At 34.7% G+C, this 72,089-nt stretch overlaps 3 protein-coding genes across 7 annotated transcripts; 1 reads left to right on the top strand and 2 right to left on the bottom strand.

Moving 5' to 3' along the window:
• Positions 1-29,639: 29,639 nt before the first annotated feature.
• Positions 29,640-34,673, top strand: LOC124939817 (uncharacterized protein C24H6.02c). The gene is made up of 2 exons (XM_047480267.1): positions 29,640-29,809; positions 34,025-34,673. Exons 1-2 carry the CDS (start codon positions 29,737-29,739, stop codon positions 34,483-34,485), a joined length of 534 nt encoding a protein of 177 aa, XP_047336223.1. The 5' UTR covers positions 29,640-29,736; the 3' UTR covers positions 34,486-34,673.
• Positions 34,674-35,097: 424 nt separating this feature from the next.
• LOC124938804 lies at positions 35,098-38,450 on the bottom strand. Of its 4 annotated transcripts, none has more exons than XM_047479318.1 (5): positions 38,236-38,450; positions 38,100-38,150; positions 36,772-37,761; positions 35,521-36,344; positions 35,098-35,317 (listed from the first exon to the last, which is right to left on the bottom strand). In XM_047479318.1, the coding sequence occupies exons 3-4, from the start codon at positions 37,741-37,743 to the stop codon at positions 35,532-35,534; spliced, it is 1,785 nt and encodes a 594-aa protein (XP_047335274.1). In that variant the 5' UTR covers positions 37,744-37,761; positions 38,100-38,150; positions 38,236-38,450; the 3' UTR covers positions 35,098-35,317; positions 35,521-35,531. The 4 variants fall into 4 exon arrangements, with proteins under 4 accessions (XP_047335274.1, XP_047335275.1, XP_047335273.1 ...); XM_047479319.1 differs by lacking the exon at positions 35,098-35,317 and having other exon boundaries at positions 35,351-36,344; positions 38,236-38,309; positions 38,388-38,404; XM_047479317.1 differs by lacking the exons at positions 35,098-35,317; positions 38,100-38,150 and having other exon boundaries at positions 35,351-36,344; positions 38,236-38,449.
• An 11,154-nt stretch (positions 38,451-49,604) lies between these two features.
• On the bottom strand, positions 49,605-52,762 carry LOC124939827 (serine/arginine-rich splicing factor RS31). Of its 2 annotated transcripts, XM_047480277.1 has the most exons (7): positions 52,585-52,762; positions 52,280-52,398; positions 51,208-51,810; positions 50,980-51,092; positions 50,276-50,517; positions 49,897-50,202; positions 49,605-49,800 (listed from the first exon to the last, which is right to left on the bottom strand). In XM_047480277.1, the coding sequence occupies exons 3-6, from the start codon at positions 51,392-51,394 to the stop codon at positions 49,902-49,904; spliced, it is 843 nt and encodes a 280-aa protein (XP_047336233.1). In that variant the 5' UTR covers positions 51,395-51,810; positions 52,280-52,398; positions 52,585-52,762; the 3' UTR covers positions 49,605-49,800; positions 49,897-49,901. The 2 variants fall into 2 exon arrangements, with proteins under 2 accessions (XP_047336233.1, XP_047336234.1); XM_047480278.1 differs by lacking the exon at positions 51,208-51,810.
• Positions 52,763-72,089: the final 19,327 nt, after the last annotated feature.

Here is a 72,089-nt window from a genome sequence, read left to right as displayed (position 1 = left end):
CGCTATTAGACGATGATGTCTAACTCCCTTAGACTAGGCAGTCTAATGGAGCACGTCTAATGCCTCGCTTCAGCAGTCGTTTGAAGTTAGCATACGTTTACCCAAGATTAACTAGATGTTTGCTACTCTACTGCACCCACTCCTGTGCAGTCTGACAAGTCAACTAATTACATCAAATGAACGATCACCATATACGCAAATGTTCTTCCAACGCTTTGTCCAGTACAAGACAATATCAGAGAGGATATTCGACGCACTACCAGTTCGGTACGGCCACTATCCAATTAATTAAAGTCTACTATACTCTTGTCCTTTGGGAGGCCTTCCAATGGACGCTTGCCACGTGTCCATGTAGAAGATTCGATCGTTGGTGTCCTTCTACTACAAATAGATGCTCAAGGACAACGCCGAATCACCGATTATTTTTTCTCTCCTTACTGTCTTACCGAATCACTCTTGCCTAACTAATTTCTTACATCATTCAAGTTCAAGAGAGAAAGAATCAAAACACTATCTAGCTGAGAGAATATTATTCTTAATATTATAAGTTAAACAGAGGTTGTTCTGTTCAACAGAGTGTGAGCTAGATTAGTAAACTGTATTTGATTCAAAGAGTTTAGTGAAATCCTTCCAGTTGTGGAACAAGGGGTGACGTAGGAGAGTTTTCTCCAAACATCCATAAACAACTCTCTATGTTCTTTACTGTCTGCCTTTCATCTTTTATTGGTTTAAAGTTTTAAATCCGACGAACACTTCCGTCCTTGAAACCGTTTCAAGAGTTCGAAGGATTTGTGAAGAATAGAAACAGATTTTAACTTCTAACAGAGTTAAAATCGAATCGTTAATCGTTAGTTGTTATCAATAGCCAAGAAGTTATCAGACTCATTTAATGAAATGAAATTAAAATATGAATCTAATAACTCTTCTTCATCTCAAGTTTCTAAATCAAAATCTTCTAAAAACAAAGTAATTGAGCTCTCATCTGAGAATGAGACGCTCAAAGAAAAAGTTCAAACTGTGGTTTCTGAAAACCAACGTTTGACATATGTGGTCAGTTCCTGGACGAAGTCTAGAGACGCTATCAGACAACAAATTTATATGCTGAGGCCTGTCGGATGCAAATCCGGTTTAGGATTTAATAGCAATGACTCAGACAAATCCTGTAAGAAGTTAAACTTAGCAACAGACAAGTTTAAGCCTATAAACTTTTTTAGAGGGATTTTAACTAATAAGGGAACTAATCCAAGCTGTGAGGATCTAACATTAAAGGATGAGCTTATTCATATTTCGCCGACTGAAAGCTGGCTGAAACCTAGGAAGAAAGCAGCCAGCAAGTCTGGCAAATTAAAACCTGACAAGAAGTCAAGGAGTTTTAAACAATAATCATCCTCTAAGGTTAAGGGATCAACGACTAGCAGAAATACGTCTGCTAAGCCTAAATCATACATACTTATTACTACATAAAAAGGAAAGTCCATCAAAATAACTCAAATATGGATTCATAAGGGACTGATTGATCGAAGACCCAAGTGAATGTGGGTACCAAAAGTTTTTAAATATGTTTTGTGTAGGTTGACTGCCTGGAGGATTCAGTTTGGTATCTGGACAGTGGATGTCCCAGACACATGACTGGAGAAAGACTGCTTCTAACTGATATAACTGAATGCTCAGGTCCTAAGATTACTTTTGGGGATAACCATAAGGGTAAGACCATGGGTAAAAGTAAGATTATCCATGATGATCTCACCATCAACAATGTACTACTTGTTGAAAACTTGTGTTATAACCTGATAAGCATTAGTCAATTATGTGATAATGGATTTTTTGTTGATTTTCAAACTCATGCATGTTTAGTTAAAGATCAACAGGGTAACGTTTTGTTAACCGGAAGCAGGGTAGGAAATTCTTACAAAATGAACTGGAAAACTGAAATATCTAATCTCATATGCATGATTACCAAAACTTATTAAAACTAACTATGGCATAAGAGATTGAATCATCTCAATTTTAAAACCATTAACAACATTTGTTCGCATAACTTGATTTTTGGCTTATCCAACTTGAAGTTTTTAAAACACAAGGTTTGTCCTGCTTGACAGTTAGGCAAACAGAGTAAATCATCGTTCAAAAGTAAAGGGAAATATCAGTTCAACCGGTGCTTGGAACTTCTACACATGGATCTGTTTGGTCTAATTCCTGTAAAGAGCTTGGGAGGAATGAGATTTACCCTAGTCATTATTGATGATTTTTTACGATTTACATGGGTTGTATTTTTGCAATTTAAGGATCAGACGGCTGAGAATTTGATTAAGATCCTTAGAAGAATTCAAAATCATAAATCTTTAAGCATTATTCGGATTAGAAGTGATCGGGGAACCGAATTCACCAATAGACACCTAACTTCATGTCTCGAGGAATTTGTTATTAGACACGAGTTGTCTAGTTCCAGAACTCCACAACAAAATGGTATTGCTGAGAGAAGAGTCAGGACACTGAAGGAAGCAGCGAGATCGATGCTTGCCGACTTAGGTGTTCCTCAGAATTTTTGGGTAGAAGCCATAAACACAACATGTTATACACAAAATCGGTCAATAATTAATAAACGCTTTGACAAAACCACTATGAATTGTTTTATGGAAGAATTCCTACAGTTTCTTACTTTCGAGTATTTGGGTATAAGTGTTTTATTCATAACAATGAAAAAGAATATTTGACTACTTTTGATGCTAAATTAGATGATGTAATAATGCTAGGTTACTCCTTAGTTAGTAAAGCTTTCAGAGTGTACAATAATCGTACACAAATTGTTTAGGAATCCTTCCATGTTGTTTGTGATAAATATGTTGAAAACAATTCTATTGATCCATCGACCTTGCTAACAGATTAGAAGTTGCAAGTCTTGAATTTGATAGTGAGGATGAAACTCCTATTCAAAGGGATTATCCGTCTGATCAAGTGGCTAATCCGGTTGAGAATAAACCAGACGTCCAAACTCTAGTTCAACAGGTTATTGACAATTCAGACTTCGCGGAGCCAACTAATCCGATGTCTAATCCTTTTGGATCAAACTTCAGATGGAACAAAAATCATCCACCAGAATTGATAATTGGTAATCCTAACTCTCCTCGTAGGACAAGACGTCAATTGTTGGATGAAATGGCTAACTCTGCCTTTATTTCTCAAATTGAGCCTAAGAAAATTGGCAAAGTCATGCTTGATCCAGATTGGATCAATGCCATGCAAGAGGAGTTATACCAATTTGTGAGAAATAAAGTGTGGCATCTAACTCTAAGGCTGACTGATCAATCGGCCATTGGAACTAGATGGGTTTTTCGAAACAAGCTTAGTGAAGATGACTTAGTTATAAGAAACAAAGCTCGGTTGGTTGCTCAAGGGTATAGACAAGAGGAAAGAATTGACTTTGAAGAGTCATTTGCTCATGTGGCCAGACTTGAGGAAATCATAATCTTCCTAGCTTATGCATCTTTTAAGAATTTCAAAGTTTTTCAAATGGATGTGAAAAGTGAATTTCTAAATGGTAAATTAAATGAAGATGTTTATGTTGAATAACCTCCTAATTTTCTAGATCATACATTACCAAATCATGTTTTTAAACTTGATAAGGCTTTATATGGTTTAAAACAAGCTCCAAGAGTTTAGTATGATACTTTGACTAAGTTTATGTTTGATCATGATTTTATTATTGGCTCAGTTGACAAAACGTTGTTCAGATTTGTTAAAGATTTGTTAAAAATTCTCATATTATGCTTGTTCAAGTATATGTTGATGATATTTTATTTGGGTCAACTAACCCCAAATTATGTGAGAAATTTTCCAAGCTGATGCAGGACAGATTCGAGATGAGTGTGATGGGAGAATTAACCTTCTTCGTCGGTCTTCAAGTTCATCAACTTGAAATAGGGACCCTCATCAACCAAGCCAAATACATCAAGGAATTGTTAAAAAAGTTTGGAATGGAGAGCTACTCGGCTGCAACCACTCCAATGAGTTCTTCCAGCAAGTTAGACAAAGATGAAGATGGACAAAGCGTCGATATCACTGCTTATAAAGGACTCGTCGGCTCTTTGCTCTATCTTACTGCCAGTCGGCACGACATTCAGTTTGTTTTCGGTGTCTGTGGAAGATTCCAGACTAATCCTAAACAATCTCACTTTATTGTTGCTAAGCGTATTTTGAAATATTTAAAGGGGATTCAAAATGTGGAACTGTGGTATCAGAAAGATTCCAGTTTCAATCTAAAAAATTTCTTAGATGTAGATTATGCAGGTTGCAAGATTGATCGAAAAAGCACCGGTGGAACTTGCCAGTTTCTTGGTGATCGTTTGATCTTTTGGTTCAGCAAGAAGAAGACGTCGGTTGCTACGTCTATAGATGAAGCCGAATATCTTGCAGTAGGAAGTTGTTGCTCTTAGCTCTTGTGAATTCAACAATAACTGAGGGATTATGGAATTGAAGTAAAATAATCTCCAATTTTTTGTGACAACACAAGTGCTATTTCTAACACCTACAATCCAGTTCTACATTCTCGGACAAAGCATATTGGAATCAGACATCATTGCATCCGAGAGCATGTCAGCTATAAGCATATTCGCCTTGAATATGTTCCAACAGATCAACAAGTGGTACATGTATTCACGAAGTCACTACCCGAGACTAAGTTTTCTTACTTTAGAAATATTTTAGGGCTTGTTGATCTTGACTGATTTATTTGAATTGATCATGCATAAATTGAGGGGAACATGTTGTTTAAATGTAACTGGACAGACTTGTGTAGACAAAGGTCTCGATTTGTCTAATGGATCAGTAGTCTAATGAATGTACCTACTTAGACGTATACTTGCTTAAGTAGTCTATGTTTCCAGGTTGGAATGTCTTGGTTTAAAATCTACGCGGTTAAACATTTATAAGACTAGCGTAGTTAGATGCTAAACGTCTAACCAGACACACGTCTAGCACGTGGTGTTTATGCGTAATTAGACGCCTGAAGCCTAATAGACTCCTAGTTGTCTGGAAGACATGCGTGATTAGACGTCGACGTTTAATAGACACCTATCCAACTTAGAGACAAAGAATGTAGACAGTAAGTTGAAACGTCTAACTACGTGTGTACTTGGACTACTCATCTTCAGGCTAGTGGGACAGCTGCCCACTATTACATTGAATGTCTATGTACTATTCCCGCCAAAAATCGAACAGTCATTTCTTCAATAACTTGAAGACAGGTGTCTCTCAATGTTAAAAAAAGGCTAAAATCTCTGATGTTCCTTTACTGCACGTATTTCATTAATGAAAAAATTTCATGATTATATTTAAATGTTGCTTATCTTAAATAATGCATCTCTTGGGAACATGTTTTTATGTTTTTGACGGTTCATATAATCATTCCTCTTAATGATCATACGTCAGTCTTCTTCTATAAAATAACGGTAATATTCAAGGGTTTGAATATATCTCTTAGCATTCTCTCTAAGAAATCCTCTTGTACCTCTTAATATTCTAAATCCCTAGGTTCTCTTTCAACTTATCGAAATGGGTTCTCTCGCAGAAAAATATCTCCAAATAGATTTTGCATTTGTCTCCTACCTAGTGATTCCAGAAATGGTCACTATGTTTAAATATCTAAAAACCTTTAGGCTAAAGAAGTTTATGCGTGTTCATTGCATCTTTCATGAACAGGTGGTTCGTGAATTCTTTGAAACTGCATGATTCTACCAAAACAAGTATATCCGTGCGACCATTCTTGGTAAACGCGTTTGTTTCAGCGAGGAAACATTCTCTCTTTTCATCAAACTTCCATCTAAGGGGATATCTGAGTTCTCTTCCTCCTCCGATGAAATTTTGTTTGAAATGAGACTCGTCTTCTCAGATCAATCTTTCGAAGGGCATCTCTTCCCCGTTCAAACTCACGGGAAGAGTTAATGTCTAAAAGTTGAGTTCGCCCTACTCAACGACATCATCTCCAAGTCTCTTCTAGCCAAGGACTCCTCCTACATCTAGTGCAACAAAGTCTTTGAAATGATGGTGGCTATCACAAGGTGTGTGTCCATCAATTGGTCGAAATTTCTTTTCAATAATTTGGCGAAGATGATCTCTTCTCCAAAGAAACACTATGGGTATGATGCTCCTCTCAGCATGTTTCTTTGTTGTCTTCTCTCTGAAGTTGGACACGGCATTCACTTCAATCCGTCTAGAGTCTTGAACAACCAAAAGGTTTTTGACTATATTTTTCGGGTAGGTAGGCTAAGGTTGAAGAGAAGAAATCAAACAGCCTATTTGGATGAAAGAGCTTATTAGGAATCCAACTATCCCGATGATGTTAAAAAGGGAGAAAGCAAAAGAAGTGGCATTGGGCCTAGGGGGAAATAAGGATAGAAACGGATAAAAAAAGATCCAATCTTTTTGTTCCTGGGAAATTTTCGCTTATGTTGTTTATTACCCCAGATATTTTGAATGAATATATGATCTTTTGTTCATTACTGCTTTGTTGTTTATCGATTGTGCCCATTCATTTTAATCTTTTATTTAAGTTTTAACATCATCAAAAAGGGGGAAATTGTTGGGTCAAATTATTTTGATTAAAATAATTAAGAGAATAAGTATATTCTATGCCAACTTTATTTTGATGATATGTGATTAAAACTTAATTATGATTTGTTAGGATCGGGATCGCCGATAGTGGACCGGGGTCCGGCTAACGGTTAATCACTTACAACACACACCAATTGACACTGATCCGGTTAAAGATTAGAACCGTTCTTAACACTATACAAGTTGTCACAGACTCTTGAACCGAGTTCAATGGCGGAAATGTCTGTTTCAACCTGAAACAACTGCACAAGATTCGGTTAATGAAAGAGGGTTTGGAAAAATCGGTTGAAGTGAAGTGAATTCGGTTTGGTTGAGGTGGAGAAATATCAGTTCGGTTAGTGTAATAACAGAAAGTAAGTAAAGGACACAGAACACAGATTTTTTATGGATGTTTGGAGCAAAACCCTCCTACATCACCCGTTCTTCTCAAAATGGTGAGAAGGATATTCACTAATGGAATATTACAACAATACGATCGAGGCTTATTTGTTGCTCGATATTCACTTTACAATACTCACACAGTATTGTAATTCACTTTTTCACAGAGTATTTAACGTTTACTACTGTTTCACTTTTGATCAAGAAGACTGTATGAACTCAGATGCTTTTCAAGCTTGATCAGGTGAATACTGAATTGATAGCTCGCACGTGTTTTTCTTCAATGCCCTTGGCTTCCTTTTATATAGGAAATATGACAATGGTCATATTTCTCTCTCATTTGTTGATTGGTCAGCCGAGCCGGCTAGAGTGGGTAGTTTTGCTTTTTGTACATGTGGCAGCCATGCATGAGGGTAGCCGCCTGCACCGTGAAGGTTGCTTGTAAACTTGGGTGAGATCTGCTATCATTAGATTTGTTGCATGCCTTATAACAGATCCTTCTTTGCATATTCCCGAGATATTTTTGTTACGTCATCTTCAAATTATTCGTTATTTAGAATAATCTTCCCGTTGGCCTTATGATCTTCGATGTTTTGAGCCAACCAGATTTTATCAGTTAGTGCTTCTTGTCGGGCATGAGTTTGAGCCGATCCGGCTTATCTTCAACATATGCTTTGGCCGATTTAGTGGATTCAGTCGATTCGGTTGAAGTTGTTAATTCATAACTGAGTTTTAATCACGATTAAGTTTTAATCATGTTAGGAAAATTAAGATAGTTAATTAGACGTGGTCTAAGCAGGCTAATTAGACGTTGAGGTCTAACAGATACGTAGTTAGACGTTGGCGTCTAACTCCTTTAGACAAGTCTGAAGTGGTACATAGTTAAACATTGCAGTCTAACAGATACGTAGTTAGACGTTGAGGTTTAACAGATACGTAGTTAGACATTGAGGTCTAACAGATACGTAGTTAGACATTGACGTCTAACTCCTTCAGACAAGTCTGAAGTGGTACGTAGTTAGATGTTGAAGTCTAACAGATACGTAGTTAGATGTTGAGGTCTAACAGATACATAGTTAGACGTTGGCATCTAACTCTTTCAGACAAGTCTGAAGTGATACGTAGTTAGACGTTGCAGTCTAACAGATACGTAGTTAGACGTTGAGGTCTAACAGATACGTAGTTAGACATTAAGGTCTAACAGATACGTAGTTAGACGTTGTAGTCTAACAGATACGTAGTTAGACGTTGAGGTCTAACTTCATTAGAAGTGGTAGTCTAATGGGTAACGTAGTTAGACGTTGGTGTCTAACTCCTTCAGACAAGTCTAAAGGGATGCGTAGTTAGACGTTGCAGTCTAACTCCATTAGATTTGTCGGTCTAATAGAACATGCTATTAGACGTTGACGTTTAACTCCCTTAGACTAGGCAGTTTAATGGAGCACATCTAATGACTCGCTTCAGCATACATTTGAAGTTAGTATACGTCTACGCACGATCAACTAGTTGTCTGTTATTCTGCTCCACTCACTCCTGTGCAGTCTAACAAGCCAGCTAATTTCATCAAATGAATAATCGCCACGTACGCAAATGTCCTTCCAACGGTTTTTCCAATACAAGACAATATCAGAAAGGATATTCGACGCACTACTAGTTCGGTAAGGCCACTATCCAATTTCTTAGAGTCTATTGTACTCTTGTCCTTTGGGCGTCCTTCCAATGGACGCTTGCCACCATTCCATGAAGAAGATTTGAATGTTGGTGTCCTTCTATAACAAATAGATGCTCAAGGATAACAGCCAAATCACTGGTTATTTTTGCTCTCCTCACTATTTTACCGAATCACTCTTGCCTTACTGATTTCTTACATCATTCAAGGTTAAGAGAGAAAGAATCAAAACACTATCTAGCTGAGAGAATATTGTTCTTAATATTGTAAGTTGAACGGAGGTTCTGTTCAAAAGAGTGTGAGCTAGATCAGTAACTGTATTTGATTCAAAGAGTTTAGTGAAATGCTTTTGGTTGTGGAAGAAGGGGTGACGTAGGAGAGTTTGCTCTGAACATCCATAAACAACTCTCTGTGTTCTTTACTGTTTGTCTTTCATCTTGTTAGATAAATTAGATAGTTAATTAATAAATAATTAAATATCTAAAAAACTTAATCAAACTCAACCGTTTGTGCAGGAAAAATAGGGAGTGGTCATATTTTCAACTTGGTCGGTCAAACCGATATCATAGAAGCGGCACAAACCGAATCCATTTAATTGATCTATCTTTTCAGCATCAGTAGAAGACCGGTTCGGTTCAACTTCAGGATCGGTGAACTTTTCCTTAAAGATCGGTTTCCTCTCCTCGGTGGTAGGATCGGTCAACCGATACCGAAGCAACAAACCAGTATGATGTCCGGTTGGTCCAATTCCTGGAAAATCCTAAGCCACCGTACAATCCTAATGGGCAAATTAATCAAGATCAAATCAAAGATATGGAACTGCTGGAAGTTTCCATTTTGATGCAATAGGTTCACTTTGGGAATAGGTAGAAGGAGATTTTCAAATATACAGACTGTGCTATTTCCTCTTTGATACAAGTCTGTTGATAGAATGCAGACTGTGGAAGACTGCCAAGTAATCAGATATACTTATTTTGATATAAGTACAAATGCAGCCTCTAAGGAGTAGGTTCTTGTCAAAATCGCTCAGTTGTTAAACTCAATAGAAGACAAACTAGCCAGCTGTATTGTTTCTTGGGAAGCATCAACCGCATTTAATGTCATGCAACTCCTTTTTGACCAACCAATCAGATTCAAGGATTACCATACATGTATCCGTTGAAAGAGAAATATGACCGTTGTCATATTTCCACTATATAAGGAGAAGTTGAAGAACATAAGCAACAGTTACGCAACATCTTTCAACGAGTTACAAAATTAGTCAAAAAGCTATCAAGCTTACTGTTCTTACATTTTAAATATGTCCAAGAGTATCAAAGTGTATTATAATTTTATTCATTCTGTGTGGGAGTTGTAAGTCAATAACGAGCAGTAAATAAGCCTCGGTTATTTGACATATTGTAAAGTTTGATTGAATATTCTTAGTTAATATCCTTCTCAAGCTCTGAGAAGAAGGGGTGACGTAGGAGTTTTATCTTCGAACATCCATAAATCTTGTGTTGTGTTATTTCTTCATTCCATTCATCCAATCTGTGTGTGTTGCTTCAAGTTGAAACAAACTACTTCCGCACTTGAACTCGGTTCAAGAGTTTGTGATAACTTGTGTAGTGTTGAGACCGATATTAATCTCTAACCAGGTTAATATCAACTGTTGTGTGTGTGTAAGCGTTCTCCTTTAGCTGGACTCCGGTCTTCTATCGGCGATCCCAATCCTATCACATCTTTCATTAGTTCTAAACTTCAAATCCGACGAACACTTCCGCCCTTAAAACTGTTTCAAGAGTTCGAAGGATTTGTGAAAAATAGAAACAGATTTTAACTTCTAATAGAGTTAAAATTGAATCGTTAATCGTTAGTTGTTATCAATAGCCAGACCCCTGTCTTTATTGGTACTACCGATCCTATCACATTTGATAACAATATAATACATCATTTAGTGCAACTCACATACTTAGTGGATTTATTCATTTTTATCGTAATTTCCAACGATAAAAATAGCGTATAAAGACACGTAATGAAATAACCACTTTCATTATTTTCATGATATACACAATTGTCACATTTATTGACTTTTCAGTTAAAATCAAAATTTCATACTTAGTGGATTTTTCAGTGTTGAGACCTCGTCTAAGGGAGTTAGACGTCCTTGTCTAACAACGCTTCCCTTTAGACGGCGTCGAAAGGAGTTAGACGTTCTCGTCTAACTACGCTTCCCTTTAGATAGTGTCTAAAGGAGTTAGACGTCATCGTCTAACTACGCATCCCTTTAGACAGTGCTAAAGGAGTTAGATGTCCTCGTCTAACTATGCTTCCCTTTAAACAACATTTAAAGGAGTTAGACGACCTCATCTAACTACGCATCCCTTTAGATAGCGTCTATAGGAATTAGACGACTTCGTCTAACTATGCTTCCCTTTAGACAACGTCTAAAGGAGTTAGACAACCCCGTCTAACTACGTTTCACTTTAGACCAAGTCTAAAGGAGTTAGACTACCACGTCTAACGTCTAAGATAGTCTGCTTTAGACCACATCTAAAGTAGCATAGTCATATATATGCACTTGCATAAACAAATAAACAACTTAGCTTTACCACAACTAAGTTTTAATCACAGATCATCAAAATAAAATCGGCATAGAATAATCTTAATCTTTAGTTTATTTTAGTCAAAATAATTTGACCCAACAAATCATATGATTTTTTTCCATTGTTATGAATAAAACACTTACAACCGAATATCCTAAAGTATGATATTTTAGGAACTTTGCCATACCAAATTTTATAAGGTATTTTATTAAATCGTTTATTAATCATCGACCTGTTTTGAGTATAGCATGTTGTATTTATAGCTTCTGCCAAAAGTATTTTAGACACACCAGAATCAGTTGGCATTGATCTAACTACTTCTTTCAGTGTTCTTTTTCTCCTTTTAGCAACATCGTTTCGCTGTAGAGTTCTGACACTAGACAACTCGTGTTTAATACCAAATTTCTCAAGGAAATAGTACATATTCTTGATTGTGAATTATGTTCCTCTATCACTTCTAATTTTTATAATGCTTAAGGATTTTTCATTTTATAGTCTTCTAAGAATTTTAATTAAATTAACAATAGTTTGATCCTTAGATGCTAAAAATACTACCCAAGTAAACCTTGAATAGTCATCAATTATGACCAGTGTATATCTCATTCTCCCTAAACTAGTTACTAGAATTGGACCAAACAGGTCCATGTGTAGTAATTCCATACATCTATCAGATTGAATATTCCTTTTGTTTTTAAATGTTGATCTGATTTGTTTTCCCATTTAAAAAGCTGGGCAGACCTTGTTTTTATTAAATTTCAGTTTAAGAATTCCAGTTACAAGATCTTTTGTATAAATATTATTAATTGTTTTAAAGTTTAGGTGATTAAGTCTTTTATGTCATAACCAGTTTTGGTCATTTTTGGCAATCATAAATACAAGATCATAAGATTTATTCTTCCAATACATTTTATAGGAATTCCCTACTCTACTTCCTATCAATAGGGTGTTCCCCTACTGATTTCTAACAATACATGCATGCTTTTGAAATTCTACTATGTGCTCATTATCGCACATTTGACTTATGCTAAATAATATGTAACATAAATTTTCTATCAATAACACATTACTAATAGTAAAATTACCGTGGACAATCTTACCCTTACCCACGGTTTTACCTTTCGAGTTATCACCAAAAGTGATTTTTGGTCTAGTACATTTTGATATGTCCGTCGGCAGCTGACTGTTGCCTATCATATGCCTGAAGCAACCGTTGTCCAGATACCATACTGAATCTTCCAAGTTGCTGTCCTGTTTTACCTACACATATAAATATTGACAACTTTGATACCCATATTTATTTGGTCCATGGTTAATTAGTCCCTTGGGGATCCATACTTGAGTTATTTTTATGGATCTCCAATTTTGTGTTTTTAATAATGTGTATGTTTTAGACTTGGCAGATTTCTTTATGCCTGCTGATGATCCGTTAATTTTAGAAAAATGATAAAAAAAAAATTATGGCTTTCTGTCAGGTTTGTGCTTACCAGACTAGTTGGCTGCCCTATTTTTTGGTTTAAGCCAGCTTGACTTTTGGTCAGTTGGCTTAGCATATTTAATTTCATCTTTAAGAGTCAAATTATTACATTTTTGATTAGTTCAAATGTTAGTTGAATTTCTCTTGATGAAACTTATGAAATTAAGTTTGTCTTTTATCAGGTTCAACTTGTTGTAGAACTCACTTGGATTGCCCCCAACAAATCCCAGACCGAATTTGAATCCGGCAGGCCTTTACTACTCATTCAATTGCTTGGGAGCATTTCCAGACTTAGTCTATGAACCAACCACATAGTTTATTCTTTGATTTTCAATAGATGAACTCTGAACTGTTTATTTGAGCTTCTCATTCTCAGCTGATAGCTCATTCATTTTGTTTTTCAAAACTTCTAGTTCATTATTTTGAGTTGAAAAACTTGTATTGTTAGATTTGTTTTTCAAATTTATTTCGTTAAAAAGATCTGATAGTTTCTTGTACTCAATGACCATGTCATTGAGTGTAGTAATTAAATCATTTTTGTGAATTCATCGGAGGTGAAATCGAATACCTCATTATCATCTACCATGAGGCATTTGACAATTTTTTCCTCACTTTCACTTGAAGAGCTCTCATCGGAATCACTTTCAGCCCAAATCTCTTTGGTAGAGGAACATGATTTGATCTTGTTGAACATGTTCTTGTCCAAAGTTTTGTAAAGGATGTCTTTTGTCACGTTGTCGAGGTTGGCCTTCCTCTTGTCTTCACTAGTCCATTCGTATCTGGGTTTCTTTGTCATATGAGGAGAACCCTCCGTTGTATTTATGGTTGTGTTAGGATCTAGGTCGCCGCTGGTGGACCGGGGGTTGGATCGGTTAGCGGTTCTCACTCGTAGGGTGGTGGTTAATCCGGTTAGAGATTAACACCGGGGTTTCAATACTACACAACCTGTCACAAACCCTTGAACTAGGTTCAAGCGCGGAAGAGGTTTGCTTTCAGGTTGAAGCGGTATACTTGTATGATAGGCGCGGTCGGTTTCGGATGATGAAGATTTGGAGATGGTGGGTCGGTTTCGGTAATCTGGATATTCGGTATGGTTAAGTTAGTCGGTTTGGAGCGGTGTAGTTAAATTAGTTGGTCAGATGATGAAGCCGGCAGAAAGTAAATAACAACAGATTTTATGGATGTTCGGAGATAAAACTCCTACGTCACCCCTTCCTCTCGAAACCGCGAGAAGGATATTCACTAAGGAATACAAATACAATTCGATCGAGACTTATTTCCTGCTCGATAACACTCTTACAATTCACACCGAAACTGTAACACACACTTAGAGTTTAGCACTTAGGCTTTCTTAGAATAACACAGTTTTATCACTTGTAATAAATGCTCTCAACGCTTCACTTGTCTGGCTTGATGTCCCGCATTTACTCTTCTGCAACTACCTCCTTTTATAGGTGAAATATGCCAACGGTCATATTTCAATGCCTTGAATCTGATTGGCTGATCAGAAGTGCAGTGATTCAGTGTCTCAGACCTGCGGTCGTCTCAGACCTGCCGGTCTGTTCTTCCGGTTTGTAAGACAGACCTGTTGGGTTTGTCTTTTACTCAATGTAGGCACTGTCTGTTTGGACAGTTGTCTGTACTTTGAAGATTTCCTTTCTGGCTTATCCCGAAGTAGAAGGATCCGGTAGTACTGTTTTTCTGCAGCCTACAGTCTTTCCTCAGACTTGCATGGATATGGAAGTATTCAGTCTGTTCCTTTGGTATCATTCTCAACAGATACTCGAAATGTCTTCTTGTACTGGTTGGCCGCTTGACTTGGCCGAATGTCTTTTGGTAGTGAAGTAACCGGACTTCTTCCGGTTATTCTTGTCTTGTGGATAATCGGCTGTTTGATGGATCCGGTTTAGAGCTTTGGCCGATTCTTCCTTTGTGCGGTCACGTTCCGAATACTCTTGATCGGTTTGGTAGCTTGACCTGTTCGGTTTCTTTAGTTGGTTCTCTTGTTCATCCGGTCCGGTTCCTTGTTCCTGCATGGAAGGTTTGTTTAAGTTAGGTTTGTTTGAACCGGTCTGAATTTATCTAACAATTTCTCCCTTTTTGATTATTTTATTTAAAATTATCAAAATCATGTAAGTTTGCAACCGTAGGCCGGTTGTTTTGTTTGGCCGGTTTTTGAAAAAGACTTAGAAAATTTTCGAAAAATTTTGAGAGAGAAGTTTTGGAAGAGTCTTTATCTTTTATCTAACAATTTCTCCCTTTTTGATTATTTTATTTAAAATTATCAAAACTAAGTAGAAATGCAAAATAAGGCCGGATTCAAAAATAACTTTATATATATTTATAGGAGACCGGAAAAGACAAAGCATAAATACTAAGGCAAATAAGAAAAGGAAGGATAGTCCCTATTCGGAATCTGTGAAGTCATAGGCACTCTTCTTTTTCGTTGGTTGCGGTTGCCTGGTCTGTTGGGAGGATCGTTGTCTTTTAGACCGGGACCGCAGTTGTTCCTCGACTTCGTCCTCGACTAGGTCGGCTTGCTGCGAAGTACCCGTAGTAACCGGTTCAGAGATTTCATTGAGCATCTCGACTATCCGAACTTTCTTAGGGGCCACCCTCTTTCTCTTTTTCGGTTCTGAAGCGGAGGCGGCCGCCTTCTTCTTTTTCTCGTTTTCCGTTGCATAGCCCTTCAGCCTTCGTGCCTCCCTTTCCAACCGTGCGGCATCCTCCGCAGCCTGACTTGCCACTTTCTCGGCATACCCTGGGTATAAGGTCTCGGCTCTTCTTATTCTTTCGGCTTCCAAATCTGCTTCTGTCAGTTGAGACGATCGCGGCGCCCCTTTATTTTTGCTAGCTTCGGCGTCCAGCGCATCCTGGACCCTTTTAGCCACTAGAGCATCAGCCTCTATAGCCGCGGCATCTGCGTTCTCCTTAGCCTTTAGAATTTCGGCCATCTGTTCGGTAAGTGCCTTTACTTCGGTCACGAGATCTTCGTTTTTCTTTTCCAGTACCGAGACCCGGTCAATTGTCGCGTCGACCCATTCGAAATCCTTCTTTAAGTTTGAGGTCACATCCTCTAGAGTTGCGGTTCGCTGAACACATTTTTCGCGCTCACCGGCCTCTTCCCACAGACCGGTGCTGAGTTCTGCTAGGCGTGCTTGATGTTGATCCAGAAGCTGTTTTGTCACATCGGTGAACTTCAGGGCCGAATCAAATATGTTATTGCATCTATCCTTGAACGGTTGAAACTTGGACACGTCGTGTTCTTGAACGCGGTCATCGATCCGCTCTGATAAGGATGCGTCAAGCTGCTGAAGTCGGTCCTCAACCCGCTCCGAAACTGATGCTTCAAACTTTTGAAGTCGGTCATCAATCCATTCTTTAGGAGGGACTGAATCGGTGACTTCCGGTGGTGGAGGGGGCATTGATTGCTCGGTGGGGTCAGGATCGGCTCTCTCACCGAGATTTAACGGTGCATCCTCTTCATTTGGAGGTTCTAATTGTGCCGCATCCTCTAAGTTCGGTACCTCAACTCCCAATGTCGGTATCGGTTCCTCAGCTTCCAATATCGGTTCCTCAACTTCCCTTGAAGGTGTTTGACAGTTAACTGGAAATTCTTCGATTACCGGAGCAGTATAGACCGGTACTTGCTTTTGGTTGCATATTGCTTCCAGCCGCTCTATTTCTTGACGTATTTCCATTTTGCCTTTTTCAAGCTTTGTTAAAACTCGCGGCGCTACGGTACACACCGATCCCCCCTCGTCATACTCTTCCTTAATTTTCCTGATGCGCCTTCTTAATTTCCGAAGATGGCTTCTCGGTATCAGGAGACAAGTTCGGCATTGTACCTCCTGAATTGTGTTGGATTTTGTGAGGCGTAAGATCATGTCCTCTACCTCCTCCAATCTGTCGATGCAATCCTGTTGCGGGAAGCTCGGTAGGATATCTTTATATTTTGTACTGAACCGGTGCTCATGCCACTCCAAATATAGATCTATAACGTCCTCGTCTCGCTTGTTTATGCCCTGAAAGATTTTCTGGGCTAATCTTTCGGCCTCGACCTCGTCGGCCTCTTCCTTGTTGTGGCCTTCATTATTGGCTCCTTCATCAACCCCGTCTTCACCCTCGGTGGTCTCAGGATTAGTGCTTTGTTCGGCATCATTCGGACTTCGAGCCGAATGATCGTCGTCGTTGACCGTTCTATCATCGGTCCTCTCCGTTTCGGTTTCCTCAAGGGCCCACTCCTCATCTTCTGTTTGTTGTGGTGGGTCCACGAAGGTTATCTTTTCTTTCCTCTTACCTCCGGTCTTTGTTTTTGCCGGGGCATCTTTCTTTGCGGACTTCTTCTTTCGGCCACCTGTGGAACTGGAGGCCGGCTGCGTTCTTGGAAGGAATTGCCTTGATCTAATGAGGCAACGGTTTGCTACCGCAACACCGGGACCGACGTTGAGGTTTAAGTGGAGGAAGATCTTACCGAGGGGCACGGCATATCCCCATGACCGGGTTGAATCCGGTTTCACCATGTCCATGAGGTTGCCGAACACTGATCTTGCCCAGTTAACCTCTTTTCCTTCCAACAGACCGATTATCATCTTGATTTTGTCTTTGGTGAGGTTGCTGAAGTTTCCCCCTCTTGCCAGTATCGCCCTGGCGAAAACGTCACATGCCGGGATATATTCCGGCTTCAGCATATTTTTACTTCCGGATGTTGTGATCGGCTTAGTGGTTGCCGATAAAATGTGGCAAGCCGACTCAAAAACGTCCTGGTCTATTTCTTCCGTTGCATCCTGGCCAGTTGTTGGGAGACGCAAGCTTTCGGCCACCAATGCTTCGGTGATCTCGATTTGGGAACCGCAAACCGTCGCGATGATCTTGTCGTAGGCGATGGTTGCGGTGTTGAAGAACTCTTCGACCGCCTCTTTGTAAATGACGTGAGGGCCGCCTAGGAAATATCCCAGACCGGTTTTAATCAGCCGGTCAATGACCGCTTTCGCTTCGGTCGTCCCATTTAGCCGGATTTCCTCGAAATCCACTTGAGAGTATAGTTTGAACAATGCCGAATCACGACCCATGTTGAAAGAGTTTGAGAATGAGAGAGAGCCGCTTCAAAGAGTTTAGAAAACTTAGAGAGATAAAGTGAATTCGCGTGAGAATGAAAGAAAATGACCGAAGTCCCTTTTATAGGCGCGGTTTGGAAGCCCAACCGTCCCATCATGAATGGGCGGGAATTTTCCCTCCAAGGTGAAAAATCGCCAAACTATGGGCGGGAGACCGAAAACTGTGGGCAGCAATTTTGGGCGGGAGATTTCCCTCCAAAATATTTTGCCTATGTCATGGATGACACATTCTTTTCTCTGAGACCGAGTGATTGAGCGGTTTCTAATCAGACATTTTGATTGATCAGAGTGTTAGCAGTTTTGAAACAGATTTTATGATACCGGATAAGAACGAGATGTGAACCGGTTACTTAGATAACTGTTCAAAGAATAAATAGATACGGCCATTGAAACTACAATGATATTTTATTCAAGAGACAATACAGAGAGAGAACCGAAAGGTTGATACGAAAAATAGGCACTTAAGAAGTAAACACCATTCTGGAGAACTTCTCTTCCACCGCATTTGCATCAAGAATGTTTGAGGGGGATGCCGGTGTACCCGGTCCAAACTCTGGCCGGTACTTGAGAATCAACTTGCTGATGTGAGGTGCATAACCGAGACTTTTCTTGGTCAGCACCATATTCTTCAAGTTTTGAAAGAGGACCGCTGACCAATTGATGGTCGTTTTGTGGAAGATGTGGGTCATGATGTTGTAGGTTTTCTTTGAATACCGCTGATTTGGGGATTGACACAGAATGGACCGAGTGACAATCTCAAGAAGGAGCTGAGCACTACGACCGAGGCGGGTTTTTAACCCATAGGTTTCCACCGGATCAAGGGTTGCAGAGCAGAGTAATCCATAGTAGAATGCATCAATTCCCTCCATAGTCGAGAAATCAGAGAACCCTTCTTTGGGCAGATTGAGAAGGATGGCAAATTCGGCTTCATCAAGCCAGAAGGTGTGGTCCCTTACCGTAGAGACAATGTAGTCGCCCCTTATGTAGGCACTTCTGAAGAATGCCTTGACATCCTCAATCAGTACAGGACCGGATTCTTCGAGGAAGGTTTGAAGGCCGGTATCAATAAGACATTCAAACATGTTTTTCTTTGGATGGTTACCGTCCCATTCTGCCATACATGAGTTGAAATCGATGCTTAGAAAGTTACCCAAAGTTCGGCTCGGCATGATTATGGTATTGAGAGAGAGATTCAAGAAGAATACAAGTGATTTTGTACTTTTGGGTGTGATAGAATGAGAGAAGGATGACTCCTTATATAGGGTCGGTTTTGGAGGGAAAAATCTGAGCGTTGATGGTCAGTTTTGTTTTATTAAGAAAAGGAATCTTTACCTTTTCAAGGCGCATGGGGAAGGAGCAAATTGCAAAGCCCAAGGTAAGTATTAGTTGAGAAGTAACCGGTTCGATTGGATATTAAATGTTTGGGTGGTTAGGAGTTATCTCATTAATTGGGATTATCACATTAAATGCACTCAACATATAACTGATATTGATTAGATAGAAACCGAAAATGATAGAGACAAAACCGAAAATGGCATACAGAAACGATGAGGAACATATGAAATCAAGAAACATTAATAAAGCCGAAATAGTCATGGAGGAAGCCGATATGATCAAAGTAGAGTTGGTTAAGAATGCATCCGGTACATGCTGCAAAACGACCGGATGCAGGAAGGAGTGACTTAGCGGCCGCGGGGATTGAAATCTTGAGGAGGGTTGAAGTTCCTCCTCCTCCATTCTCTTTCAGACCGATCGTAGAATGAGTCGATTACTTCTCTGGTGAACACCCGACCATGGTTCAAACCTTCGCCGGGACAGGTTGGGACCCCAAGCTCCTCAAAGAGTCGGCTTACCTGTGGAACGAAAGCCACTGACCGGGTACCGATTATCCAAATAAGGACGTCAAACAGTACCCTAGACCAGTTGACCGGCGTTCTGGTGATGATGGTCGCCATCATGTTGAAAGTTGCCGCGCAATATGTGTTGGTGACATCTTTTCCAAAGATGCCCCTTCCTATTATATCGTTGAGGAGCTGGTACTCAGCCCTCAAGAGAGATTTGGAGCCATGATCATCAACAGGCTCGTCCGACCGGGCAAGGGAGAGAGAGACCTCAGCCTTAATATCGGCCGGAGGGTTTAGGTCTGTTAGCCCTTGTTTGGGCAGATCGAAGCACCGAGCGAAGTCCTGCTCGGTGAAGTCAAAGAGAATACCCCCAACCTTTGATTGGATGTGGGTATCAAAGTGGGGTGTCCCCCGGTATACCCTAGCGTTATAGTAAAATTCCAACACTGATTCAGGGTAGATTGTTTGCCTGGCATCCAGAAAATGCTGGAGACCGGTATCTTCCAGTTGTTTGATCATCCGATACACATCATAATGATCGGTATCGGAGCAAGATTCAAAGTCGACTTGGAGAATGTTTGTGAAGAGTGACATTTTTGCCTTAGTGATAGAGAGAGTGTTTTGTTTTTGTGAGTGTTTTGGTGAGTGAGTGCTTCCTTTAAATACTGGTTTTGGGGCTAACCTATTATCCGGGCATTAAATGAGATGATATGTATTAACCGCAGGATAAGAATCTTTGCATAAAATAGGCAGTTTTGCAGGTCTAGGTGTCGGTCATAGGCCTGGACTGTGAAAGATATCAAAAGATCTTCACGTCTTTTTAGGCGCGACCAGGTTTATTCTGAAAAGGCAATGATGCAGAACAGAGACCTTTAACCTCTGATAACTATTCCTCTTCTGTTTGAAATTCAAATAATCTGGGGTAGCCTTCTTCCGAACCGGTCAGGTATCAGTTGTTCATCCCGATGCGGTTACATGGTGCATGCACCAAGTAGCCGGTCGGTTTACTCTATCTGATAGACTGGGCGGTTCTTCCACAAACACCCCGAAGATTCAAAGTTCAACATCTTAGGAAGAATCACCGGTTTGTCTGTCTGAACTGATTTCCCTTTAAGTATCCTTTGTAAGGATTTGGCTAATATCGGTTAAGCCGAGAGTAAGTCTGAATTGAGAAAACTTAGCTTCCTGCAGCGGCTTCGTGAAGATATCGGCTACTTGTTGATCGGTCGATACGTATTCCAGCCAGATATGCTTCAGCGTGACATGCTCTCGGATGAAATGATGCCTTATGTCGATGTGCTTGGTTCTGGAGTGGAGAACCGGATTGTAGGTGATCGCTATGGCACTTGTGTTGTCACAGAAAATCGGGGACTCTTCGGCTATGATACCGAAGTCCTTCAGTTGCTGTTGGATCCAGAGGAGTTGAGAACAGCAACTTCCGGCCGCCAGGTATTCAGCCTCCGCGGTTGATGTAGCCACCGATGTCTGCTTCTTGTTGTGCCATGACACCAGTCGGTCACCTAGGAACTGACATGTTCCACTGGTGCTTTTCCTGTCGATCTTGCACCCTGCATAGTCTGCGTCTGAGTAGCTTGTTAGATTAAAGGATGAGTCTTTTGGGTACCACAGACCGACATCAGGGGTGCCTTTCAGATACTTCAGTATCCTCTTTGCGGCTGTGTAATGGGATTGCTTTGGATTTTCTTGGAATCTCCCACACACACCAACTGCAAACAGGATGTCCGGTCTACTCGCTGTCAGGTACAGTAGGGAACCGATCATGCCTCGGTACGCAATCTGATCTACCGATTGACCTTCATCGTCCCTGTCCAGTTTAATTGATGAGCTCATTGGAGTAGCCGCCGAGGAGCAGGTGTCCATACCGAATTTCTTTAGCAGCTCCTTGGTATACTTAGGTTGACTGATGAATGTTCCCTCCTTGAGTTGTTTAACCTGAAGACCTAGGAAGAAACTTAATTCTCCCATCATACTCATTTCAAATTTGTCAGTCATCATTTTTGAGAACTTGTCACAAAGCTTTGGATCGGTGGAACCGAAAATAATATCATCTACATAAATTTGAACAAGTAGGATATGTTCCTTCTTTTCAAACTTAAACAAAGTTTTATCCACTGAACCGATGGTAAAATCATGCTCTAATAGAAATGCGGTTAGCGTATCATACCAGGCTCTAGGTGCTTGCTTTAGACCGTATAAAGATTTGTTCAGCCGGTATACATGGTTTTGAAATGCAGCGTTTTTGAAACCGGGTGGTTGTTCAACGTACACTTCTTCACGTAGATCACCGTTCAGAAATGCACTTTTAACATCCATTTGAAAAACCTTAAAGTTTTTGAAAGCCGCAAAAGCTAGAAAAATTCTAATGGCTTCAATTCTGGCTACAGGAGCAAATGACTCTTCAAAGTCAATGCCTTCTTCCTGTTTGTAACATTGAGCCACTAATCTGGCTTTGTTCCTCGTGACCAAACCGTCCTCATTGAGTTTGTTTCTGAATACCCATCTTGTTCATATGACCGATTGATCTTTCGGTCTGGGAACTAAGTACCAGACTTTACTACTCTCGAACTGGTTTAGCTCTTCTTGCATTCCCAGGATCCAATCCGGATCTGACAATGCTTCATCTATTCTTTTCGGTTCAATCTGGGATATGAAAGCAGAGTTAAAATATCCTTCCAGAAGTTGACTCCTAGTTCGAACAGGTTCTGAAGGGTCACCTATAATTTGCTCAGGAGGATGTTTACTATTTCTTCTGAGATTCAGTTCAGGAGTGTCTACCAGGTTACCGTTTGTTTGATCAAGGCTAGACTTGTCGGTAGGCTGAACGAGATTGTCAGACCGACCGACTCCCTCGGATTGGACCGAAGTGTCAGCTTCCTGTTGTGAAACAGCTTGATCCGGCTGGGTATCAATGTTACCCATTAGGTCATGGACAAACCGCCTGAAGACCGGAGTCTCATCTTCACTATCAGAGTGGATATCATTATTTTCCAATCTGTTGTGTAGATCAAAGCATGAAGCAGTGTTACTTTCAACCGATTCATCGAAAACAACATGAATTGTTTCCTCCATGGTTGCAGTTCTGTTATTATATACTCTATATGTTTTACTTACTGCCGAGTATCCAAGCATGATGCCGGTATCGGTCTTTGCATCAAAAGCGGTGAGTTGGGTTTTACCATTTATATGAATATAACATTTACAACCGAAAATCCTGAGATACTTGAGTTTAGGAACTCTGTTAAAATAAACCTCATACGGTGTTTTGTTGTGAAATCTGTTTATTAAAGACCGGTTTTGTGTATGGCATGCAGTGTTGATAGCCTCAGCCCAAAATTTCTGAGCAATGCCGGAATCGGCTATCATAGACCGTGCGGCTTCCTTGAGAGTCCGGTTTCTTCTCTCGGCCAGGCCATTTTGTTGAGGAGTCCTAGAACTAGACAACTCGTGTCGAATGCCGGATTCATCAAGATATGCAGTTAAAGTACTATTAGTAAATTTGGTACCTCGATCACTTCGAATGCTATTAATACGAGTTGATCTTTCATTTTGCAAACGCTTAAGAAGTGTGATCAGGTTTGATACAGTTTCACGTTTAGATGGTAGAAATATTACCCATGTATATCTAGAATAATCATCAATAACTACCATGGTATAGAGCATACCTCCTAGGCTAATGACCTGAATCGGTCCAAATAGATCCATGTGAAGAAGATCCATGTGAAGAAGATCTAGGCATCGGCTAGATTGAATATTTCCTTTACTCTTAAAAGATGACCTAGTTTGTTTACCCATTTGGCATGCTGAACAGACCTTATCCTGGTTAAATACTATATCAGGAATACCCTCAACTAGCTTTTTACCGCGAATGTAGTTTAAGGTTTTCATGTTTAGATGATTTAATCTCTTGTGCCATAGCCAGGTTTGATCAGTCTTAGCTATCATGCATATAGGATGTTCTACTCTTGTTTTCCAGTCTACCTTATAAATGTTACCTATCCTATTTCCGGTTAGTAATACAATACCTTGAGAGTCCTTAACTAAACATGCATGTTTAAGGAATTCTACCGTGTATCCAGCATCACACATCTGACTAATACTAAGTAGATTAAAACGTAGGTTTTCAACTAGAAGTACATTATCAATAGTTAGATTTCCATGGACAATCTTACCCTTGCCCACAGTTTTACCCTTTGAGTTGTCACCGAAGGTAATTAGAGCACCGGTTACTGATCTGATGTCGATTAGCAAGTTGCTATTTCCGGTCATGTGCCTGGAGCAACCGCTGTCCAAGAACCATTCGGAGTTTCCTAGCCGTTTCTTTGGATCCTGCAAAATGTACATATTTACAACTGTTTGGTACCCACATTTACTTGGGTCCACATGCGATTAGTCCCTTAGGTATCCAAACTTTGACGAACCGGACAGTTTTCTTTGCTAGGGTTTTAACTGTCCTTTTGGCACTCGGTCTCGTGTATTTCGGTTTTCCTTCAAATGTCCTAAATGGTGGTGGTCTTTGGTTTGGTGATCTATGGTTTGACCTACGCGGTTCAGGGAAGTCTTTCTTATATTTGAGGATTTCGGCTTTTCTTTTCTCAAGGTCAAGCCATGAATCGGTTGGGCCAACATAATCGTATTTTAGCTTCTCTTCCCTATAATATGCGGTTTCCTCTTCTTCGGCTGTCCAGGTGCTCTTAAGGAATTTTATAAAGGGGAGGTTTCCTTTTGTAAGCCTTGCTTTCTCTATGGGTTTTCGGTCTTTAGAGCTATTCCCTGTGTATCCTAGACCACGCTTACAACGAGGATGCCTATAGTGTTTATTCATATTCTTTACTATATCGCTAGATCTCTTATATGCGGCCATCGTATATTGAAATCGGGCATTTTCTTCCTCGGTTAGTTCTCTAGTCGGTTCACTAGGTTGTTCGATCTTAGGATCTAACTCGGTTTCTAAGGTGTGGGTATCATCAGGTTGTATGACTTCCGGTTCGGTTATGATGGGTACCTCTGGTTCTATTGGAATAGGTACTATGGGATCGGTTTTGATGTTGAGGTGCTTAGGTAACATGGTCAACAGGTTCTTATATTCTTCTACCATGTCATTCAATGCTTCATATAGCTCGTCTTTAGTAAATTCATCATAGGGAGAATCAAATACCTGTTCCTCATTTGCCATGAGGCACATGAGCTCATCATCGCTGTCACTGCGAGCCCACAGACTTCCACCATCGTCGGCTATTAGTGCTTTCGGTACCTCACTTCCTTCACCGGTTTGTTGATAATTGTTTCTGTCATTTTGATAGTCCGGTTTCTGGGTATCCCTTCTTGGTTTCCTGCATTCCCACTTAAAGTGTCCCAAACAGTTACAGTTGTAGCATCTTACATTGGATTTGTCACCATAGTAGTTGTTTGTCGGTTGGCTCCTTTTCATGAACCTCCCAAACTTCTGTGCGAGCATGGCCATGGCGTCCTCAGTAAACTGTTCGGCTGTTCTGATATGTGCGGGTGCAGGAACCGGTATCGGTGCAGGTGTGGGTACAGGAGCAGGTACAACCGGTTCTGTAGATGTGATTAGTGCTCTGGTTGATGTTGAGGCCGAGACTTCCTCTTCGGTTCTAGATTTCATTTCGAATTCGTATGCCTTTAGATCTTCGAATACATCGTATAGTTTCATCTTACGTAGGCTCTTTGATTCCCTCATTACCATTGTCTTTATATCCCAGGCACTTGGAAGAGATCTCAAAGCTTTCATAACTACCTCTTTGCTCTCATACTTCTTGCCCAGAGTTGCTAGTTCATCTAACACACCAGTGAACCGGTCACTGTATTCCTTCATAGTTTCTCCTGGTTTCATTTTGATACTTTCAAACTTCTGTGTGGCCATCATTATTTTGTTCTCCCTTGTTCTTTCATTTCCTTCAAAGATCTGGATGACCGTGTTCCATGTCTCATTCGCGGTCTTGCAATCTCTGATCTTGCAATAAGTGTTTCTGTCTACGCTGTTGGAGATCCGGTTTCTTGCATGGTTGTCCAGATTGTTCCTTCTCCTATCTTCAGCCGTCCATTCTTTTCTATCTTTATCAATGAATATTGGTCCCTCGGTTAGAATGGATTCCATTTCATCATCCAAGGTGACTAGGTGCAGGTGCATGCGTGCCTTCTAGTTGGCAAAGTCATCACCTTCTAGCATTGGAGGCCTATCCTGATACATGTTTGCTTGAGTATTGAAACTAACTGCTCTGATACCAATTGTTAGGATCTAGGTCGCCGCTGGTGGACCGGGGGTTGGACTGGTTAGCGGTTCTCACTCGTAGGGTGGTGGTTAATCCGGTTAGAGATTAACACCGGGGTTTCAATACTACACAACCTGTCACAAACCCTTGAACTAGGTTCAAGCGCGGAAGAGGTTTGCTTTCAGGTTGAAGCGGTATACTTGTATGATAGGCGCGGTCGGTTTCGGATGATGAAGATTTGGAGATGGTGGGTCGGTTTCGGTAATCTGGATATTCGGTATGGTTAAGTTAGTCGGTTTGGAGCGGTGTAGTTAAATTAGTTGGTCAGATGATGAAGCCGGCAGAAAGTAAATAACAACAGATTTTATGGATGTTCGGAGATAAAACTCCTACGTCACCCCTTCCTCTCAAAACCGCGAGAAGGATATTCACTAAGGAATACAAATACAATTCGATCGAGACTTATTTCCTGCTCGATAACACTCTTACAATTCACACCGAAATTGTAACACACACTTAGAGTTTAGCACTTAGGCTTTCTTAGAATAACACAGTTTTATCACTTGTAATAAATGCTCTCAACGCTTCACTTGTCTGGCTTGATGTCCCGCATTTACTCTTCTGCAACTGCCTCCTTTTATAGGTGAAATATGCCAACGGTCATATTTCAATGCCTTGAATCTGATTGGCTGATCAGAAGTGCAGTGATTCAGTGTCTCAGACCTGCGGTCGTCTCAGACCTGCCGGTCTGTTCTTCCGGTTTGTAAGACAGACCTGCTGGGTTTGTCTTTTACTCAATGTAGGCACTGTCTGTTTGGACAGTTGTCTGTACTTTGAAGATTTCCTTTCTGGCTTATCCCGAAGTAGAAGGATCCGGTAGTACTGTTTTTCTGCAGCCTACAGTCTTTCCTCAGACTTGCATGGATATGGAAGTATTCAGTCTGTTCCTTTGGTATCATTCTCAACAGATACCCGAAATGTCTTCTTGTACTGGTCGGCCGCTTGACTTGGCCGAATGTCTTTTGGTAGTGAAGTAACCGGACTTCTTCCGGTTATTCTTGTCTTGTGGATAATCGGCTGTTTGATGGATCCGGTTTAGAGCTTTGGCCGATTCTTCCTTTGTGCGGTCACGTTCCGAATACTCTTGATCGGTTTGGTAGCTTGACCTGTTCGGTTTCTTTAGTTGGTTCTCTTGTTCATCCGGTCCGGTTCCTTGTTCCTGCATGGAAGGTTTGTTTAAGTTAGGTTTGTGTGACCGTTGTGTATGTTAATGTCTCTCAACGTATATCGTCTCGAGTATGCGTAACGTAGTGACTTGCAAAGAACCCCTTCACTGTTGTTCTCTGATGGCTTTTTATACTTGAGGCATGGCAACAGTCAAATCCATTTTATCGATACGTGGCAACGGTACGTTTGTTATATGCCTAGCGTACGAGGTTTTAGTGCGTAGGGAAATGGAATATTCGTTTATCGTTTTGAATGTCAGAGTAGAGAGTTGGTTGTATATTTTGTTGTATTGCAATTTATGAGTGCTCAAATACTTGACTTAGCTGATAAGCATTCAGCTGATGTGGAACTCAGCTAATAGCAAGCTCTACTGATGACCAACTCTGTTCATGAGCTACTCTATTGATAACGAACTTTGATGTTTGAGTGACTCTGTTGATAGCAAATATGTTAAAAGTGAATGTTCAGTTGATGACAACTCTACTTTTGGCAAACTCTGCTAATGGAGCAGCTTAGCTGATAGCGAGTCTGCTGATGGCAACTCTGCTGTTAGCGAGTCTTCAGCTGATGACAACTCTGTTGTTAGCGAGTCTTCAGCTGATGGCAACTCTGCTGTTTGAGCATCGGTTGATGGCGAGCTGCTTACGATCAGTTTCTTAGAGCAAATGTCTTTGATTTTATCTGCACATTAACACATTGCTGAACTTAATTTTATTCATTCATCAAAACTATGTGTGTTCATTTTAATTATCCTAAGTTCATTTTAATCAATTAAAACATTTTTCACAATTCAACTTAATTTAACGATTTCCCCCTTTAACTTAATTTAACGATTTCCCCCTTTAACTTAATTTAACAATATGTTAAACAAATCAAAATGTTTTAAGCGATTCAAAATGTGTTGTCAAATGTGTGTTATCGTATTCAATAGGGCAAACTAAGTCAAATACGTGTTAAACGAGTTAAAACGTGTTAAATGAGTCAAAAATATGTTAGATTGATCATATGTGTGTTAAATAGGGGTATAGTGAGTTAAATATTTATTAAACGGGTTAAAATCGTATTAATCGAGATAAATTTGTGTTAAAGCTATTTGGCCCAAATCAAACAAGGCCTAGGTCACGCGGAGACTAGGCGAGCAGCCATCTGGCCAAACGTAAGGACTAACACCTAGTCTAACAGACAAAGCACGAGTCACCTAACTCAGATGGAACGTCAACAATACGTCCAAGCGAGGCTCATCGCGTGTCCACGACCAATAGTCTTCTTCTTCCTTTGCGACGAACGGATAAAGATAAACGATTTATTTGGAAATAATCAATGTCTATCTTTGCCATCTCTCGATCAAATGAGAAAATTCGAAAAGGAAAATGATCACAATAGTTGTGTTATCATTTCCCCTATTAACTATGGATGTAGAATTCGACTGAACAGTGGATGCCAATAATGGACTTTGTCCTAAACTAGATTGACCTAACCACTTGCTTAAAAGCTCGATTATAGTCCAACCGAAAGCTTTAACTTCCTAGGATTGTCAACCCACGATAAGTTGCCATTCATACTATAATTCATATTATGAACAAAAATTATACTATATAGTTGAGTTCATGTGTTCTTCAATACTACATGATTATTCAATTTCTCCAATAATTGGATAGTGGAAAATTAGTCTATTTTAATTTTTAAGGGTGAAATTGTGTATTACATAATTATATATGATATTGGTCTTTTCCCAAATCTGGTGGAAATGGGTAATTCAAATCGGGATCGGGATGGATATGTATTGATTGATAATTTACCCTTAAACTCATACCCGAAAACCTTTGATCCAACTATTCTTCGAGTATTTCTTGTAGGTGATTGTGATATAATAAAAATAATACTACATTAATTTGTTTGTTCAAACAGATCCTTTAGTAGCCCACTACCTATGGAGAACATTTCTCCAACCCAAATAAAATTAAGAGAAGTTCATCATATTTTTATTCTACATCATAGTCAAGAAAGGAAAAAATTATAAATAAAACATTTCCTTATTTTATATTTGTGACTCACTTTCATACCATGAAAATCTTTTATTATTTATTTGCATATATTTAAAGATAAAGAATGCATATTTTGATTTTCAATTTGACAAGTAAAATGACCTACAACTTTTCATTAATTTTGCAAAAAAAAAAAACTAGATTGGATGAATATACAAATAAAAAAAATATATTTTGTTAGGTTGTTCTTTATCGAATTTGAAATTGACCTAATGTTAAAAGAATTAAAAAAATATATGAGCAATGTCTTTTTTATTTTACATTTATAATTTACTTTGTTATTATAAAAAATAATTTTATTATTTATTTACAAATGTACAACTTTTGAAAGATATAATATTGATATTTTATTTATATCATTATTCATTAACCATACAAACATGTATAAAATTATTCAAACACTATTCTTTTAGAAGGGTCACGAAGGAAATTGCAGAAAACAGAAGGGGCAGTTCTGTAAATCCAGTGTTTACCCTTCGAGACAAGCAAAACGGTATATACAAAATTCGGCATTTCCTTGAGTCCATGAAATCCTAGATGGCGGGCCGACAAATTTGGAGGTCACTTTCTCTTCTTGCTGCCAAGCCATTTCAGATTTCTCGCGGCGCAGGTATTTCTTTCTCTCTCTCTCTGGATACTTTTGAGATGTATTGTTTCTGTTAATGTCTCTTATCCATGGTGATGGTCTATTTTCGTGTTTTACTTCTCAATAAACCTATTACTATTCTCTTAATAAATGAATACTTCAGGCACCAAGCCTCTTTAAAGTCATGGGTTCGAGTCGTCTCTCGTTTGATTAAATTGGTTGAGTAGATTTGCGGGTTATGTATTTAACCCCGCGAGAATTTGTCGCACTCGGAAGGAGAAACGGAAAAGCGGAAAAAAAAGGATGAACCCTATTATATACATTTACCAAAAGAAATAATAAAAACTAATTCTAAACAAACTATTTACACACTACTAACAGTAACAACCTCAGGAAATAATTCCATACATATTAGTATAAATTTCATTATTGGTTCTGGCAATTTCTAATAATACGAAATATTTTGCTTCTTCCAAGTTTTTAATTGTGAACAGTTTATGTAAATAATCTTTCAATGACGTGATGGATTTCATATCTGATCCAGCAATCAATACATCATCCACATATATCAATAATACCATAAAGGTATCAATTGTTTTCTTAACAAATAGACAGTTATCAATTTGTGATTGGATAAAATCAAAATTCAAAAGTTTTTCACTAAACTCTTGGTTCCACTGTCTAGGCATTGTCTAGATGCCTGTTTATGGCCATTAAAGCTTTTCAACACTTTACATACCTGGTTAGGAGAATCTGTATTATATCCAAGAGGAGGGAGGGACCATATAAACTTCTTCTTCCAAATACCCATGTAAAAAAAACATTATTAATGTGAACTTGGTGTAAATACCAATTTTTGGCAGCTCTTAATGCTAAGAGCATACGAACTGTATCAGGTTTAGCAGGAAAAACTTTCAGTATAACCAACACCCTCTTTTTGCAAAAAAACATTTAGCCACTAATCTTACCTTATGCTTGTTAATTGTTCCATCAGCATTTAACTTCAGCTTATAGACCCACTTAGATCCAATAGCTTTTTAACCTTCTGGTAATGCAGTCAATACCCAGGTTTGGTTTCTTTTTAGAGCATCTAACTCTCCATGGCATTAACCCATTCCTTGCTCTTACTGGCTTGATCATATGAGTTTGGTTCCTGTAAAATTGAAACATTTGTCAAGAAACAAATGTACGAGTAATCTAAGCATGAAGAAGTGTGGTATGGATAGGTTTGTGGTGTATGGTATGAGGTAAAAACAGTAGGTTCAGAATAAACCAGAATGGTTTACTGATTTCTTAGTTTCTGAAGTATAACCAGGTTTAACTATTGAATCATAGTTATTCATATAAATTTGATAATCATGCATCCATGTAGGTTTATGTTTGACTCTAGAACCTTTCCTTGATGAAGAATGATCAAGGAGTACTGAACTCTCTCGTGATACCTGAGTTGAAGCATTATTGATTGTTGAGTTTGTTGCAATTGAAAAACAAATAAAACTTGAGAGATGGTTGATCTTCCAAAAGAAAAGAAAGCTATTGGACTTGATTGATCTTTGAAACAAACGTTGATAAGAAGCTAGAACCTGGTTCAGGTTCATCTTTCAATCAATCACTGCTTCTGTAGTCGGATAAGGTCTCTGATTTGATATTTTGTGGCTACACAAATAGTGATTCAGCAAGTTTACTGCATGACAGGAGAGGCATATCATCTAACTTGTTAACATTAGGATCTGGAGCAATAATATGGAGCTCAGAGAAGCAAATTACATGTGCACTATCCTCATCCGAACCAGAGCATGTAGGTGCAAATTTAGCAGCTTGTCAAGATATCTGACTAAGAAGATTGCTAGTTGATCTTCAACAAGAAAAAAGTGGAGCAACTGAGATATTTTGTGACAACAAGGCTGTAATATTTATGACAAATAATACAGCCTTCCACAGCAGGACAAAACACATTGCTATCTGATTTTACTTCCGTGACTTGGTGGAAAAATATGAAATTATTCCAACACATTGCAACACCTATGAGCAACTCACAGATGTGTTAACAAATTGTTATTCAAGAAGTTTTATTGTTTCAGATTGAAGTCATAAATTTTGAATCAACAGAAAATGATTCAAACAAACCTTCTTATACAATTGTCTTTACCTACTTTTGTCACTATATTAAAATGATTAAGTTTTTAGTATAATGAGTCATAACATGACTAAGCTGTTTTTATTATGATAAGTCATGACTTACCAAGCTCTTAAGTTAGTCCATACAAGGAACTTACAAAGTGTTTTGTTTACACTTGTTCACTCGCTCTCTAAATTACTTTTCCTTCTTTTTATTCTCAAGTAGCCTCGTTGCGTGTGCACTGCTTCTTTATATCCATTTTCCACATATTCTCAAAATTCTTGAGCTTTTAGTAGAGTCATTCGTATACTCCAGAACTCATAGCCCTCTCCTTTAAAGGACTGGAATGGATGGTTGTGCTACACTCATTTTCCCTCTATTGTTGGCCATTTCAACAAAGAGTAATGGATTTAGTGAAGAAGAACTAATAAACTAGTCTTAGAACACTTGGTATTTGCTAAGTGAAGTAGAAGGTAGAGTAATTTAAAGAGAACAAGTGTAAATGAAATACTTTGTAGTTGTCTTGTATTGATATTGTATATTTTTTTTATGTAGTACTGCTATACATATTACAAACATATATATATATATTATATATATATATATATACTAACATATAGCTTGGTCATGACTCATCAAAATAAAATCTTAGTCATAGTTAATATGCTTAAGAGGTAAAGACAAAAGTACAAAAAGGGTTTGTTTGAATCATCCTTCAACAACTATAATTTATTAGCATATTTGCTTCTATACAATTTCCTTAAATGGAGTTTTGTACTCTAGTTTTAATACATTTAAAAATCATTTAGTTTTAATACTTTTAGAAATCATGAAATTTCTTCTTTCTCTTGGACTTTTCAAAACAATCACACTTTTATTGAACATCTGTTTTGATTTCAACTCCATTTCTTGAAAAAATTGAGCTTGTTCTCTCACCTTTCTCCTTTTGTGGAAGTTCCTCCTCCATTGATAACGGTTACTTGTATTTCATCTTACATTCATGTTGATTTTTATTCAATCTTTACGAGTCATCTTAATCTCCACCAACGTATGAACTATTTGCCAACATTGGCGACAGTACATCTGTCATTGGAGACATCCCTAAATAACATCTGAACCCGAGGATGACAACCACTTTCCTCCTTGATGTTGCCATAGTTTACATCTTCCATTGGAGACATCCCTAAATAACATCTGAACCAGAGGATGATAACCACTTTCCTCCTTGATGTTGCCATAGTTTACATATTTTGGCTATGAATTTGAATGTCAATAAATTTTTTGCTGTATATATTTTTGTGATAGTTCTCCAAACTTGAGATCCTGCAATTATCTCTTAAAAATGAACATCATTGTTTCCTCTTTTCACAATTTTGAGCATATTTAGGAGATAATTGCATCTCTCTCTTATCACATATGCACTTTAATTTCTCATGTATATGGAGGAAGTGTTGCAATTTTGATGATCATGTTTTAAGAGACTTTAGATAGGATTAGTTTTGATTGATTTCACAACTTGAGTGGATCAATGTGTGCCCTTCACATGGAAACAATTTTTTAAATTCCAAGTCTTTTGTGTGGACCTGGATTTATTTCCCTTGGCATTTCTACTATATTGCCAAAATATAATTTATTTTTATTTTTTATGTTTTTATATAATATAATTAGTTTAACTTATTATAAATTTATATTATTATGAAGAAATAAATAAAAATAAACTTAAAACTCTTATAAAATATGAAGGATAAATAAATATATTAATAATATTATATATACTCATCCCATTCCCGGTCATTACTGGTTAAACTGGAAAAAACCTGCTGAAACCACGCTGAAAATTATAATTGTGTACTTAAGTAAACTCTTAGCTGAGCTACTTTGTTGGGTTGAAATTTTGAATAGTTTTATTCCAATCCTTTATTTTACTATATGTGGTTTTGAAACAAATAGAAACTTTGGACGATGCTCCTAGCTGAATGCTGTTTTCAAAGACATTTTATTTGTTGTTTAAAAATAAAGAAAACACTAGTTATGCTTTGCAATATATATATATATATTAAAAAAAATTAAAGTAAACAATAGAAAGTTGAAAACTTTTTCACTTGTGTTTTGTTCTGCAGATCTGTCTTTGGGAGTCTCTCATAGCTTTGATGTTTTTAGAAGCAGGACCCAAACTACTGTGGCAAAGCCACCCAATGAGGAGGTGGCTGTTGTGAAAGATGTAGAAGTGCAAGAAGATTCTTCTTCTAACTCCATGAAATTGAGTAGTAACAACATCTCCAACTTGAAGATGACTTCCCCCAGGCATGATCTTGCCATGATGTTTACTTGCAAGGTGTGTGAAACAAGGTCCCTTAAGACCTGTTGTCGAGAATCATATGAGAAGGGGGTGGTTGTAGCACGGTGTGGTGGATGCAATAATCTACACTTGATTGCTGACCATCTTGGTTGGTTCGGAGAACCAGGAAGCATCGAGGATTTTTTGTCTGAACGTGGTGAGGAATTCAAGAAAGGTTGTGTTGAAACATTAAATTTGACCCTGGAGGACTTGGCTGGAAAGAAGTTTGAAAACCTAACTTAGTTTCTTGTAATTTTTTTTCCTTTTTGGTATTCATTTTTAATGGAAAATGTTTCCTAGTGTTTGGATTGGGTCATATTTAGCTTTTATAACTTGCTTTTGTTACAGTAATTGAGTTCAAATAGGAAATTATAGGCAATGTAATATCTATTCAATCTGGTATCGTTAAAGTGAGAATTATATGCGTTCTATAACAGGTTATGCTACTAATCTTGGTTAAAACTAAGTGTTGACATTGTCTTTTTTGAGGAAATGTTGTTGACAATGTCTTCTGCAATATAGCATATTCAACAAATTTTGTAAGCTTCAACATGTTATTTATTAGTCAAATGTATACAATGCATCTTAATAGTGACAATATTTGTGGAGAAGGTTGTTACAAACTAGATTGAGAATATGTCATAGATCAATAAAACAGACAATACTAACTTGTCGATTTAATATTATGTACAATAATTTCTATCCAACTTCATTGAGGATTTAAGAATCAATGTTGCCAAAATACAAGGATTCAAAATAAAGCATCTATTTCATAAGGTTATGAGATTCGAGAATGAATCTTTTCCAACTTCCTAGCTCAAATAAACCAACCATTTAAAACAAAATAAACAGACATGAAGCTCAAATAAATCATAACATTTACAAGAAGAAAAAACATCGTTTTATTGCAGGAAGGAAATTGCAAGAATAATGTTGTATTTTCAGATTCTGTTTTTGGGTATACTTTGTGCAAAGGAAAATGTACAACAAAGAAGCCAAACAAAGCCCCATTGCCTGACCTGAAGGTGGTGGGTCTTGAGAACAGGGCTTCTGATGATCCATGAGTTACTTGTTCCTGGAGGAAGGAATAAAAAATGGAGTGTCAATCAGAAATAGTCCTTTTTACACAGGACTTTCTTTCAACAAAGCATTTTCAAAGTTGAAGGGCAATGTTTTCACAGAAAAATGTCAATGGAATGTTGACCATGCATGTCAAAATCCATGTGAGCTTCTTTTCTTACTAGTTTCATTCAATTAATGGAAGGCATGAGAATTTACCCCAGAAATCACTAATACTGATGCTGTATTTTATTTGTTTTGACAAGTGTCTCCCACTTGGGATCAACTGACGGAACCTTAGATTCCATGGATTGCAAAGCAGTTTGGCTGGCAATGTGGTCTTTCCATGTTAATGAGCTCTTTGATATGGCAGACAATGTTTGGCAAAGCCAAGACTCAGATGGAGACTTAGGCAATGGAGGGGGAAGGGGAAATCCTGGTTTGAATCGGGACATATTTTTTGCCTCTGATATGGCAGGTTGTGTTTTTGTGTTTGTTGAAAAAGTAGATCTTTGAGGATAACAGTGACTGTAATCCACATTCACTCTCTGGTTTGAACTGCAAGGAGAGGATAACACAAGAGTGTCAGCAGATCTTAATAAGCTTTGTCGTTGATCTGTAGATTTCTTGTCGTTACTGTCTGAATTCTCCTCACGATCTTTAAGTGAGTGAATGTCGTCTTCTTTCAATGACCTTGGAAGAATCTCTTCATCTGAAGAACATGATATTGATTTTGTGGGGGCCAGTTTATGAACAGAGTCCACATATACAGTCTTCTCAGCCGTAAGATTTGTGATGCCAGTTCCCTCACTAGTGTTGCTGCTAGGGTCAGAAAACAATTCCTGTAAACTGCTAAGCCTCTTCTCCCCTGAATTAAAATCATGAAACTCGTTGTTCATGGCTCCAGGAATAGCATGAAACTCTTCCGAATCTGAAAAACTAGGCTGAGGTGACCCATCCAATTTGATATGAGATTCATGTTGCACGGTACCTCCAAATCCACCAGCCCGTTTTTGTTCATAAGTTGAAACCTGATCAGTAGGCTGGGAAAGATAAAACAAATGCAATAATCAATATAAAATATAGGAATGATAAAGAGTCAACTACCACATCTAAGGAAAAGAACAGTTATTATTCTCTGTTTATTGATAAGTGGAGATTATTGGACTGATTGAAGATTATTGGGCAAATCAATCAAATGGCATAAATCAAGCAACATTGAATATGACTGATTTTATCAATCGGTAATACAAGTATATAATGTATAAATTCATTTGAAAACACCATTTATGTCAGATTTCTTATCTGGGTGAGTGTGGATATCACATTTGGAAACGGGATGTTTCTAAACTTAGTTTGACACATTCATAAATTTATTAGCAGTTTCTCTAACATATTCGAATCTAGATTCACAAACAAAAATGTTTCCAAATAAATGATACTCATCAAGTAAATAATTTAAATTAAAACCTGATTCTCAGATTTGCTGCATAAACCAGTTGATGAGGATCGTGTCCGCACACTGCTGATAGGAGACATAGGTACCCGTGTCCTCATACTCATACCAGGCACTGGATTCAAAAGACAAAAGGAACCTTTTAGGCAGAATCTAGGTAACAAGCCACAAGCCTTGTTTGACAGATTTCCAGGTTCATCATAGTAATCATCTTCGCTTTCTACTTCCTTTCCATACTCCTCCATGTAAGTTGTTGGTATATTAGTAGACTTGGGACGAACTACTGGTGGCTTCTTATACCCGCTTCCCACCTCATTCTCCTTTCGTGGAAAATTTTGCTTCTTGGATGATTGAGGAATTTCAGCAGCCATTGCCTTAGCAGCTGGAAGAAACCGACCCATCATGAAATCTCGTGTCTGAGGATCTGCAGAAAAAGCTCTAGCAGTTTTTTCCTTGGTACCATCCAGTCCACTCATACTACAGTTCAAGAAGTATGATTCTGTCCTTGAAAGTGTATCAAGAGCATCTAAGTAAGCCTCATCATGGACAACATTTGAATCAGAATTAGAAACAGAATCAGAATTGTCTTTCCCTTCATTATCTTTAGATTTCTCAAACTTATCTTCAGAAAGTGAAATTAATTGAGGATCAGTGACATCAATATCTTCGTTAAGTTTAGAGGGAGCTTGCGGTTTCAAGGTCCAGCCAGGTGGGAGCTTGGGGGCAAGAGAATGATTCTTAAAGTGAGGATTGTCTTCATCCTTGGGTCTCCCTGGGCTTCTCTCCCATATGAAAGGCACAGTCCCTGGATTCGATAATGGTCCTGTTTTAAGTTCTGATCTATAATAAGGAAGAGAGGGTAAACTAGGGAAGGAGGTATCAATTTTGCATTTATCAGTGTTCTCTGAAGTTGGTGTAGTAGTTGAAGAGTATCTCCTAACTGATAGAATTGGTTGATTGAAATTTAGTTGTTTGTGCTCCATCATACTCTTCAGAGATATCACCTGCAGAGGAAAAGCACAAATCTTAAAAGTCATTTTCTAGAGAAACACAATCAGTAATGTCATTTTCTAGATTCTACCCAACAATATTTCTAACTTGGTCCATTTAATCATCAAACATTGAAGACCGACAGAGACTACACAGAGAGAGAAGAGTGTCCCTATCACGTCTCTACCCAATCTTGATTTTCTATCTCTCAAATAACACACTGCTCAGAATCATGAATTTTCCTATATGGAAACAATTAAATTGAACCCACTTCATCAAAGAAGTAATCCTTCAACCAGATTCTAGATATGGAAATTGAAGTTTTATGAAAAGAAAAAGGTGAAGCATTTCCTAGATAGGAATCCGCAGGCGTGGTGACTAGTATTAAGAGTGCATGGTTGATCTATAAAGAAAGAAGAAATCAAAAGGTAACAATCAAGCATTATTGAGAGAAGGGTTTAATTCAGCAGTTGACTCAGAGTTCTCACCTGTGAAAAGTGGAGGAAGTTCTGAAAATGGAGGTGTTGCAATCAATAATTGGGAATATGATATGAGGAGGGAGCTGTAGATTAAAGAAAGAAACGTGTAGCAAGCAAGAGTTAAGGGAAGAGACAAACGAAGATGGAAGTCAAGAATAAACCACTTTGTACGTTACTGCACGAGTTTCTTCCCTATGGGTTCTCACTTTCTCACTTATGATGCCAATGCCAGCACCCATTCCAAGATACTTCTCAAATCCCAATCAGGACTTTGTTTGTTTGATGAATGGGTTTTTGGAATAAATAAATTTCAGTTTTTATCCCAAAATTCAACAATCACATCATTAATTTAATTAATTTATTTATGAGGACTGATAGAGAGAGGGAATTTGGTGAGAGAATGACTTGTTATTACTGGTTGAAAAATATAAAAGTGGAAGAAAGAGAAAAAAAAAAGAGAAATTATTTGATTTTTTCAGATTATGCGAAGTAATTCCCTCACCAAATTCTCTCACCAAATTCCCTAACCTAATCATTTCTCTTTGTTTATCTCTTAAAATATCAAAATTATCCATACTTTTTTTAATATAAATTAATTATTAAATATAAATCTAGAGAAATAAAAAATAATTTAATCAAAAATAAATAAAACCCAATTTTTTCTTATTTTTTATCAAACAAAATTAAAAAAAAAAAAACAAAACTACTTTCTCAAACAAGCTCTAAATAAATTATTATAATTTTCTTTATTCAAAGTGTGGGCTTTAGTCACTTTGCAGCTACTAATCATTTTTTTTTCTTTATTCAAAGTATTCTAAAATAATAATATAATAACAGCCCTTCAATATCAGCATTTGGGATATTTTTTTTGTTATTAATTAAATTTAAAAAATGATTCATTTTATTTGAAACTTGGATTTGAATGGTTTTAATTAATGAAGTTCAAATTTTTGAATTAGGTCATATCTATATATATATATAATGATGCTTAATTTTTAAAGTGTCCGGATTGCCGGGTCGAGAGCTGTGGTTAATTTGGATACTTGGGTCGGATTGTGGGTTGACCCGTTTTTAAATTTAAAACGGTTAAAAATAAAATTAAAAATACTAGAGGTATGTTTCGAACTTGCAACCTAACAAAACAAGTACAACTCTTTAACCAACTAGGCTACATAGACTTTATATTTTAAATTCAACACCAAATTTGATAAACACGGGACATTTTAATATTAATATAAGTTCAACTTTTTAACTAACTAATCTATATATATATAATGATGCTTAATTTTTAAAGTGTCCGGATTGCCGGGTCGAGAGCTGTGGTTAATTTGGATACTTGGGTCGGATTGTGGGTTGACCCGTTTTTAAATTTAAAGCGGTTAAAAATAAAATTAAAAATGCTAGAGGTATGTTTCGAACTTGCAACCTAACAAAACAAGTACAACTCTTTAACAAACTAGGCTACATAGACTTTATATTTTAAATTCAACACTAAATTTGATAAACGCGGGACGTTTTAATATTAATATAAGTTCAACTTTTTAACTAACTAATCTATATATATATAATGATGCTTAATTTTTAAAGTGTCCGGATTGCCGGGCCGAGAGCTGTGGTTAATTTGGATACTTGGGTCGGATTGTGGGTTGACCCGTTTTTAAATTTAAAACGGTTAAAAATAAAATTAAAAATGCTAGAGGTATGTTTCGAACTTGCAACCTAACAAAACAAGTACAACTCTTTAACCAACTAGGCAACAAAGACTTTATATTTTAAATTCAACACCAAATTTGATAAACGCGGGACGTTTTAATATTAATATTTTAATTTGGATACTTGGGTCGGATTGTGGGTTGACCCGTTTTTAAATTTAAAACGGTTAAAAATAAAATTAAAAATGCTAGAGGTATGTTTCGAACTTGCAACCTAACAAAACAAGTACAACTCTTTAACCAACTAGGCTACAAAGACTTTATATTTTAAATTCAACACCAAATTTGATAAACGCGGGACGTTTTAATATTAATATTTTAATTTGGATACTTGGGTCGGATTGTGGGTTGACCCGTTTTTAAATTTAAAACGGTTAAAAATAAAATTAAAAATGCTAGAGGTATGTTTCGAACTTGCAACCTAACAAAACAAGTACAACTCTTTAACCAACTAGGCTACAAAGACTTTATATTTTAAATTCAACACCAAATTTGATAAACGCGGGACGTTTTAATGCTAATATAAGTTCAAGTTTTTAACTAACTAATCTATATATATATAATGATGCTTAATTTTTAAAGTGTCCGGATTGCCGGGTCGAGAGCTGTGGTTAATTTGGATACTTGGGTCGGATTGTGGGTTGACCCGTTTTTAAATTTAAAGCGGTTAAAAATAAAATTAAAAATGCTAGAGGTATGTTTCGAACTTGCAACCTAACAAAACAAGTACAACTCTTTAACCAACTAGGCTACATAGACTTTATATTTTAAATTCAACACTAAATTTGATAAACGCGGGACGTTTTAATATTAATATAAGTTCAACTTTTTAACTAACTAATCTATATATATATATAATGATGCTTAATTTTTAAAGTATCCGGATTACCGGGTCGAGAGCTGTGGTTAATTTGGATACTTGGTCGGATTGTGGGTTGACCCGTTTTTAAATTTAAAACGGTTAAAAATAAAATTAAAAATGTTAGAGGTATGTTTCGAACTTGCAACCTAACAAAACAAGTACAACTCTTTAACCAACTAGGCTACAAAGACTTTATATTTTAAATTCAACACCAAATTTGATAAACGCGGGACGTTTTAATATTAATATAAGTTCAACTTTTTAACTAACTAATCTATATATATATATATATAATGATGCTTAATTTTTAAAGTGTCCGGATTGCCGGGTCGAGAGCTGTGGTTAATTTGGATACTTGGGTCGGATTGTGGGTTGACCCGTTTTTAAATTTAAAACGGTTAAAAATAAAATTAAAAATGTTAGAGGTATGTTTCGAACTTGCAACCTAACAAAACAAGTCCAGCTCTTTAACCAACTAGGCTACAAAAACTTTATATTTTAAATTCAACACCAAATTTGATAAACGCGGGACGTTTTAATATTAATATAAGTTCAACTTTTTAACTAACTAATCTATATATATATAATGATGCTTAATTTTTAAAGTGTCCGGATTGCCGGGTCGAGAGCTGTGGTTAATTTGGATACTTCGGTCGGATTGTGGGTTGACCCGTTTTTAAATTTAAAACGGTTAAAAATAAAATTAAAAATGCTAGAGGTATGTTTCGAACTTGCAACCTAACAAAACAAGTACAACTCTTTAACCAACTAGGCTACAAAGACTTTATATTTTAAATTCAACACCAAATTTGATAAACGCGGGACGTTTTAATATTAATATAAGTTCAACTTTTTAACTAACTAATATATAATGATGTTGAGTAAATGGATAATTGGGTCGGATTGTGAGTTGACTCACCCATAAACTTAAAACTGTTAAAAATAAAATAAAAAATGTTATCCGTAATTTTTTTTCACGGTTTTTATATTATTACTCGTGCAAATGCACGGGCTAAATGCTAGTTTGATATAATGACTATAATTTTAGTCTTATGAAATTTATCGTAAATTGAAAAACGTTAATTTTCTTATTTTGACATGATATTTTTGTAGTTGACATATAATATGACATTTAAATTTAGATTAACCTGTAAAGTCTTATTTTCAATTCAATTTTGGAATTTTAGACTCTCTATAGCTTCATTACTTATATATTATATGGTTTTTCTTCTTTCATTTAAAGCTCAATTAACTCCTTTATAAGTTTAATTCGTATCTTCGGAGTAAATTTTTGATCAACCTCAAAGCGCTTATATTAAATTTTAGACTCTCTAGAGTTGCATTACTATTAAATTTGATTCTTATATTTTATACCAAACAACCTTTAAAATTGAAAAAAAAATATTTGTACCTTCCTCAATTATTTTTAAAATTAAAAAAATGGGACAAACAAATATTTTCTCCATCTTTAAGCTAATTGTTTCTCAATTGTTCTGGCCTTTTTGTTTTCATCTTAATTCAATTTGAAAATGTAAAAAAAGAAAAAAGACATTAAAGGATTTATTTGCTTTTTGAGCATTAAACTAATTTGTTTCCAAATTTCAAACTGTGATTTTCGACATTAATTATTGTAAATCATGTACTCAATGATTTTCTCATTGGGTTTTCGGACTCTTCACTCTCACTTAAATTATTGGAGTCAAAGTTCATCATTTCAAATCATATGATACTTTTTAGTCTTCCTTGCAACCAACTTTTCAAAATAAAACTATCTTTATAAAAAAAATATTTTTGCTAAAATAATAATTTAATAACAAATAGCCCTTTAATCTCAGATTCGGGATATCCATATGTTATTTTTGTGGGTCTAACAATATTTGAGTTAAGTTAATTGAATGAATTTATTAATTAAATACCAAAATGATTTACTTATATTTGAAGCTCATCGTTTTCTATTAAATAAAATTATATTTGAATTTTATTATATAAGAATTAAATTATCATAATTTAATTAAGACGAAATTGGCCACAAACTGACCAAAGATGAGTTTTATGATGTGATATTTTTTTAATTAACTTAAGACATGACATTTTTTTTGTAGACACTTAATTTTTTTGTCTCAAATTTATTATTTCCATGTCTATAAAAATTTGTCTCTAAAGAAATTATTTAAAGACAATGTCATATCAATTAAATCCTATAATAATTAATTTATGATAAAAAGTGTTACAAATAAATAATTATAATAAATAATAAATTAAGAAAATTATTATTATTTATTTAGAGTTATTTTGGGAGTGATAAATTTAGTTGGTCGAAATATATCAAAAAAAAATGCATAATATAATAATTGAGTTTGAATTTGACAAAATTGATCTATTATCTATATTATTTATTTTTGTAAATATATTAGATATTAGAAAAATAAAATAAATTGATAATTAGGACAATATTTACTATTATTAATATTATTTTATTTGAAAATATTTAAAAAATATAATATATATTAATATAATTAATTTGATTAATTTTTTTGTATTATATAATAATAATAATAATAATAATAATAATAATAAAACATTTCAGACACAGGCCCAAACATTAAAGAATAAAAAAATTCCTAAAGTCTTAGCCGTTTGGATCAACCAAAGGGAATAAAAGAGGGGTTATCATTTCTTCACTCATTTTGGTTGTTTCTTTCGACCGCTTAGATCTTCACTTTCTCTTTTATCATATCCGATAGAGAAAGAGTTGAAATGACCACGAACTTCCATAATTTCTTTAGTTCCGATTTTTAAATCACATATCTAATCGTCAAGGGACTTCGTGGTCATCTCAACTTGTATCTATCAGATATGGTAGAGAAGGTGGAGCTCTTATGAACCTGCCGAAATAAATAGATATAATGAAGCAAAAAATGAGAAAAGAATTACGATTTTTTTTATTCTTTAATGTTTCGCCCTACTACTTCATCCATCCAGCTGGGTTGTTTAGACATGTGTCTGAAATCCTTGATTATATATATATATATATTGTAGACACTTGTTTTTATTCCCTTAAATTTATAATTTTTAAATAAATATGTAGTCTATATTTTTTTTTTTTAAAATATAAAATTAATTTTAGAGGAATAAGTCAATAAATAAATAAATAAATAGGTTTATATATATATATATATATATATATATATATATATATATATATATATATATATATATATATATATATATATAATATATATGGGGAGGGAATTTAGTGAGGGAATTTGGTAAGGGAATGACGTGGCATCACCATGGGTTATAAAATGTAAAAGTACGAGAAAAGAGAGAAAATAGAGAAATTATTTGATTTTTTTCAGCGAAGATTATCTCCCCTAATCATTTCTCTCTATATATATATATAATATATATATATATATATTTAATATTAGTTTATTTGTGAAAATAAATAGGATAAAAAAAATTAATAAATATATATTTTAATTTATTTATTTTTTAGGAATTAAAAAAAATAATAATAGAAAAAAATGAGAAATTATTTACAGTTACGTAAGTCCTATATATATATATATATATATATATATATATTTTACTATTAATATTAATTTATTTGTACAAATAAATAGGATAATTAAAATTAATAATTTTTATTTTTATTTTTTTTAAGAATTAAAGAAAATAATGAGAAAAAAAATGAGAGACAAACACAAAAGTACTAAATGACGGGCATTGGTGCAAAATTTTTTTGCGTAAATTTATGGAACTAGAAATATGTTTACAATTTAATTTTTTTAATTAAATTAGTGATTTAGAATCACTACTAACCTAATTTAAAATTTTCGTCATTTGCTAATAGTGAAACATGATATGTCAACAACTTGCCAGCAATAGGAATTTTGAAGATGGGTTGTTGGCCAACCACAACTCACGATTTGTCTATTTATTTTTATTTTTTTTATAAATTTCATTTAAATAACTTTGCATTATTTTATAAAAACACAAAAAAAAAATAAACATAATATTTTTTATAAAAATAAATTTTTTGATTTTTTTTTTAAAATTTTATTTTAATTTTTGTATCACAAATATAAAACTCAAAAAAATCACGGTTGATTTATTTATAATCATAAAATTAATTTAGGAATATAATAAATTTTAATTTCCTTTATTTTTCAGTTTATTTATTTGTGAATAATTATTATTATTTGTTATTGTATTTAATAAGTATTATCTTTAGATCTCATATTAATATTTTAGATTAGATAAGAATTGACAAATAAACGGATAAAATAAGTGTAAAATATTTTCTAAAAATGGCCAAAATATTATAAGTAGAGGTTGTTTTTTAACGGGTATGTGAGACATAACGCAAAAGCCCCTTTTCACGTGTAACCAAGCACCGAACCCTTAAAAAATCTCTTTTCAAATGCGTTATAATTTTACATGCCAATAATTTATTTTTCCTAATTTTTAAAAAGTTTTAGGTGGCGACTCATTAGTCACAAACTGGTTTTTAAACAACTAACATGTATCATGTGCATTTGCACGAGTAATAATATAAAAAATCGTGAAAAAATATTACGGTAAAAATGTGATAGTATTTTTAATTTTATTTTTAACCGTTTAAAGTTTATGTGCAGGTCAACCCACAATCCGACTCAAATATCCATTTACTCCCACAATCCGACTCAAATATCCATTTACTCCCACATTGCAGAACGATCTCTAAAACAATTGTTAGTTAAAAAGTTGAACTTATATTGTTAAATTTGGTGTTGAATTGAAAATATAAAATGTTATTAGTCTAGTTGGTTAAAGGGTTGAATTTGTTTTGTTAGGCTGTAAGTTTGAACCATACCTATAGCATTTTTAATTTTATTTTTTTAACCGTTTTAAGTTTATGGATGGGTCAACTCACAATCCGACCCAAGTATTCATTTACTCTCACATATATATATCCAAATTAACCACAGCTCTCGACCCGACAATCCGGACACTTTAAAAATTAAGCATCATTATATATATATATATATATATATAAATTAGTTAGTTAAAAAGTTGAACTTATATTGTTAAAATGTCTCGTATTTATCAAATTTGGCGTTAAATTGAAAATATAAAGTGTTATTAGCTTAGTTGGTTAAAATGTTGAACTTGTTTTTGTTAGGTTGTAAGTTTGAATCATACTTATAGCATTTTTAATTTTATTTAACCGTTTTAAGTTTATGGGCGGGTCAACTCACAATCCGACCCAAATATCCATTACTCTCACATATATATATCAAAATTAACTACAGCTCTCGACCCGGCAATCCGGACACTTTAAAAATTAAGCATCATTATATATATATATATATATATAGAGAGAGAGAGAGAGATTCCCCGATTTGATTTAATTTTATTTCAAAATTTTCAAAAATATATTTATATTTTATATTTATTTCTTAAAATTCGAAAAAATTGTTTTTTTGGGGCGGGCGTTTTTAAACGCGTACTTTCTGGCGACTCTGCTGGGAACTTTTGATGCTTAACTTAAAATAATATTTTGGCCATTCATTTTTAGAAAAATATAGTTTACTATAAGGGTATTAAAGACCCATCTATTTGTTTTTTTAATGTGCATGAGCTATGGGGCTCTGGTGTGAAGATAATATAAGGTATACGTCGTTGGACGAAGCATATACATATATTGATTACGTACTAAGATTGTCAATGAGGAATGACAATCTCAAAACCGCATTTGAGGCTTTGTGTGATTTATGAGTTGAGGAAAAACTCTAGGAAAAAACCTAGATTAACCCTCTCTTGTTTTCAAATATCTCCTACTATTGAAAATGAGGAATTTTAAAATAGAGGTGAGGGGTACGTCCAATTGAGAGCTTCTCTTACATCGAGAGATTCCTTTTGGGATCGTATCCTTGTCAGTGGAACAACTCTCTCTTAAGCCACTCCTAACTTTAGAACAAAAAGCCAAAAAACCAATTCTACCAAGGCGTTACCTCGTCTCGTCCTGTTGAGCAACAAAGCCACATCACAAAGTTTTCAAACTTATGTGTTTACATTTTACGTGGGCTTGTATATAGATTTTTAGGCGCTCATGTTATCCACTTGGAATCCAGAAAATGTGAAAAGTCGAAAAGATTAAGTTCAACGTTAGAAAATTCTAGAAAAAGAGACTAAGTCAAGCCTTAAGAAAATAATAAGTCTAAACATAAAAAATTCTAGAAAAGAGGAGAAGTTAAGAAAGACTAAGTCTAACTTTGGAGAATTCTAGAAAATCATAAAAGAGAAAAAACAAGAAAATCTAGAAATCAAAAGAGACAAGTCTAATCAAACTAGTTATTATCTTTGTGTCTTTACTACTCACGATTATAAGCGTAAGAATGATCAAGAAAGACGCGTGAGATGCAAAGATGATCAAGAAAGATGTGTGAGATGCAAAGACGATCAAGAAAAAACGTGTGAGACGTAAAGACGATCAAGAGAGATGCATAAAACGCAAAGATGATCAAGAGAGACGAGAAGATTTGAAGATTCAAAGGCTTATACTCGATTTCTATATATTAAAATGTAATTCTCTTTATGAAGATACATCGGCGACATTGTAATGTAAGGATGAGGGGTGCATGTTTGCGACCGTTTGCGTCTTATCCACGGGCATAGGAAAATCAATTTAATTCCTTTGATACTCACATCTTTTATTCACATAACTAGTTCTAGGAATGAGTGTCTATTGCGTACTAGGGTTTATGTGCATAAGAGCAATGCATTGCTTGTTTTTATTTGATAAAGGTTCAAACTCACTTCGTTCTCTTGAACGCAACATATTCATATTCATCATCGTTCGTAGTGACTAACTCACGAAGATGGTTCAATGAGTCAGTTCATCTAAGCCTAGATGATCTTCGGGATACGCTGATACAATTGGGGCAACAATTTGAGGACCTCACAGTAGAAATTGAAACCTGTCCAACAATCGAACCCTTCAAACTGAAAAGTTTGTGACAAGAAATGAATTACGTCGAGCCTGATTTTCTCATATTGTGAGAGTACGTAGGCAACCTCTCACAAGGTTTGGTTAAAAAAAATCATTTCTTTTGCAATGAACTACGTTGGACCTGAATTCCCATAACTATGGGATACATAGGCATATTGTATGAACCCGGTCCTAAACTTTTTCATAAAAACACAAAATGCTATTTCAACACTAGGGGCATTTTTATTAAAATAAAAGTGATGGTTAAAATGATGAACTTTTAGATTAGGTAAAAAGCTAACCTTGACTAGGTCAAACGTCAAAACCCAACATCGAAATTAGAGGCATTGAAAACAATCAAATACTCTCACGTAATTGATTATGATCACATTGAGATGAGTATTGACCTTTTGATCCCTTTAAACAAATGATGGATAAAGAAAGGAACACGAAAAGTGAAACGAGGATTTAGAAAATAAGTAAAGATAAGGAAAGGTCAATCGTTTCCTTGACTATCTCAAAAGGAGCCAAAGTAACACTTGAAATTCGAATAGAGTATTATCCAATTGAACTCGCGCGAAAGTCTTACGGAGCGCCTGAAACCTTGTTGGAAAAGCTCGTAGAAAAGTCAAAATGCCAAAATATATGAACACTTAAGGTATGTTTGGATTAGTAGAATTTGAATTTGAATTAGAATTAGTATTGAGAATTTCAATTCAAATTCCATAAGAACTGATAATAAATTATAATTCAATTCTTATGACTTGGGACGCATACATCGAGAATAGACAGAAAATCAGACCATAAAGAAGCTATTATATCCCATTTAAGTTGGGCCAGTCTCTTTCTGGGATTCCATACATTGGTTTGAGAAAATTACAAAATTGTAATTCAATCACAATCTCTATGTTTATATAAAAAAAGAATATAATAAAAATAATTTAAATATATATTATCTATTTTATTAAAATATTGATTTGACACAACCAAGGTCGACCCTAGGATAAACCCGACAAGCTCTCATGCTAGGGCAACCAATTTATTAAAAATAGTTAAATATTTAGATGTATTGTATTGTAATTTTAAAGATAAGATGTTGTAGCATAATGGTTTATATTAAAATATTTAAACCTATTTTTATTTTGTTATAGGTTCAAATCCATCTATTCAATATTTTTGAAAACTTTTATCGTGTTTTAAATGATACAATAATAAAATATTTTGTTTGAAAAAATATAAAAAAAATAAATAAATTTGGAATAACAATTCCAAACTAGAATAATGTTATTGAGAATTTATAAAATTAAACTAGATTAAATTTGATTAGAATTCTAATTTCAATTCATAATAAGAAAGAGTTTACTAAAAATTGGACCATCCAAATTCAAAGTTACCCTCATAGTAAGCTCCATATTCCTAATCACATGTTAAGATTGCCTTGTATTACTTATTTTTTTTAAATGATGTTTAATTGAGGTGTGATCTAGAAGAACACCCTAAGAAGTGCTATACTTTTAACCCTATTACTTTAGTTTATATATTGAAAATAACATTCTCAATTCATTTAAATCATTAACATTTATTCACTTTTCAATTCCTGTAATCTCTCCCCAATATACTTTAAAAGTCTATCTTCTCTTCCATCCTTATTTTCTTAATTCCAATTTCATATTTGTGATCTAATCGTTCCGACATTTGACGAGTTGTGGGAACAAAATATTGACAATGATGTTGTGTAGTTAGGCTGGGCACAAGATGATGCAGCTGATTACTCTATCTAGGGGTGATTTTGTTGAGAACCAATTAAAAAAATGAAGGTCTAAAAGAATAACCAAATAACAAAAGACATTCATTGTTATAGATGGTAAAATACCTAAAATGTCAACTAAAAACAACTCCCAAAAGAGTTCAAGTTCAAATGCAACACAACATTAATTAATATGTACCCGAAACACAGTTGATGATGATGATATTATATCTCCCACTAACAGCTCCTTCTCTTCCTACTGATGATCTCTTATGTTCTACAACAAACAAGTAAAATATAATACTCAACAATAGATATGAAATGCAGATGAGCAAAAAAGGAGAAAACTACTCATCACTAATAAGATACATACCTGTTTTATCTACCATAGTCGGGGCTTCTTCTGTCCCTGTCAAAGGTTGGAACTGTTTTATTATGTCTCTCGTAGATGAGACTGTGTGGGCCCCGCCCATAATGAGGACTCGGCCGCCTATTGTAGGGGGGACTGCGTGGGCTTTTTCGCCCATAATCAGGACTTGGCCTCCTGTTATACACCGGACTTGGTGAACGTCTGTTACCATATCCTCCTCTTCTAGGACTACTATCATATTTGCTTTCCCCTTTCTCATCGTCATCTCTCAGAGCATACTCAACTGAGACAACCCTGTCCATTAATTTTCTGCACGAGCCCATACTATATAAACAAACATTCCAAAAATAAACTGAAAAATAAGCAGTACTGAACCACTAACCTCATGTTGGTACCCTCAAGAGCCTTTGTCGCCTCCTCTTGAGTTTCAAACTGCACAAATGCAAAATTGCGTCGAATGCGTACATGCATAAGCTTCCCATACGTCTCAAAGTGTCTTTCAATATCACTGACCCTTGTATGGATTGGGTCAAAATTTATGACAAATAAAGTTTTTGTTGGTCTCTGGTTTTTCATAGCCCTAGCCCTAGAGCTAGAGCCGTCGCGATGGCGCACACGATCACCCTGTGGAAATAAATTACATCACTTACACACTAACTGGAAACATGAATAAATAAACATTTGGATTCACAAAGAGCTTGTTTGATCTTGGGTTTTTAGAAACAAAAAACTCTTATCACATCACATATTCTTCCGTTCATCGAATCACTAAATTCATTAAATAAAATATTAAAATACACTTACTTTAAATTTTATACATTTTAAATACAAAAGAACAATTTAGTAAATTAACCCAGATCATCCCAGAAAAACTCACTCTTTCATCAAATCAGATTTTGATTTTACAACCTTCAAATAACCTCACATCAAACAAACTTTTATTCGCTTCATTTCATATTCTCTATAAGATCCTGTATTAATAATGTATACTAACCATTCAAAAAAATAAACTGAGCCAAATGCTTTCAATTCTGCATTTAATATAAAACACACATGCATGTTAAGGGGGTGAGAAAGAGAATAAACCTTAGCCCATTCAACAGATAGCTTGCGCCTATCATGCCCAAACGAAAAATTGTCAATACCACGAATGGCATCCTCAGCATCTCGCTCATCTTCAAAATAAACAAAAGCAAATCCTGCATCAAAATGACCTGGAATCAGAAGGATTGCAGCTAGTAGGATATTGGAATACGCATGATAAACAGATGAATTAGGATCCATTTCACCCATGACAATGACGAAATACAACACCTTCAATAACGAGGAAGAGCTGATGAACACAAGGGTGTAGAGGCATGGCATGAAGAACTAAATTGTGATGATAGTAGCATGTTAAAACGTTTAAATTCCAAAGTATCAGGTCTGAGTCAACATTGCTTAGCATGCTTCTCCATGGAGGGAATATAATGGAATGATAGAAATCATACATCTTGAACATTCGTGTTCAGTGGCAAGACAATAGACATAGAATGAGAATTTGATATCTTGCCATCAACTCCGGTGATATGGAAACTTTACAGCATGAAATCAATTGAAGTGAAGTCTTTGCATTTCATTGATTTCCTCAAAATTGTGATGGTGAGCATTACATGGACAATTGATATATCAAACTATAAGCCCCATTTGGAAACACTTATTGCGGCCTATATAACCTTTTTGATTAAAAAAATTAATAATCTTAAGTGCATGACAAGATGTAAAGGCCAATAATCGGGTGAATGAAATGCAAACTGATTCCATCTGTAAGTAGGTGAGAGTAGGCATTCACACGGATGAATTTCCTTTTGTGTTAGGTGTTTATAGCACAGAAGTTGATGAGCCAAGAGATACAAACTCATTATTCCTTAGATGTCCCTGCGTCAAAACAAACATTTAATATGTGCAATTCCTTGTGAAATCTTGCAACTATGAGGCTTTTACATTAGTTTCAACATAGTCAAGCCAAACAGCTTTTCATTTTTAATATTTTTGTCCTCGTGACACAACTACAAAAGCATTCAATGAGAGTCTTCAGTATAACATCACTTTTTGCCAAAGACAATAAAGGTTTCAAGCTTCACAATCAATTTAATGTATTTTTAGTGGTTGAATATTCTATGAATTATTTTTATCACACTAAACATCATACCCCATTCAAAACTGAAGCAAATGAAGATTGAACTATAACAAGTTATTATAAGAAATTGACCACAATCGACTATTACACAAAATATAAAAAGCACAAATAACCAATCCACAATAATAAGAAAGTGAGAAGTCTATTCCCACAATGAACACAAGCTTCCATTGATGGAAATATAAACCAACAAAAGGAAACATTTACCAGATTTCATATCGATGCGATCCACCCTTCCATATTTAGAGAACAATCTATCCAGTTCTGACTGACGAGTCTCATATCCAATGTTGCCACAGAAAACAGGTCTCGTCATCTTCTTCGATCTGACATGGATAGTGTTTCAAATATCAAGAAAAAATATCCAAAGAGAATAAGATAAACACAGACACGCTAGTATGGTGAAACTTTTTCCCCCCAACCCTCACAAACAGATATCAATAAACATCTCAGATAAACGTACTAAAGAACAAAATTTCAACAATTCAGAATTCTGATAAACAACGTCAAACCTTGGAGCACGACGGATGCAGCAGAGCGAGAGAGGTAACAAATACTAGAACTACAAGAAGCAGAGAAAAGGGATTAATCGAACCCTAAACCCTAAAAGGCCCAAACCCTAGATAGATAGAACGTGGAAATAAACGAAGCAGACTTTCTCAAGAAACTTTAAATCTTATCTATGAGATTCTTGTTTTTGTGTTTTTATTTTTATGTAAAAAGATGAGAGTACTGTTTATTTTGAAGGGTAAGAGTGAAAAATTAATGAATTATTTTTTAAATAAAAAGCATAACATGGATCCCTATTGCACTTTTAAAAAGTGATGATATAAACAAAAATATTTTTTATATATAAATATTTTTTTTTAAATAATATTATTCAAATTTTAATTTGTAAAAAATAATATTTAGTTGTATTTTTAAATTTATCAAGTACATAAGGTTTGAAAATATTAAAAAAAAAGATTCATGGTCTAATATTCTTTATTATTGATATACTTATTTAAAAAATAAAAATATTTAAAAAATTTATTCATATTTTTTATATTTATAATAATTTTAATTATTTAATAACCAAATTTTGTATGAATTAATATTTATTAAAAAAAAGTTAAATATAAAAAATTGTTTTAAAATAAATAAATTATTATAATAAATAATTGTATAAATATAAAAATATATATATATATATATATGAGTTAATAAAAATGTTCTTTTATAATAAATAATATACACATATCGTCTTAATTTATTTTTTATAATAATAAATTATTATAATATATAATTGGATAAATATTAAAAAATACTTAAAATTAATATATATATATATATATATATAATTAAATAAAAACATAATTCTTTCAAGTGTATTTTTAATTAATAATATATTAAATATATATAATTATTATTATTTATTAATTAATAACATTAATAGTTATTTATAGTGTTTTTATTTATTTTTTATAATAAATAAATATATTTTAAATATATTTTTAAATCACTTTAAAACTTATCATAATTAATTAACTATATTTTAATTTTTTTCTAATTTAAATATTTTTTATTATTTTAAAATATTAATAATTCAAAAATATTATTCAAGTATATAATATCTCATTTTTTTCTATTTATAATAAATAAATTTAAAATAATTTATCAATTATTTTAAAACATAACATGCTTAGTTAAATATATTTTTAATATTTTTTCTAATCTAAATATTTTACAAAATATATATATATAGGTACATTAAAAAATATTTAAAACATATTTAAATATTTTATTGTAAAAAATATGAATATTAGTTCTCTTAAATATTAATATGCATTCTTTTTTAGAATATATTTTACTCCACATTATTATTATTGACAAACCAACTCTGTTGAGATCGGCGTCAACAACAACCGGTGGGGTTTCAGTATTGTTGAACGACTATTGATTTCCAATTCGGTTTTAACCCTATTACAGGTTAAGACATGTTTATATTCTCGTGACAAATCTTTGTGAGCTATTGAATCGGATTCAAGTGCGAAATAACTCGCTAGATTTGAAGTGTATTGATGCAGAATGAATAAGACAATAAGAAATGGACACGGAGTTATTTATGGATGTTCGGAGATAAAACTCATACGTCACCCCTTCTTCTGTTACCAGAAGGATACACTAGAAGACTTTAACTTGAGTAGCCTCTACAGAAGCTCGGTCAGAAACCTAAGACTTAACAATGCCTGTTCTGAACTCCTAGCTCTCACTCTGTTGAATAGACATCCTCTGTTCAACTTACAACGCTTATTATGCTTAACAGATATTACGGCAATTTCTCTCTCAACTTATCTTAGTAGAAATTATAGAGTATATGAATTACAATTAGAATAGTGAGAGAGTAATCTTGAATAAATGTGGTAATGTGTCCAGCAATGTGTCCAACATGTCCAACACCTTCTTGATTAAGATCCACATATATATATGAGTCACAATCGCTTTGCATTCAATGATGGCGTGTTGTAAAACTCTGCGTGCTGATGTAGCATAACTCTATTTGAGTGTTGTAGCCGCACTTGAGTATCGTAACCCTACTTGAATGGCGTGTGACTATTGGGCTTCTTAGAAGGTTTGTATAAATGATGCAAGACAGTTAATGCATAGTCGAATCTGAATATTGACATGTGGCAATATTCCGTTGATTATTGTGCGTGTTGATGTGGCAGTCTACCGCTTGTTGGGCGATGAGCAGGGAAGATGAGTGGGCGATGCTTTAGTCTTCTGTTGAAGCCTAGACGTCTGCTAGAGCTTCTTCAATCAACCCGTCTGATGAAGTTCAGACCCCGTCTGCTCGCGCTCTTCTTTAGATAACCCGTCTGATGAAGTTTGGATTCCGTCTGCTCGTGCTCTTTTTTAGACAACTCGTCTGATGAAGTTCAGACTCCGTCTGCTCGTGCTCTTCTTTAGACAACCCGTCTGATGAAGTTCAGACTTCGTCTGCTCGTGTTATTCTTTCAAATTACCCGTCTAATGAAGTTTAGACTCCATTTGCTCGCGCTCTTCTTCAGGCAACCCGTCTGATGAAGTTCAGACTCCGTCTACTTGCGCTCTTCATTAGAAAACTCATCTAATGAATTTTGGACTCCGTCTACTCGCAATCTTCTTCAGACAACCCATTTGATGAAGTTCAGACTCAGTATGCTCGCGCTCTTCTTCAGACAACCCATCTGATGAAGTTCGGACTCCGTCTACTTGCTCTCTTCTTCAAACATCCTGTCTGATGAAGTTCAGATTCTGTCTGCTTGTGCTCTTCTTCAAACAACCCGTCTGAACCCGTCTGATGAAGTTCAGACTTCGTTTGCTCGCGCTCTTCTTTTGGGCTGTACTTGCACAAAGGCAAATTACACAACTTAGTTCTTGTTTAGACCATAACTTAGTTTTGTTCAGACTACAACTTAGTTTTGTTCAGACCACATTATTAAAATTGTGTCATATTGAATTAAAATTATTTACCTAAGTTTATTAAGATGTTTTTCCTTAACTAATTATTTCTCTTTTAATTAGTTTTCATTTTTCTTTATTTAATTTGATCTAACAAACTCATTGCATTTAGAGGTTCAATATTTGTTTTGAACCGAATATTCGACCGAATTAGAATTTTATTTTTGTTTTTCGAATCAAATTTTAAGCCAATTTGAATTGGGCAAATTACATGGGTGGCCCTCTAATTACTCCAATCGCTCATTTTTAGCCCTCAAATTAATTTTTAAAACAATTTGCCCTTTTAACGTTTAGAATAGTCACCAATGACCCTTCCATAAACTTTTTGATTAAACATTAAGCTTAAAATATTATTATTTTTATATATTATCTTCAATCATTAATTTTTATATTTATATATATTTTATCTCACAAAATTTGTCGCATGACGGGCTCGAACCCAGGAATTTGTGGTTAATATCTATCTTTTGTTACCGCTAAACTAGAAGAGGAGATTATATAGATATATATATATATATAAATATATATGTGTATATTTAAATATAAATAATATATATTTTATCTATATATTATATAAAATATTTAATAATTATTTAAATATAAAAATGAATGATAAAGATATATATAATATTATATATATATATGCGATTTAATAATTATATATAAATATATAATGATTAAAGATAATATATAAAAAATAATATTTTAAGCTTAAACCGTTATGTTTAACCAAAAAGTTAACGGAAGGACCATTGGTGACCTTTCTAAAAGTTGAAGGGAAGATTTGTTTTTAAATATAATTTGAGGGCTAAAAGTAAGCGAATAGAGTAATTAGAGGGTCACCTAGGTAATTTTTCGATTAATTACCTCGGTTTTTTATTTGATTTTCGAGTTAGTGTTTCAACTCAAACACTAAACCGAAAATCGAAATTCATTTTTTATTATTTATTTTATTTATATATTTTATTATATATTATATATTTGCGAGAGTTTGAACTAGAATTTCAAAGATCAATCATTCTCTTTGACAATGAGCCGTCTGATATGTTGGGTTTTGTCCTCCTAGTTAGAGAGACCCAACGTGGTGTGAGCTTTATTTAGGTCCACAATATATAATGTGAAGGGACATTATTTTTATCTAGGTTCTTAGTGGGTTTTACAAAACAACAAGAGAGAGCAGAGCAAAATAGATTCAAGGTTTGAGGTAACAACTAGAGAATATTTCTGTTTGTTGGATCGACTTCAAACGTTGACAACTTGTTGATTATTTCTGGGACTATGTTCTGAATGGTAAAGATATGTTTTCTAAGTCGTCTAAGTCAGTTTGAGAGAAAATCAAAATTACAAAATTTGTAAGGTTGGTTGATCTTGCGTTTTTTGTCTTTGTTGTTATTGCCAAGATTATTGTGTGATTTTGATGCAATTGATTAATTATTTTAATTTATATCTAAAGTGAACCCTTACTTGTAACATTATTAATGATAGTGGATTGTTAAGTAACTTTTTCAGGTCTATAGTTTTTTACTCTAAATTTGTAGAGGTTTTCCATGCTAAAAATTGTTTTGCATTGTCGCTTCAATTTTATTCTGTTTTGCTCAACTCTTATACTCAATTAATTGGGAAAATATTATTCTTTGAAGCATACATTTTCCATCAAAGTGCCGATAGGACGTAGGCATTGTGGAGATGAGGAAAAATTCTCGATTGAGTTGATACTTTCCGATTTATGACGGTGTTAACCCCCTCTACTATCGGTGAGTGATACTCTCTTATGATTCACCATAGAAACAAAATACTAGTTACCTTATTCAAACTAGTTATTTGACGTGTCTAACAACGAAATATCGTCACTAAAGGATTATGTGACTACTATATATGTATTACTTGTATGTATCTATAGACAAATGAACATCGTTGAGTATATTTACCTCTTCAAAACAAACATGTTTTTATTATTTGTTCTTTAAGTCTATCACAGACCATGTATATGCTAGACAATGCCGTGTTTATCCCTTAGATCAATCATTTATATGAAATTAAATGGAACCATATAATCCACAGAGTAAATTCTATCATGAGATTTGTCAACTTCAAAGTAAATAAAAATTTCATGATGCCAATGCAAAGGAGATGGAGCCCAATTTCCAAGACTTTCTTCACGGGTGACCGACAAATGTGTCCCACTATAGAAGAAATTATAATTATCTTAAAGATTGACAACAAGAACATTCTATATCTCAAACCATTTGTAGAATCAAGGTTATTAAGAATAGAAAACTATTACAAGAAGAATTTGGATATACTAAAACGACATTTGGTGGCATCTAAAGGAAGGCTGCCATCGATCTACAAAAATGGAGATCATAAATGGAGAAATTCCCTTAACTTTGGGCTCCTCAATGATGATTATGACCATACTAATGACTCATTTCTTCTTGGAACCATCTAACATTAAACCATCAAAGTTTTAAAGGTAGCTTATCACTTACATAGAGAAAATAAAGACCATTTGGTCTTATCCTAACCAAAACACTCATGGGATTAAATGAATCATATCTGACTCCTACCATGAGTTAAAGATGCTCACCTCTAATACTCTATATTTAACTTCTCGATAAACTCGAACGCCTTCCACCAATAGTCTCAAGTGACCATATGAGCACTTTAATCTAATATCGAAGGATGAAAAGGTCATACTCGAGCCTCTCATACAGATGAGGATCCTGTTAGAGAATTACTTATGTACTATCCCATTCGGAAAATTGCCTATATGATGGACGATGAATCAATGATTATACTCCTGGTTTAGAATATGTCACTTCCTACTACACACATGATCTATTTAAACAGTTCAGTCGTGATAACATGTCACCCTATTTGGAAAATGCAACCGTCATAAATACGCCAATTGATCACAAGTCTTACATTAGTTATCTTGATATATGACACAGCGCCTCAAAGACGGGAATCCCGAAAGAATGAAGAAATTATCTGATGGATATCATCAAAGAATACGAGTGAAACAAGAAGAAGAAGGAAGATGAAGCCACTAGCGTATGAACAAACTATAATAGGACCTAAAACCTATAAAGTCCTACTTTTGTTATCCTACTTAATCTCTCTATAATATAAATAAGAAGTATGTACTTGTAATAAATTATTGACTTTTGTATAATAAAATCAAGGTTTTTACTAAAACTGAATTAAAAAAGAGACGTTCACTCTTTAGGATTCATAATACATGCATTGCATTGTACTTAAAGTACAAATTCATAAAATAAGACTCATCTCAATCGTAGTCTTCAACCTCATTTGGTCGTTACGGGCCCAAGAAAAAGAGTATCAAACCATAATATGATACTCTCCAAAAAGTGTATAGAATATGAAGAATACCCATCACATTTTTTAGCAAAGTAACAACGAACGTTACACTAATATTCCACTAATGCTTGGATAGCAAATAAACTCTATAGACTCCGATTATGATATTACTAGCAGAACCTGAAAAGGTATGTGTGAACTATGTGAATCATCAATGTCAAATCTATGTTAATCTAAAGTATACTCCGACCTCAATGCTTTATGATATGACATCTTTCTGTCCTTTTTCCACCTAGGGTATTGACGTCATTAAGAAAATCTATCCCCATACTTTTAATGGCCACAAATTTATACTTGGCCATTGACTACTTTACCAAAAGGGTGGAAGTATCTTCCTACAAAATTTTGAAATCATCTCATGTGACAAAATTAATCCCCACCAATATAATCGCTAAGTATGGAGTCCCCCATGATCTAATTTTAGATAATTGTCGAAACTTCCAAGGAAAAAGGTTAGAATTGCTTGAGAAATTCAAAATCGAGCATCACAAATTATCGTCATACAGACCACTAACTAATGGTGCGATCAAAGCAGCGAACAAGGACGTGATTATAATCAATAAGAAAATGACTAACACATATAAGGATTTACACGAAAAACTTTCATATGCCTTATGGGGATATTGTACAACCATTCGAACTTCGACCGGTGAAACTTCGTACTCATTGGTCTTCAGCATGGACATTGTAAAATCAATCGAAATAAATACCTTCACTCTAAGAATACTCTTGGAGATTTACGTCATTGAAGAAGACTGTGTCAAATCTCGATATAATCAACTAATATTAATGGAAGACAGGAGACTAAGTGTCTTGTGTAAAACTCAAGCCTGCCAAAAAAAATATCAAGTACCTTCAATAAGAAGGTAAAATCCAAAAATATTAAAGAAGGTGATATAGTTTTAAAATAAACCCGTGACCTCCTAGACCTGAGGGGAAAATTCTGTTCCCAATGGGAAGGACCGTTCATGATTAAGAAAATCATTTCTAGATGAGCAATTCGCCTATCTATAATAGAAAGTAAAGAATTCATTGCCTTGGGAAATCTTGACGCACTCAAAATATATTTTGTATAATATCATGTCACACAAAATGCGACATTAAACCTAGCCTCAAAATAACTTATTCCAACATATTCTAATCTAAGTTTTGACAAACTATGATTTGAATACGAAAGACCTAATTCTTCTAAAAAACAAAAATAAGGAAAAGAAGATACGTATGTAGCCTACATCTTTGTAGGTCCGGTCTTAAATAAACAAAAAAATTCCAATTATTTTCTTAAACACCTTTCCGTGATGAAACTAAAAACTTGATCCCTTCTATGAGATGGTAAAGAAGATTTTAGGAAACAAGTAAGAGTAAAGTTAAGATAATTACTTTTACTCAAAGGTGATCATCCCAAAATGAACTCAAATAGTTTCATAATAACTCCAATAAAAGGATATTGATCATAAACTCATTTTTGTTCTATACGAATTATACAAAAGAGTAACTCTCCAAAGAAAGTTTTTGAAGAGAAAGAACTGGAATAAATTAAAAAGTCAAGCCAAAAGCCACAAATTGAGAAGAAATATCTCATCTCTTTCAATACAAGGAAGAGAAGTTTAAAACTTAATGCTTTAAAAAAATGTTCTTGATCCCCTCTTCTAGTGTAGTGGCAAAAAGAAGGTGGATACCCCTTCTCCCCAGCCTCTTTGAGATCCTGGGTTTGAGTCCGTCAGACGGTAAGTTCCACTCGTCTGGTTAAATTGGTTGAGTACATTTTTGGGCTATGTGCTTAACCCGTAAGGATTAGTCGCACTCCGAAAGAGAAGTGAAACCCAACGTTCTAAAAACAATGTTCTTGTGTTGGTTGAAATATTGAAATCACCATTTGGTGCTCACTCAAACTCTAGTCTTGATTACTACTCAGGGGATAAATATGTCAATTCTACCAAATACACCCCATGAGCTAACAAAAACGATTCTAACATTAAAATCATTATTTGATGCTAACTTAGACTCTAGTCTTGATTGCTACGACAAGAGCATGAATATATCAATTCTACCGGATGTACCCAAAGTCAACAAAACAAAAAATTAATGATAAAAGAAAATTTCCAAAAGCATAAAGTTGTAAATACTCTCTAAAGAATATATATATATATATATATATTATATGGAGATGAGTGAACTTTAAAAAGATGTGGCTTGACAAAAGGTATTAAACATATTTTAACATAGTCAAAGTTTCAAAATTTTGACCAATTTCTTCGAGAGTTAAAATTCTAGATAATCATCTATACACGAGATCGAATATATAACCAATATCTTGAAAATTGAAGGAAAGGAAACTCAATTTCTTTTACAAGATGATCATAAAAGATCATAAAAAGATTCTTAGAGTTAACCTCCAAACATATTTTGAATTCAAAATACCACGACTCATTAAAGGGATTCCAATGAGTCCAATTCCAATTAAAAAAACAAATTAAATCAACTATTGCTGAAAATTATTAGGCATATTCTGTCAAACAAGGTTTTATGAGTTAAGGCATAAATATATCCCCTCTATATAGACACATGGATAATTTATCCACAAGAAAATTTTGAAGTAGACGATTGACGCATTTCAAACACTTGTGAAGATCATTTTGAAAAAAAAAGGTGATTATGTTGAAATAATCCTTTACTGACAAAATAGATCAAAACCCTATATCTTAATAGGTACATAAGATCGTTGAAACATTATAAAGTCAAACCTATATTTTGATAGTATTACAATCATTTATACATGATCACCCTAAATGTTATTTATTAATAACTCATATGAATAGTTTGTTAACATTCATGTCAAATCAAATATATATGTTGACAATATTACGATCATTTATACACGATCACCCTAAATGTTATTTATTAGTAACTCACATGAATAGTTTGTTAATATTCATGTCAAATCAAACATATTTATTGATAGTATAACGATCATTTATACATGATCACCATAAACGTTACTTATTAATAACTAACATGAATAATTTGTTAACATTCATATCAAATATAACATATATGTTGATAGTATTATGATAATTTATACAGGGTCGTCCTAAGCGTTACTTAAAAGTAACTCACATGAATAGCTTGTTAACGTTCATATCAAATCAAACATATATGTTGATAATATTATGATCATTTATACATGATCAACCTAAATGTTACTTGTTTGTAACTTATGTGAATAATTTATTAACATTCACGTCAAATCAAACATATATGTTGATAGTATTACGATCATATATACATGATATCCTAAATATTATTTGTTAGTAACTCACATGAATAGTTTGTTAACATTAATGTCAAATCAAACCTATACATAATACGATCATTTATACATGATCGCACTAAATGTTATTTATTATTACCTCATATAAATAGTTTATTAACATTTATGTCAAATCAAACCTATTTGTTGATAGTATTACGATCACATGATCACCCTAAATGTTATTTATTAGTAACTCACATGAATAGTTTGTTAACATTTATTTCAAATTAAACCTATCTATTTATAGTATTTCGATCATTTATACATGATCGCCCTAAATGTTACTTGTTAGTAAATCACATGAATAATTTGTTAACATTCATGTCAAATCAAATATATATGTTGATAGTTTTACGATCATTTATACATGATTGCCCTAAATATTATTTATTAGTAATTCACATTAATAGTTTGTTAAAATTCATGCCAAAGTAAACGAATATGTTGACAATATTATGATCATTTATACATGATTGCCCTAAATGTTACTTATTAGTAACTCACATGAATAGTTTGTTAACATTCATGTCAAATCAAACCTATCTGTTGATATTATTACGATTATTTATAATGATCACCGTGAACGTTTTTTATTAGTAACTCACATGAATAGTTTATTAACGTTCATATCAAATCAAACATATACGTTGATAGTACTACGATCATTTATACATGATCTCCCTAATATGTGAATAATTTATTAACATTCACGTCAAATCAAACATATTTTTTGATAGTATTATCTACATAAACATTACTCGTTAGTAACTCACATTAATAGTTTGTTAATATTCATATCAAATCAAACATACATGTTGATAATACTACGATCATTTATACATGATCACTATAAACGTTACTTATTAGTAACTTATGTGAACAGTTTATTAACATTCACGTCAAAATCTAATCTATTTGATGATAGTACTACGATCATTTATATATTATCGCCTTAATGATAATTTGTTAGTAACTCATGTGAATAATTTCTTAACATTCACATAAAATCAAATTTATCTATGGATAGTACCTCAATCATTTATACATGATTATTCCAAAATATTATCTACATAATATTTATAACATTAATTTACGATCATTTGTATATATGATCGTTCTAAAGAAATAACAACCAACCAAATACTATCGGCTGATAATTCTAAAAATATTATTTGACATTAATAAATTGTTGATATTCACGTCAATTCAATATACGAGTCAATTTCCTGATTATATTTGTGATCATTCACACATAAACATCATACATATACAAATACTTTGTTAAAATCGTAAACATAATAAAGATAAACAACACTAGGTAAGAAAATAATCAAAAATATAACTTCATAATAACTTTAAATCAAAAACCCGATTTTTTATCATAGACTATTTTGAACAAATTGATCATCATCTAGGTCGATTGATATCTTGAGATGATGATCAACATGTTCTTGGGAGCTTTGTGAAGCTATACAAGCTCTTGGATCAAAGAATCAGAGCTAAGAAATGAAATTAAAAACCTGCACTTTTGTGTTCTTGAAGACCGAGGCTTGTTAGTCTTAGACCGAGAGATCCGACCGAGGATCCTCGGTCCGGACCAAAACCTAGGACCGAAAAATTCGAACATAAAATTGAGACCGAGGACCGAGAATTTTAATAGGACCGAGAGGTCCGACCGATGTTCTTGAATTAGGACGGAGAGGTTCGACCGATGTTCTTGAACTATGACCGAGAAATCCGACCGAGGATTTTCACCTAGAATTGAGAAATCCAAACCTGGGACCAAGACTCCCGAACCTCAGGATAACTTTGGGACTAAGAATCCCAAACGTAGGACTAAGAGCTACCGAGCCCAAGATCGAGGGACTCATCCCAGAGTTAGCCTAGTACCGAGAGGTTTATACACCTCGATCGAGAAACTTGGCCCAAGGTAACTCATGACTGATATATTTATACACATAGACTAGTGAGATCAACTAAGGACCAAGAGTCCTTAGCACCCAGACAGAGGGACTTTGGCACTCAAACTAAGGAACTCGAGCCTCGACCGAGAGGCTTCTCGACCCGGTCCGAGGTCTGTTGACCTCAACCGATAAAAACAAACCTCGGGCTTAGGACTCTGATCCTAAGGCCTGTTTGATTCCCCTTTTTAAAATCTAAAATTATTTTTGTAATTTTAGGACTCCAAATCATTTTTTAAAAATCCCAAAAAATTAGAAAATGCATTTAAAATATTTTTGGGATATTTCCACAATTTTTTTTGATAAAGGCTTGTTTGGTGTTTATTTCTAAACCTTAATGTCATTAAAAAATTATTGATATTCTTCAGGTATTTCCTCCTTAGTTATCGTAAGCAACAAGTACTAGCATTTTAAATATTGTTGTTTCAATATTTTAAATAATTAACGCTAAAACCTATAAGAATGACTAGAACCGAAAGAATAATCAGTTAAAACTTAAAACGTTATACAATCGATATTCAAAAGCCAACTTTATAAGTAGATATCATTTTTAAAATGAGTATAGAGGATGAAGCGCGAAAGCCTTTTCCCGAGTATCACCAAACTATGAACTAAAAAAACTCTGGTCAATACATTTGTATACGTACGTCAACTTTTATTGATTTTGAAAAAAATCAATTGACGACTCTGTTTCAAAATAAATTATATTTTAAGTTAATTATGTTTAATTAATTAATTTAAACTAAAGGATTTCTAAAAATCAAATTGTGATTTGATTTCCGTAAATTCCCAAATTATTTAAACTTGAACCCCATAACTAATTATTTTTTAATTAATTTCAAAATATTGTCAAGAATCAATGACATATTTTAAAAATAATGTTTTATTTTAAAATAAAATTCTTGACATGCAAACCGATGTTTAATTTCTCGAATCTCGAGTTTTTCACGAAAACCTACTTATATGTTTTTAGGGTTACACTAGGTCAAATATGCTTGGACAAGAAATCACTTAGGGTGTGTTTGATGAGGGGGAATTGGAATTGGCATTGGCATTGGAATTCTAATTCCAATTATATGAGAATTGACATTGAATTACAATTCAATTTCTATGTTTGAAAAAATTAGAGAATTATAATTCAATTTCAATTCCTATGTTTGGGAAAATGATAGAATTGTAATTCAATTCTAATTCCTATGTTTGTAAAACAAAATATTAACTTTTTAAATATGTTATCACATTTTTGACACGTTTAATACGTTTTTGACATGTTTAACACATTTTTACACGTTTTTGGCACTTTCAAACACGTTTTTGACATGTTTAACACATTTTCACACTTAAAACACATTTTCACACGTTTAACATGTTTTTCACGTTTTTGGTATGCTTAACACGTTTTTGACATTTTTAATACGTTTAACATGTTTTTCACACGTTTTAATAAGTATAACACATTTTTCACGTTTTTGGCACGTTTTAAACATGTTTAAATGTTTTTCACACGTTTAACATGTTTTTCACGTTTTCACACGTTTAACACGTTTTTGACATGTCTAACACGTTTTGACACATTTAACACGTTTCTCACACATTTTTTCAAGTTTAACACGTTTTTCACACGATAAACATGTTTTTCACGTTTTCACACATTTTTCACATGTTTTCACACGTTTTAACACATTTTCACACGTTTTTCACGTTTTCCACACGTTTTAACATGTTTTTCACTTTTTCACACATTTTCACGTTTTTCACACGTTTTAACAAGTTTAACACGTTTTCCACACGTTTTAACAAGTTTACACATTTTCCACATGTTTTTTCACGTTTTCACATATTTTAACAAGTTTAATACGTTTACACGTTTTTAACATGTTTAATACGTTTACACGTTTTTAACATGTTTAATACGTTTTTCACACGTTTAACATGTTTTCACGTTTTTCACACGTTAAAATGTTTTTAGCATGTCTAACACGTTTTACACATTTTTTACACGTTTAACACGTTTTTTCACGTTTTGGCACGTTTAACACGTTTTTCAAACCTTTTTCACATTTAACACGTTTTTCACACGTTTAACATGTTTTCACGTTTTTGGCACGTTAAACACATTTTTGTCATGTCTAACACGTTTTTCACACGTTTTACACATTTTCACACATTTTTCACGTTTTTCACACGTTTTAACACGTTTTCACATATTATTCATATATTTGAACACGTTTTTCACACATTATTCACATTTTTAACACGTTTTTGGCATATTTAACACGTTTCTGACATTTTTAATACGTTTAACATGTTTTTCACACGTTTTTGATAGGTTTAAACGTGTTAAACGTGTTAATGTGTTAAAACGTTTTAAATGTGTTAAAAACATTTTAAACGTGTCAAAAACGTGTTAAACATTCCAAACATGTGAAAAACTTGTTAAACGTGCCAAAACGTGAAAAACGTGTTAAACGTGTCAAAATGAGGTAAATGTGTCAAAAACTTAAAAAATGTGTTAAAGGTGTCAAAAACGTGAAAATGTGTTAAAGGTGTCAAAAACGGTCAAAAACGTGTTAAACGGTCAAAAACGTGAAAACATGTTAAACGTGTCAAAATAAGGTAAATGCGTCAAAATCGTAAAAAATTGTGTTAAATGTGTCAAAAACGTAAACAAATGTGTTATATGTGTCAAAAACGTGAAAAACGTGTTAAATGTGTCAAAAACGTGAAAATGTGATAAACGTGTCAAAAACGTGTAAAAAATGTGAAAAACTTGTTAAACGTGCCAAAATGTGTCAAAATGTAAAAAACATGAAAACGTGTCAAAAACATATTAAACGTTCCAAACATGTGAAAAACTTGTTAAACGTGCCAAAACGTGAAAAACGTGTTCAACGTGTTAAACATGTCAAAATGTGGTAAACGTGTCAAAAACGTAAACAAATGTGTTAAATGTGTCAAAAACATGAAAACATGTTAAACGTGTCAAAAACGTAAAAAGACGTGTTAAATGTGTCAAAAACGTGAAAACGTGTTAAACGTGTCAAAAATGTGTTAAATATGTGAAAAACTTGTTAAACGCACAAAAACGTGCAAAATCTGCCAAAATGTTAAAAATGTGTTAAACGTGTGAAAATCATGTTGAACGTGTCAAAACGTGTCAAAAACGTGTTAAACGTGTCAAAACGTGTCAAAAACGTGTTAAAACGTGTCAAGGACGTGAAAAACGTGTTAAATGTGTCAAAAATGTGTTAAATGTGTCAAGGACGTGAAGAACGTATTAAATGTGTCAAAACGTGTTTAACGTGTCAAAACGTGTTAAACGTGCCAAAAACATGTTAAACGTGTCAAAAACGTGTTAAACATGTTAAAAATGTGAAAATCATGTTAAACGTGTCAAAAATGTGTTAAACGTGTCAAGGACGTGAAAACATGTTAAATGTGTCAAAAACGTGTTAACACATGTCAAGGAAATGAAAAACGTGTTAAATGTGTCAAAACGTGTTAAACGTGTCAAAAACGTGTTAAACGTGTCAAAAACGTGTTAAACGTGTCAAAAACGTGAAAATCATGTAAAACGTGTCAAGGACGTATTAAACGTGTCAAGGACGTGAAAACGTGTTAAACGTGTCAAGGACGTGTTAAATGTGTCAAGGACGTGAAAAACGTGTTAAATGTGTCAAAACAAAACGTGTTACACGTGTCAAAAACGTGTTAAACGTGCCAAAAACGTGTTAAACGTGTCAAAAACGTGTTAAACGTGTCAAAACGTGTTATACGTGTTAAGGACGTGTTAAACGTGTAAAGGACGTGTTAAACGTGTAAAGGACGTGAAAAACGTGTTAAATGTGTCAAAAACGTGTTAAACGTGTCAAAGACGTGAAAAACATGCTAAATGTGTTAAAACGTGTTAAACTTGTCAAAAACGTGTTAAACGTGCCAAAAACGTGTTAAACGTATCAAAAACGTGTTAAACGTGTTAAAAACGTGAAAATCATGTTAAACGTGTTAAAAACGTGTTAAACGTGTCAATGACGTAAAAAACGTGTTAAATGTGTCAAAAACGTGTTAAACATGCCAAAATATGAAAATATGTTTAACGTGTGAAAAACGTGTTAAACGTGTTTAATGTGTGAAAAACGTGTTAAACATGTCAAAAACATGAAAAACGTGTTAATTTGGAATTAAAATTCCGACCTAAAAAGATTGGAATTGAGAATATCAAATTACACAATATTAAATTCCATTGGAATTCTAATTCCAATTCCAATTTTTAATATTAAAGTGTCTAACAAACATACCCTCTAATTCCAATTCCAATTCCAAATCCAATGCTAATTCCAGAGTTATCGAACACACCCTTATAAATTAGTCTTAATTGGCCGTCTTAAACAAATCTCTTAAAAGTTAAAAAAAGACTTGAATCTCTTCAAAATTAAAATAAGGTTGAATTATTATAAGAAGAAAAAGATTGGATGGAACAATTAATTGTATCAATGAAATGATCTCAATCAAATGGTAACCAAAAACAAGGGATGCTCCATCTAAATTCTTTTTCCTTTCCATTATTAAAAGGAGGTCCCCAAACTTTATTCACTGAATCCTCAACTCCGATAATTTTCTTCCGCATGTGGTGACATTTGTGATTCAAACACATCTAATTGTTATCCTACTATTGTAACCTCTTCCTGTAGAGAAGATGTATGATTGAAAAGAAATAATTGTATATATGAATGAGAAATGTACAGGTTATTTATATTAGAATTTGTTATATGTAAAGTCTAAATATGGGTAAGATTATGGAGGAATATATTGTGACTTGATTGCATCTTTGATTTGCATATTTTGTGGAGTCTAAATATGGGTAACAATTAGCTGTGCAATCACTAAGATTATGGAGGAATATATTGTGACTTGATTGCATCTTTGACTTGCAGATTTTGTGGAGTAAGATTGTCTGGTTCCTTAACATTCCCCCTCAAGATGGACCTTCCATTAAAGAGGCCAATCTTGGATAATAGGAACTCAAAACGCGGGCGAGGGAGAGGTTTGGTGAGGCCGTCGGCGAGCTGATCATGTCCACTGATGTGTTGTACCCGAAGTGTTCCAGCTTGGACTTGTTCACGAACAAAATGAAAAGCGAGAGCAACATGCTTCATTCGAGAGTGTAAAATCGGATTGGCGGAGTAATTTGTAGTACTTAAGTTATCACAATATATAACAGGTGTAGAAAGTAAGTGGATGCCGAGTTCTTGTAGAAGGGATTTTATCCAATTGAGTTCGGAAGTGGTGTCAGCAATGGCACGAAATTCAGCTTCGGTTGAGGATCGGGCTATCGTTTTTTGTTTGCGAGATGTCCAGGAGATAGCATTTTTGCCGAGATATATGATATAACCTGTAGTGGAGATGAAGTTATCAATATCGCTTGCCCAATCCGCGTCACTAAAGGTATGTAGTGATGACGAAGTATTGCGATGTAATTGCAAACCAAGGTGAGAAGTCCCGTGAAGGTAGCGGAGGAGCTTCTTGAGAGCTGTCCAGTGAGATTCTTGCGGGTGTTGCATGAACTGGGCTAACTTGTTGACAGAGTAAGCAATGTCAGGACGTGTGAGGTATAAGTATTGGAGGCTTCCAACAGCAGAACGATAAGTAGTTGGATCCCATGGAGGTGTGGAGGTATTTTGTAGCAGTTGAGGGTGAGCAAGCATAGGGGTAGTTGATGGTTTTCAGTCAAGCATGTCATGACGTTGAAGGAGGTCGTGTATGTACTTTCTTTGGGAGAGAAGGAGACCAGAAGTGTTGTGTTGTACTTCCACCCCTAAGAAGAAGGAAAGTTGCCCCAAGTCCTTGAGAGAAAAGCGTTTGGCAAAGTTGGAAATAAAAACCGAGACAAAATCAGGTGAAGGACCAGTTACGATAATGTCATCGATATAAACAAGTGCATATAGGAGATCGCCATTTTTTTTGTAAATGAAGAGAGAGGGGTCGGCGAGAGATGCTGTAAAACCGAATTGTAGTAGATAGGAGGTGAGGGCTGTAAACCATGCGCATGGAGCCTGTTTTAACCCGTATATGGCTTTGTTTAAACGACACACATAAGAAGGGTTGTTAGCGTCGATGAAGCCGGATGGTTGCTGCATGAAGACTGTCTCTTGGAGATCACCTTGGAGAAAGGCGTTGTTGATGTCGAGTTGGCGTAATATCCAGTTGTGTTGGAGAGCAATTGAGAGGGTGAGTCGAATCGTGATTGGTTTGATAACCGAACTGAAGGTGGCAGAGTAGTCAATACCAGCTTGTTGATGAAAACCTTTTGCGACAAGCTGAGCTTTGTATTTGTGAATCGTGTTATCAGGATTATATTTGATTCTGAAGACCCATTTACAACCAATGGCATTTCGAGCTTCACTAGGTGGTGCGAGAGTCCATGTATTGTGTTTCCGTAGAGCATTGTATTCAGCAAGCATAACATCACGCCAATGAGGGATGGAGAGTGCTTGTTTAGGGGTGGTTGGTAGTGACGTGGGTGAGGAGATATTGGTAAGTTGGGCATACTTTGGGTTAGGTTTGGTTATGTTGTTTGTGAGACGAGTTACAGGACGAGGGAGAATGGGCGGAGGGGGGTGGTGGATGTGGTGGCGTAGGAGGTGTGTTTTGTGGGGGTGTGGTAGTGGTGGACGGTGTTGTAGGGTTATGTGATGGATGTGGTGGCGTAGGAGGTGTGTTCTGTGGGGGTGTGGCAGTGGTGGATGGTGTTGTAGGGTTATGTGATGAGAAGGCGTTTGATGACATTGTAGGATCTAGACCTCTGATACCATGTAGAGAAGATGTATGATTGAAAATGAATAATTGTATATATGAATGAGAAATGTACAGGTTATTTATATTACAATTTGTTATATGTAAAGTCTAAATATGGGTAAGAATTAGTTGTGCAATCACTAAGATTATGGAGGAATATATTGTGACTTGATTGCATCTTTGACTTACAGATTTTGTGGAGTCTAAATATGGGTAACAATTAGCTGTGCAATCACTAAGATTATGGAGGAATATATTGTGACTTGATTAAATCTTTGACTTGCAGATTTTGTGAAGTAAGATTGTCTGGTTCCTTAACACTTCCAACTTTGGTAATTCAAACCCATCTAATTGTCAACTCATTCTCTAAAATTCTTAACAATTTTCATGAACTCTCTAAACAAACAGGAATTAACAAGGAAAAAAAGTAGAATTGCCTAAAAATCTTGTCACTCTTATTTTATTAAATTGACATATGATAAGCTTAATATCATAAGAAGTTCAAAATTAGTAAATATCTGGGACTTCTGATTTTATCTAGTAGTCAATCATTTTTTACCCTGATATATAATTTTAAAATTTCACTGCTCTATCAAATATGCTTAGACAAGAAATCACTAGTTTGTAAGACCACGAGATATTAGCAACTTACAAACACAATATCATCTTGTGCAATCATATTTTGCGTCTCAGTAATTCATTTTGTTTCTTCTATTAGCAAAAAAGAAACACTACTATTTATATATTTTTTTCTTTTAATTTAATCTATATTTAATGAAAATAAATAAATAAATAAATATGTAAAAATCTATAAATAAATATATTTCTTTTAAATCTAAAAAAGTTTATTAGCTAAAGAAATTTGAACCTTTAATTTTTATTATAAAATATAAATGTTTTAAATATTAAATTAATTAAGATTTTTAATTTTTAATTATATTTTTATTTATATAAATGGATATAACCCTTCAGAATTATATTGAATTCTAGTTAAGTTTATTTGGAAAATGAATTTTTAAATAATCTTAAATTATTTAAAAACTGTTGATGAAGTATGAGAAAATGTATTTTTTATATAGGTGAC

The sequence above is a fragment of the Impatiens glandulifera genome, chromosome 5, assembly GCF_907164915.1.
Source record: "Impatiens glandulifera chromosome 5, dImpGla2.1, whole genome shotgun sequence".
Taxonomy (NCBI): Eukaryota; Viridiplantae; Streptophyta; class Magnoliopsida; order Ericales; family Balsaminaceae; genus Impatiens; species Impatiens glandulifera.
This window is presented reverse-complemented; position numbering and strand designations above follow the sequence as displayed.

Excerpts from the sequence above, each read along its gene's own strand:
- LOC124939827 (XM_047480277.1), bottom strand. The coding sequence starts at position 51,394 with ATGTTCAAGATGTATGATTTCTATCATTCCATTATATTCCCTCCATGG. Across the intron at positions 51,093-51,207 it reads GCTCTTCCTCGTTATTGAAG|GATTTGCTTTTGTTTATTTT; the intron begins GTGTTGTATTTC and ends ATTTTGATGCAG. Across the intron at positions 50,203-50,275 it reads CTTGAGGGTACCAACATGAG|AAAATTAATGGACAGGGTTG; the intron begins GTTAGTGGTTCA and ends GGGCTCGTGCAG.
- LOC124939817 (XM_047480267.1), top strand. The coding sequence starts at position 29,737 with ATGGCGGGCCGACAAATTTGGAGGTCACTTTCTCTTCTTGCTGCCAAG. Across the intron at positions 29,810-34,024 it reads TCAGATTTCTCGCGGCGCAG|ATCTGTCTTTGGGAGTCTCT; the intron begins GTATTTCTTTCT and ends TTTGTTCTGCAG.
- LOC124938804 (XM_047479318.1), bottom strand. The coding sequence starts at position 37,743 with ATGATGGAGCACAAACAACTAAATTTCAATCAACCAATTCTATCAGTT. Across the intron at positions 36,345-36,771 it reads GCAGCAAATCTGAGAATCAG|CCTACTGATCAGGTTTCAAC; the intron begins GTTTTAATTTAA and ends TATCTTTCCCAG.